The sequence below is a fragment of the Cryptomeria japonica genome, chromosome 4 (assembly GCF_030272615.1).
Source record: "Cryptomeria japonica chromosome 4, Sugi_1.0, whole genome shotgun sequence".
Lineage (NCBI taxonomy): Eukaryota > Viridiplantae > Streptophyta > Pinopsida > Cupressales > Cupressaceae > Cryptomeria > Cryptomeria japonica.
In genome coordinates this window covers 630,957,868-631,029,956 of record NC_081408.1, presented here as the reverse complement: position 1 = coordinate 631,029,956, position 72,089 = coordinate 630,957,868, and the positions used below count along the sequence as shown (strand labels likewise).

Below are 72,089 nucleotides of genomic sequence, written 5' to 3'. Positions count from 1 at the left end.
ATTTTTCTATATAACAGGCACTATACTCTCACCTTCACTAGTTCAGTGATAGCTCTATGAAAGTCTTCTCAAAATTCTCTTCTTTGTCTCTAATTTTCTCTCATATTAGATTGATCTTCATTCAATTTATTTGATCTTCAATCATCCATTGCTTGGGGAGTTGCATGTGATCTACGACCGACATCAGATCCTAGATTGCTTCTCACTTATCGCAAAATCTAATATGGTATCAGAGTCATGTTGTCTAGTATAGCTCATTGTTTTTAGGATTTATTTGAGAGATTTGAGACTATTAGATAGCTAATATTTTCCTTAAAAACCAAGTATTCTCTTCTCCTGCATTCTCGTGTGACCTAGAGAATCAAAACAATTTAAATGAAAAAATCTTTTAGATTTATCTAGTTTATTATATATATGTGTTCCTTGAGATCTAGGTGAATGCAACATTTTTGTAATATTATAGGCTTCTTTAGCATTTCCAGAGTGTCCAAAAAGCTTGAGAAAGTCAAAAGTGACTTTAATTTCACCAAAATCAGAGTTTGGAGGATAGTAAAAAAATCAGAGTGAAATATTTTTACTGGAGCTATTTTCATTTCAGCTTTAGTTTTCCAACTTATGTTAATTTTTAGGAAAAATGATTTCTAGGTTTTCTTCCCAGCACCAAAAAATGTCTAGGTTTCTGATGGTGTTCTCAGAAAATTAATACATTTTTGCAAAAATCAAGTTTGAACAGGTCCTAAGCCATATTTTTAGTAGGCAAATTTAGCAACTTTCCTTAAAAGTTGCGTCACGTTTGCCTTGGGTGTCGGATTTTTTCAAACGAATACTTGACAGAAATCTAGAAATGAGGAATTTCCATTATTGTAGGTCTCATTGAAATATTTTGCCTTTTTTCATCAGATATTATAGGTTGAATCAACTACATTTGTTTTCCTTGAATAGGTCATATCTTTCATCTCACAACTCTATTTTTCAAAAACGAATAGTTGGTGGAAAGGTATTAAGATGAATTGAGAAGCTATAAGAATATTTCTTTTTATATCTTTTATCAAATTTACTTGTATCAAACATTTCTATTTTTGGCCATTGGACCCTTAGAGAGCATTGTAATCTAATAAAAGGCCTTGTAAATGCACTAATTATAAATTGCCAATCTTGTAATATTTGGGGGGGTGATTTTTGAGACTAGTCAGAAGGAGGGGTGTCTCTTGTGTCTTCTTGCTTGCACTTTTCATGATTCTTTACAATATTCTTTTTTGCTATCATGGATGCATCCACAGTTTCACTTTTAACAACATAGAATTACTTTGAATGGAAATATAAGATGATAATTTTTCTGAAAAGACATGGATATTATCGTGTTACTATGGGACTTGAACCTAAACCTCAAGATGTTGTTGAAAAGATTAAATGGTTTACTAAATGTGATGAAGCTTTCGGTACTCTATGTATGTCAGTCTCTCCTAACCTTCTTTTTCACATTGAATCTATCACTACACCAAATGTAGTGTGGACCACTTTGGAAAACCTCTTTGGTAAGCAGGATGAGCTAAGAGGTCATTAGTTGGAGAATGAACTCATACGGTTGAATCCAACCAATTTTGATACTATACAAGACCTTTTTAGTAAACTTAAGTTTGTAAGATTATAGTTGGAATAGTGTGGAACTAAGAAAGATGATAAGGAATTGATCTTCAGTATTCTTTCTAAGCTTGGTCCTAACTATTAAGTGTTTGTTTCTACATTCTATGCTAGAAAATATGTCCTAGGTACCACATTCAAAATGCCTTCTCTAGATGAATTTTTTGTAGAACTCATTAGGAAGAAAGAAAAATTGGTTCAAATGGGTACAATAAAACCCTCTAAGTGACATGCCTTAGCTATAAATCAAGGCAAAAAAAGAAAAAAAAGGGTCTAGTAAGCAAGATAAATAAAAATAAAATGAGAGAAAAAGAAAGATAAAAAATATGCTACTTCAAAAATAGATAATTAGACCTCTTCATCAAAAGGTGAACAACCTAATAAAGAGAAGGTCAAGTGTTCTTATTGTAATAGGTCTGATAATGATGAACATAAGTGTTTAAAGAAATAAATTGAGAGCCTTTCACATCTTCTTGAAAAGAATATTATCAAGGTGCCTGATTCAGTCAAACAGAGTTCATTAGAAGGATCTTCAAAGGACATAGATAAGAGTAAGGGGAAAGGAAAGGGTAATTCCCTAGTTGTTGTTGCTTCACAACCTAATTCTTGGATAATTGACTCAGGTGCTTTGCACCACATGGATTCTTCAGAAGATGATTTCACCTCTTTAGAGCCATGTTCTATGCCTACCATACTAATGGGTGATGACACTCCTATTGAAGTGCATTGGAGAGGGTCTGTTGATGTGGGGGAAAGAAAATTTCATTATGTCCTTTGTGTTCCATCTTTATAAACTCATCCCCTATCTGTTTATCAAATCACTAACACTGCTTCTAGCAGGAGATTTGAGTTCACATCAGATAAAGTGGTAATCAGTGAAATGCATAATGGGTCTACTTTTAATGTGGGAAAAGAAGATCATCATTATAGATTATATCAGTTTTCTCACTTTGTTCTTGACTCTACTTTGATAGTTCTAGTCACTCATGCAGATGAGGTGAGTTGTTTGTGGCATCAACGGTTTAGCCAATTGAACTATCATTACTTGCAACAAATTAGTCAACAAGACATGGTTTCAGGGTTGTCTTCTATTTGATTTTCTGATGGAGTTTGTTGGAGATGCATTCTTGGTAAGCATCTTGAAGAAAACTATGATAAAGGAAAAGCATGGAGAGCTTTACAACTATTGGAGTTAGTACAAAGTGACTTGGTAGGACCATTTCCACAACCATATTTCACTAGGGCTAGATGTCACAACCCTCCCTTATCACTTTTGGATTTAAAATACAATTCTATTATATTTTTGGATAAGCTATTTGAATGATTGAATAAATGTTATAAAAAGAATGAAAATAATAATACACAACACACACATGGAAAATATACATTATTTTTATTTATTTATTTTCCACATCCAATTACGGCACATGTTGTAGGAAGAATAAGAAGCTTCTAGAGGATTCTCCACCACCTTGCATGTAACTCCCCCCACTAAGTTTAATCAATTTGCATGAAGTCTAAAAATGGGAAAAAATCTCCATTTTAATTAAATTTTCTTATAAAATTGTATGCAAGTTTCAAAGAAGGGAGTTGATTATATTTTTGAAGGAAATTTCCCAAGTTTTAGAAGTAGATCTTTTCTTTGGTAGTTTCATTTTTCGTTGCAGGAATTTTAAGTTGTTGTTGAAGGATTTCTCTCAAGTTGCAAGGAAGGATCAAAAGGATAACCAGTGGATTCAACACCAAGCTCGATAAACCAGGTTCTCTCCCCATTATTTCACATTCACTTATGAGGAATTCATATTATCAAAAAAAATAGTTATAGATCTTCCTTTATATAAAGAAATTCTTTTATTAGATTTTAAATCTTTTATTTGGTGATAAATAATAATGATGATGCTTTCATATAGTGCATGTAAAATATAGTTATTTATTTATTTTATTTCCCTCAAGAAAATATGCACATGATCTTGCTTTTGTTTTTCTTCCAAAGATTTTAGCAAAAGAAAATCATATTCCTTTATTTGTTTAAAATCTTTTTTTCTGAAATAAAAATTATTTCTGTGTGATTTGAATCTTTATTCCTCCCTTTAATTCATTTCTCTGGTTCTTCGAATGGAAATCTAAATCTCATTCTTTAATCTCTCTGTGATTATTTTAATTCTCTCTATAATTTTTAGTTAAATAAATCTCTCTGTGAATATTAGTTAAATAAAATCTCTCTGTGAAATGAGTTGAATAAAATTTCTCTGTGAATATTAGCTGAATCTCTGTGAATATTAGTTAAATGAGTTGAATAAAATTTCTCTGTGAATATTAGCTAAATCTCTATGAATATCAATCGAACAAACTATCTCCCTGTGAAATCTGAAAATAAATAATCTTCCTATAAATAAATCTCTATCCCCCTCTCTGGACATTGGTTGAGAAATAGAATATAATCCCTCTGTGTTAGCTTGTATTTCTTATTTTAAACACCTACCTACTTCTTGATAATTTGTGCATCGCTGGAGAAAATTACTTCTCTGGTTATTTTTATTTCTCTGTTATATTTCGTCCGTAGGATTAATATGATATTCTCTCTTACATTAATATTTTCTTTAGTATACATACCTGTTTATGTTTTCTCCTTTTACACAATTTATTATTCTGGGATGATATATATATATATATATATATATATATATATATATATATATATATATATATATATATATATATATATATATATATATATATATATATATATATATAAATGCATAAAGTATTAATAGTTTATGCGAAGTGATTAATATTTATTTTTGCACGATATAGTGCATGTGCGTACCGGCTCACAGGTGGAGAACAGAGTTAATACTCCGTAGGGGAGTGGTACCGTAACGGTACCCCCCACTAGCCTGCGGTCACTGCTGTGGTAGTGGTTGCAAGGTAGTGGAGGGGACACATGGGGTCCCACTCCCATTGACACTTGTTAATGCCAATTCAACTTAATCGAAGGGCAATGTTAATTCTTTTTTTTGATATATGTTTTAAAATGTTAGTTTATTTAAATTCCTTCTTTTATATATATATATATAAATTTTAGTTAATAAAAATTTTAAACTTAGGTAATTTTTAGATTTGTAACTAGTTTTAACAAATTTATATTAAATGATACTTAGATCCTCTTAAGATCCACTTAGCAATTAAATGACTTGAAGCTAAATTCTATGTTGGGATTAGTGGTTTTATAAGTGATATTCACGCATGTAACTTACCCTACCTTTACTTCACGTAAGTGTCTTTACATTGATTTCCATTATTGGTGTTCCCATCTTCATGCAAATTATACGTTTAATTGTTAGTATGCAAGTTACCTAACTATCATTATTATGCAAGTTATATTCAATTTTTGAATAATAAATAATTCTAGTTATGGTTTTTATTCCATGTCATTCATCAAGTAGTTATTTCAATTAATTGAGCTTTGCAATGTCTAAATATATGCGTTCAATTCATAATTATTTTCCAAGCATGATGTTTATCATAAGTTAGAAAAATTAAATAAAGGAAGTTGGAAAACCAAAACCAAGTAGCATTCGGTATATACAGTGCCTCTAGGTCACACTTACAGGTAATGTCATTGTGTTGAACTACTGCACTTAATGCCTAATAAAGCTACATAAATGACATTTGTGGCATCATCCAAGGGGCGGGTAATCCCTTTTGGATCGATAATTTAATAAGATAATTTTTAAATGATTTTTCATCCGTTGAGATAAACCATAGTAAACCCCCTTTAGGGTTGGTTAAGTAAAATGCTTTGATGAAATTGGTTTTTTTTAATCTTGAAGAGACATTGGTGATTGACAATTTGGTCAAGGGTGATGCTCATGATAGATGTTAGGATGTAGTTTTTAGGCCAGAAACAATAGGCCATCTTGAGCCTTTGTTTAAGTGCTACCACCATGGGTAGCAACCGCAAAGAAACTATCTGGGACATTGACCCTAGAAAGGGTTGCGTACCCACTAATCAATTTACATCAAGCCATAGAATAGAAAATAGAACTACATACTTTACGTCTTGATCCCATGCCGAAGCGGGTATGTAGGCAATCTTGGGATGGAGTTTGCCCTCGTACTTAGGAGTTCGTGGGTGGGGTCTAGGCTTGGTAAAAGAGGGATTGAGTAAGAATCCTATTTTGAAAGATAAGGTAATTAAATTGGAAAAAGTAATTCAATGCATACTTAGAAGGAATCCCGTATGGATTCGCTTTACTTCCCGAGGCTTTAAGCCAAATTCCAAGGCAGAATTCAAGCTTGTATTATGTTATTTAATTAATCCTAAGGACGAAGACCTCGGTGCACTTCTATTAGAAGAGTGTAGTACTTAGTGTGTGGCTCAGGATCCGAATGGTCCCGATGAGTCTAAGTCTTTGGCTAGAGCACCTCCTATCCCAATTGGATAGATGCCTACCCCATATGGGTAGATGCCTATCTCGTATTGGATAGATGAAATTTTATGTCTCGTATGGACAAATGCCTAACCCGTATGGTTAGATGATCATCGTGGATGGATGAATGCCTAATCCAACTAGACGGATTCTCAGAGTATGCGATTGAATCAAACATAATCATTAAATTAATCACAAAAAAAAGGAATGGTCAATTTTGTTGAGTTAATTATGGTGGGTTATTACATGTGGTATCAAAGAAAAGGTTCAAATCTAGGCCTTGTGCTCACTTCAATTTATACAACTAAGGGAATGTTTTGCAATGGTAGAAATTAAATTATAAAATCCTAAATCAAGAACTAACTACATAATTTAACTTTTAGGTAAAAACCTAGAATGGCTAGAGGAAGAGGAAGAGGAAGAGGAAGAGGAAGGGGTAATGGAAGACGTACTAGGAGTCAAAGGGAAGAAAGCCATGAGAAAAACCATGAAGAAAACCATGAGGAAGACCATGAAGAGGATCGACACAACCCAGAAAATAACGAAGATGGGGTTGAGGCTATAATCAACCTTTTAACTGAACAAAGAGATAAAATCAACTTCTTGGAACAATCAATGCAGGACCTTAGGGAAAGGTAAAATGACTTTGAAAATAGAAGTGGTACCAAAAATGGAAACCCTTGTAGCAATCAAGGAATATGATGGGTAATAGAAAAGAAAATAACATATTGGAACTCTCCAAGGAATTAAAGAAAATCACCCCTCCTAAGTTCGATGGGAGGCAAATTGGTGAAGGAGCTAAGAATTGGTTAAATGAAATGGAAAAGTATTTTGAACTAAGAGATTTTAGTGAAATAACCAAGTCTTTATGGGGTTCCTACCAACTCACAGGGGAGGAAGCTAGTTAGTGGACCAACACCAAGGAACAAAATGGGTATAGCAGGGATACGGTCACATGGGATCAATTTGTTCACCACTTCCGAGAGAGGTGGCTCCCTCAATTGTTCTTTGATGAGAAGGTGACAAAATTCCATAATCTACATCAAGGGCCCCTATCAGTGCAACAATATTGGGATAAGTTCGCCAAATTGCTTAAGTATGTACCTATGTACTAGAAAGATGAAGAAGGCCAAGCAAGCAAGTTCATTTTGGGGCTAAATACCAACATAGGGGCAGAGGTTGACATGCATGGACCCAAAAAAATGAATGAAGTACTTGAAAAGTCCCTAAGGCAAGAGAGGAAGATTCAAACACTAGCAGGGTGGAACTATAATGGGAACCACTCATTTAAAAGGAAGCAGGAATTCAATGGGAACACTAATTTCAACAAAGGTCAAAGGAACAATTCTTCTGAAAGAAGGCCACCTCCTAATCAATATCAAAGGAATGGAAATAATAATAATAATAACAAGGGCAATAATAATAGAGGCAACTATAATAGGAATGACCAGCAGAACAGGGTAACATATCCACCCAGGGTCAATGAAACAAGGAATGATCCCCCTAGGAATCAAGGTAGGAGGGGTCCTCCAGGGGGATGCTTCATGTGTGGGGGAAAACATTTTACTAGAGAGTGTCCTAGGATGCAAGGACAAATTAGAGCCAATCAACCACAACAAGGGCCCCAGCAAAGGATTCATGCAGCAGTTAGCAACTAAAGAGGAAGATACCAGAATGTTCTCGTGGAAACTATAGGTAGACTATTTGAACAACCAATTTCAATTCTAATTGACACTGGGCCATCTGAATGTTTCATCTCACCTGAATTAGTAAGCAAATGTGCATTAAAATTTAATCAAATGGAGTCATCATGGATGGTTCAATATGGGGATAAGGCAACTAGGGAAGTAACTAAGTGTTTGCTGAGGGCAAGGGTACAGTTTCCTGAGTTTGAAACAAGGGTAGATCTCTATGTGGCACCCCTAGCATTATATGATGTAATTATTGGAATGAGTTGGTTAACTGACCATCAAGCTAATGTAAATTGCTATAACAAAGTTGTTGAATGTTTGGATGATGGGGGGAAGAAGGTCAAAATCCAAGGAAAGTTTAAACCCATTAATGTAGAAACCATATCAGCCATGCAATTAAAGAAGGAAAGAAGAAGAGGAGGCCTAATCTATATGGTTGAAATTGATGAAGGAAAAGAGGAAAATTCCCCAACCTTTGAAAATACCCCCTTCTTAAAGGAATTCAAGGATGTATTTCTAGAAGAGTTACCCAGCTTACCTCTTGAAAGGAAGTTTGACTTTTCTATCGAAGTACTACCAAGAGCTGAACAAGTATCAAGGGCACCTTACCGAATGAACACAACTGAATTACAAGAGCTCAAGATGCAATTAGAGGAACTCCTAGCTAAGGGATTAATAAGGCCAAGTGTATCACCATGGGGAGTGCCAATCTTGTTTGTTAAGAAGAAGGATGGAACCTTAAGGCTATGCATCGACTATAAGATGTTCAACAAAGTCACAATAAAGAATAGGTATCCCTTACCTTGCATTGAGGATCTTTTTGACCAAATGAAAGGAGTAGTAGTTTTCTCAAAGATAGACCTCCGGTCAGGGTACCATCAACTCAGAATTAAGGAGGAAGACATTCCAAAGACAACTTTCAGGACTAGATATGGGCATTATGAGTTCACAGTAGTTCCTTTTGGTGTAACCAATGCCCCCGCTACATTTATGAACCTAATGAATAGTGTACTCCATGACTACTTGGATAAATTTATTTTGGTATTTCTGGATGACATATTGATTTACTCTAGGAATGAGGAGGAACATTTAGTACACCTAAATATTGTTTTGCAAAGGTTGAGAGAACATAAGTTATATGGGAAATTGTCAAAAATGTGCCTTCTTCGAGGAAAAGATTCACTACCTTGGGCATATAATATCAAAGGAAGGAATAGCAGTTGATCCAGATAAGATAAAGGCAATAGTAGAATGGCAGATCCCTAAAAATGTTTTAGAGGTAAGAAGCTTTATGGGGCTAGCAGGTTACTATAGGAGGTTTGTGGAAGGATTCTCTAAGATAGCAAACCCCATCACCTCCTTACAAAGGAAGGGTAAAAGGTTTGTGTGGACAAAACAAAGTGATAAGGAATTCCAAATTTTGAAATGGAAACTAATGTCAGCACCCATTCTAAAAGTACCAGATCCGAATGGACACTTCACAATCATAACTGATGCTTGTATTGAAGGTTTAGGAGGAGTACTTGTCCAAGATGAAGGGGTAGTAGCTTACGAATCTAGAAAGCTAAAGACTCATGAAGTCAATTATGTACCCCACTACTTAGAGTTAGCAGTGATTGTGCATGCCCTACCGAAATGGAGACACTTCTTACTAGGGAAGCCCTTTGAGTTAAAGTCAAATAACCAAGGATTAAAGTACATCTTTACCCAACCCCACTTAAATGCTAGACAAAGAAGGTGGTTAGAGTTTCTAAGTGAATATGATTTTGAAATTGAATATATTAAGGGGAAGGAAAATAGGGTAGTAGATTCTTTGAGTAGGAGGAGACACTTGATGACTATAGCAACATTCAAAACTTCTTTCAAAAGGCAAGTGATGGATGAGCAAGGTCACGACCCATGGTATGAGCAAGTCAAATTGACATTAGAACATGATCCAACCCATCCTAAGATTGGAGAGTATACATTAGATGGAGATGGGTTGCTCAAATACAATAATAGAATCTATATTCCTAATTCAGGAGACTTAAGGGAAGTAGTCTTGTCGGAGGCTCACAATGCCCCTTAATCAGGGCACCCAAGAGTTAACAAACTTTATGCAGATTTAAAGAAGTTATACTTTTGGCAAGGGATGAAGAATGACATAGTCAAGTATGTGGCTAAATGTTTGGAGTGTCAAAGAGTAAAGGTAGAGCATAGACATCTAGCTGGATTGTTACAATTGCACGATGTACCTCAACACAAGTGGCAATTTATTAGCATGGATTTTGTGCAAGGGTTACCCATGTCACCTTCTAGGCATGATGCAATAATGGTGGTAATGGACAAACTCACTAAGGTGGTACACTTTATACTAGGGAACCTAACAGATGATGCACCTACCTTGGCTAGGTGCTTTGTTAAGGAAATATTTAGGTTGCATGGAATACCAGAGAAAATCATATCAGATAAAGATGGTAGATTCACTTCAAGGTTTTAGACAACTCTTCAAGCAGCTCTGGGAACTCAACTAAATTTTAGCACTGCATACCATCCTGAAACCAATGGTCAAATAGAAAGAAAAAATCAGATTATGGAAGACCTACTTCACATGTATTGCATGGACCAACAGTAGAAATGGGAAGAGTACCTACCTCTGGTAGAGTTTTCTTACATTAATACATATCAAACATCCTTGGGAATGGCACCTTTCAAAGCTTTGTATGGTAGACCATGTCAAACACCTTTGAGTTGGGATAGTCTTGAAGATAGAATAATTGTTGGACCAGATATGTTGAAAGAGATGGAAAGGAAAAATAAGGAAATTAGGCAGAGATTGAAGGAAGCCTCAGATAGGCAGAAGAGTTATGCAGACAAAAATAGGGCACCAAGGGAGTTTGAGGTGGGAGAGAAAGTCTTCCTAAGGGTTAGGCCACACAAGAGTTCCATAAGATTTGGGAAAAAGACTAAGCTTGCACCTCGTTATGTTGGACCCTTTATATTGGGAAGGATCAATCCAGTTGCATACCGGTTGGCCTTACCTCCCCAATTGAGCCGAATCCATGATGTCTTCCATGTATCTCTTCTTAAAAAGTATGTACTTGATGAGAAACACATTTTGAATTGGGATGCCTTACAGGTCCAGGAAATGGGAGGAATAATGATAGAGCCATTCAAAATCTTGGAGAGGCACCAGTGCCAATTGCACAACAGAGAGGTTGATCAGTGCAAAGTACAATGGAACCAGTATGATGAAAGGAATGCCAAGTGGGAGGATGCTAAGGATATGCAATAGTTGTTTCCTTTTTTGTTTTAATCATGAACTATAGACTCTTTTGGATGCATTCAATAAGTGCATTGGGACGATGCACAAATTAAGGGGGGGAGGATGTCACAACCCTCCCTTATCACTTTTGGATTTAAAATACAATTCTATTATATTTTTGGATAAGCTATTTGAATGATTGAATAAATGTTATAAAAAGAATGAAAATAACAATACACACACACACACACATGGAAAATATACATTATTTTTATTTATTTATTTTCCACATCCAATTATAGCACATGTTGTAGGAAGAATAAGAAGCTTCTAGAGGATTCTCCACCACCTTGCATGTAACTCCCCCCACTAAGTTTAATCAATTTGCATGAAGTCCAAAAATGGGAAAAAATCTCCTATTTAATTAAATTTTCTAGATAGTGGAATGGAGGGAATTTTCTTATAAAATTGTATGCAAGTTTCAAAGAAGGGAGTTGATTATATTTTTGAAGGAAATTTCCCAAGTTTTAGAAGTAGATCTTTTCTTTGGTAGTTTCATTTTTCGTTGCAGGAATTTTAAGTTGTTGTTGAAGGATTTCTCTCAAGTTGCAAGGAAGGATCAAAAGGATAACCAATGGATTCAACAACAAGCTCAATAAACCAAGTTCTCTCCCTGTTATTTCACATTCACTTATGAGGAATTCGTATTATCAAAAAAAATAGTTATAGATCTTCCTTTACATAAAGAAATTCTTGAGTTAGATTTTAAAATCTTTTATTTGGGGATAAATAATAATGATGATGCTTTCATATAGTGCATGTAAAATATAGTTATTTATTTATTTTATTTCCCTCAAGAAAATATGCACATGATCTTGCTTTTGTTTTTCTTCCAAAGATTTTAGCAAAAGAAAATCATATTCCTTTATTTGTTTAAAATCTCTTTTTCTGAAATCAAAATTGTTCCTGTGTGATTTGAATCTTTATTCCTCCCTCTAATTCATTTCTCTAGTTCTTCGAATGGAAATCTAAATCTCATTCTTTAATCTCTCTGTGATTATTTTAATTCTTTCTATAATTTTTAGTTAAATAAATCTCTCTATGAATATTAGTTAAATAAAATCTCTCTGTGAAATGAGTTGAATAAAATTTCTCTGTGAATATCAGTCGAACAAACTATCTCCCTGTGAAATCTGAAAATAAATAATCTTCCTATAAATAACTCTCTATCCCCCTCTCTGGACAATGGTTGAGAAATAGAATATAATCACTCTATATTAGCTTGTATTTCTCAGTTTAGACACCTACCTACTTCTTGATAATCTATGCATCGCTAGAGAAAATTACTTCTCTGGTTATTTTTATTTCTCTGTTATATTTCATCCCTAGGATTAATATGATATTCTCTCTTACATTAATATTTTCTTAAGTAGACATACCTGTTTATGTTTTCTCCTTTTATACAATTTATTATTCTGGAATGAACTATATATATATATATATATATATATATATATATATATAAGGTATTAATAGTTTATATGAAGTGATTAATATTTATATTTGCACGATATAGTGCCAGTGCGTACCAGCTCATAGGTGGAGAACAGAGTTAATACTCCACAGGGGAGTGGTACCGTAACGGTACCCCCCACTACGCTGCGGTCACTGCTGCGGCAGTGGCCGCAGGGTAGTGGAGGGGACCCATGGGGTCCCACTCCCATTGACCCTTGTTAATGCCAATTCAACTTAATCAAAGGGCAATGTTAATTCTTTTTTTTGATATATGTTTTAAAATGTTAGTTTATTTAAATTCCTTCTTTTATATATATATATAAATTTTAGCTAATAATATTTTTAAACTTAGTTAATTTTTAGATTTATCACTAGTTTTAACAAATTTATATTAAATGATACTTAGATCCTCTTAAGATCCACTTAGCAATTAAATGACTTTAAGCTAAATTCTATGTTGGGATTAGTGGTTTTATAAGTGATATTCTCGCATGTAACTTAGCCTACCTTTGCTTCATACAAATGTCTTTACATTGATTTCAATTATTGGTGTTCCCATCTTCATGCAAATTATACATTTAATTGTTAGTATGCAAGTTACCTAACTGTCATTATTATGCAAGTTATATTCAAGTTTTGAATAATAAATAATTCTAGTTATGGTTTTTATTCCATGTCATTCATCAAGTAGTTATTTCAATTAATTGAGCTTTGCAATGTCTAAATATATGTGTTCAATTCATAATTATTTTCCAAGCATTATGTTTATCATAAGTTAGAAAAATTAAATAAAGGAAGTTGGAAAACCAAAACCAAGTAGTGTTCGGTATATACAGTGCCTCTAGGTCACGCTTATGGGTAATGTCATCATGTTGAACTACTACACTTAACACCTAATAAAGATACATCGACGACGTTTGTGGCATCATCCCTATAAATCATCAGGGAGTAATAAGGGACACTTGGAAGTTAAAATCCAAGGGGTGGGTAATCCCTCTTGGATCGATAATCTAATAAGATAATTTTTAAATGATTTTTCATCCATTGAGATAAACCATAGTAAACCCCCTTTAGGGTTGGTTAAGTAAAATGCTTTTATGAAATTGGTTTTTTTTTTATCTTGAAGAGATCTTGGTGATTGACAATTTGGTCAAGGGTGACGCTCATGATAGGTGTTAGGATGTAGTTGTTAGGCCACAAACAATAGGCCATCTTGAGCCTTTGTTTAAGTGCCACCACCGTGGGTAGCAACTGCAGAGAAACTATCTGGGACATTGACCCTAGAAAGGGTTGCGTACCCACTAATCAGTTTACATCAAACCATAGAATAGAAAATAGAACTACATACTCTATGCCTTGATCCTGTGTCGAAGTAGGTATGTAGGCAGTCTTTGGACGGAGTTGTCCCTCGTACTCAGGCATTTGTGGGTGGGGTCTAGGCTTGGTAAAAGAGGGATTGAGTAAGAATCCTATTTTAAAAGATAAGGTAATTAAATTGAAAAAAGTAATTCAATGCATACTCGGAAGGAATCCCGTATGGATTCGCTTGACTTCCCGAGGCTTTAAGCCAAATTCCAAGGCAGAATTCAAGCTTTTATTATGTTATTTAATTACTCCTAAGGATGGCGATCTTGGTGCACTTTTGTTAGAAGAGTGTAGTACTTAGTGAGTGGCTCAGGACCTGAATGGTCATGCTGAGTCTAAGTCTCTGGCTAGAGCACCTCCTATCCTGATTGGATAGATGCCTACCCCATATGGGTAGATGCCTATCCTGTATTGGATAGATGAAATCTTATGTCTCGTATGGACAAATGCCTAACCCGTATGGTTAGATGCTCATCTCGGATGGATGAATGCCTAAACCAAATGGATGGATGCCCAGAGTATGTGATTGAATCAAACATAATGATTAAATTAATCACAAAAAAAAAAGAATGGTCAATTTTGTTGAGTTAATTATGGTGGTTTATTACACTAGATATGTCTTGACATTTATTGATGAATTTTCTAGATATATATGGCTTTACTTTCTCAAACAAAAGGCTGAAGTATTTGAGAATTTTCTAGATTTCAAAGCTTTTGCAGAGAAACAATCTAGCAAATTCATCGAGATTATGCATACAGATAATGGGGGTGAATATGTTAACAATTAGTTTGAATAATTTTGTGCTTCAGAAGGTATCAACATTGTGAGAATTTGCCAAGATCTAGAGGAAATGGAAAGCACAAATAAGAGAGAACAAAATGTGACAAGAATAAACTGTATTCCTATCAATGATGCAAAATATGATCAACTAGATCACCAATCATTCAATGATTTCTCATACAAACAATGTAGATGAGTCTACTTATATAGGCAAGATTATATGGATATGTGAGCACACAAACATGACATGTGGCTCAATAATAAATAAGGGTAGGTAGGAGAAACAATAAAATATTCCACATGAGGTGGATCACCCACCGAAGGTGGAATTATCACTCCACAATAAGTGGATATGATAAAGTAGTAACAAGATCAATGCCATAAAAGGTGGAAATTCTCCTACACACACTATCCCAATGTGGCACAAACACCTGTGTCTCATACCCAAACTACAATTAAATTCATGTACCTAAGTAAACTTAAGTAAAGTGTAATAATATCCATGATGAATAATTATTTACACCAACACCCCCCCTTAAGTGAAACTTAGGGGAATGCACTAAAGTCTACAATGCAACTAAGAAATGCAAGATGGGTCCTGGCTACGAGGCCATGTTAGGTACCCATGTACAAATGCAAATGCAATCTCCCATAAAGCAGAGAAAGAGAGAAAAACCCATTGGGAAAAAACCCTCTCCCAAAAGAGAGATGATGAAAGCACACAATGCTCTCAATGATGAATGAGAAGAACAAAAAATATGTCCCCACAATAAGAGAGAAGAGAGACCATGAAGCCCCCCCTCAATGTCAAATCTCTTGCAAGGATGGTCCAATGATGATGACCAAAAATACCTCCCCATAAGGAAGAAAGAGAGCATATGTTGCACCAATATTGTCAAAGTGTGACAAAACTAGGTACCAATGTTGATGGCGATGAATCACTCGCTGCAACAAAATAAAGATTAGGCATGGAGACAACCTGTTTTGAGCATCATCTGGATACTCGTAAATAGCAGAAATATTGGTACAATCAAAGTCTCATGGGAGCCATGCACAAATGTCTACAATCTAAGTCTCAACTGGAGCCATGCACCAAGTCTCACAGGATATTCCTAATCTACGTGTACAAGAGGATTACATCAAATATGTCAACAATGACAAGATACAAAGAGGTGTGGCACTTTATGATAGTGCGAGTACAACATTGCTCAAGCAACAACATACATCATGATAAAATATTCAAATGTGGAAACATGAAAATGATGCCACCAACAAAGAATCCCTGTAGAATACTGAAGACGAAGATGCATCCGAATGGAATTTCACCAATAGATATAAATGAACAACTAACCCCCCATAAAAAGATCATGTTGGCACTTGAAAATAATGGCAAAGTTTACTTATAATTTCAATTATTACAACTTCTCAAAATGAGATATAAGAGACTTCAACAAATACTGCTAGTGATCTAAACTGAGATCCAAGAAAAATACAAGTACCAAATAGGCCAAAAAATGACCAAATACTGAAAGTACAATTTCTACTCAAAATCACTGCAAACTAATGGTAGATTATGAAAGTAGACAAAAAATTATGCACTCTAACAAAAACAGCACCTGAAAAAAAGTCCATATGAGCCCAAATGAAACCTCCAAAGTTGTAAAAATTGGGATTTCACGATTTCAGAAAAACTTGTATCCAAAAATCAGAAAAATCTCACACCATTGTACAGATCACAAAATTCTACCCCAAAACAAAAAAAAATTCTCGAAACAAGGAGTCTGGATGAGTGAGATATCACTATTTGAAAATTGTCTACAAAATTATAATTTTTGGAAAATTTCCGTCGCAGCTTCAAGCTTCAAACTTCAAATGGCTCTAGATTTGGCCTCTGAAGTCTGATTTGGATGAAACAAAAGGCAAAACTGACTTTTTTGGAGCTCCTAAATCCAATGGTGACCTCAAATTTGACCCATCAAGCTTCACTAATAACCTGCAATAGAAAGCTCCAAAATACACAACCCCAAATAGCATCAAATTTCTCTCAATTAGCAAACCAATGACACTCTAATGGCTCTGATACCATGTGTTAATTTGCCAAGATCTAGATGCAATGGAAAGCACAAATAAGATAGAAAAAAATGTGACAAGAATAAACTATATTCCTATCAATGATGCAAAATATGATCAACTGAACCATTAATCGTTCAATGATTGCCCATACAAACAATGTAGATGAGCCTGCTTGTATAGGAAAGGCTATATGGATATGTGAGCACATAAACATGACATGTGGCTCAATAAGAAAAAAGGGTAGGTAGGAAATAGGTGTGGTAGGTAGGAGAAACAATAAAATATTCCATAGGAGGTGGATCATCCATTGAAAGTGGAAATATCACTCCATAATAAGTGGATATGATAAAGTAGTAACAAGATCAACACCATAAAAGGTGGAAATTCTCCTAAACACACTATCCCAATGTGGCATAAACATGCAAGTGTCTCATACCCAAACTATAATTAAATGCATGTACCTAAGTAAACTTAAGTAAAGTTTAATAATATCCATGATTTATAATTATTAACACCAACAAAAATGTAGCACATAGTTCCATACAGTCCTTAGCAGCATGGTGTTGTAGAATGCAAGAACATGTCTTTGAAGGAGATGGCCAATTGTATGATTCACTCCAAGTCTTTGGCACCTCAATACTGGGCAAAGGCTATCAACTGTGCGTGTTGCATCTAGAACTGAGTTCCTCACAAAGTTGTGAAGGGGTTAACTCCTTTTCAATCTTGGACTAGTCGGAAACCTATAATTAAGAACTTCAGAGTGTTTGGTTCTCTTGCATGGGCCCATATTTCAATAGAGAAATGTAAGGCTATGGATCTGCATAGAAAGCCTTGTATATTTTTTGGGTATCTAGATGATGTCAAAGGGTATAGACTTCTCCATCCCTCTACTCATGATTTGTTCATTAAGAGGAGTGTTTGTTATGATGAGAGTTTTTCTAGTTCTTCTCATACCACTTCTCCATCCACTATCACATTGCAGGCCTTGCATTATGATGATAGTTCTTCCGAGGATCTTAATCCACCTAATCCTAATGAGGAGTCTTCTTCATCCACTTCAGATGGAAACAATGATGATGAAGATTCACATTCTTCTCCTAGTCATCATCTAGAGGTTGATGATTCTCTCCCAGACTCTCTAGCCTCAGTGCCTCTTTACGCTCGACAAACATTTGAGTCAACAGGAAATTGGCTTGGTGATTCATTAGATACTAGAAGAGAAAGGTCACATCTTTAGTAGGATCTAAATCTCTTCATTGCTTCAGCTTCAAATCCACATTCTGGTGTTCCCCAGTGGGATACTGCAATGCAAGAAGAGTTTAATTCCTTGGAAAGGAATCACACATGCGATTTAGTTCCTCTTCCTAAGGGAAGGAAACTTGTTCGATGCAAGTGGATTATATAAAAAAAAAATTGCAACAAATGGGCCAGTTGATAAGTTTAAGGCTCACTTGGTAGCAAAATGATTTTCCTAGGTTCCAAGGGTTGATTACTTAGAGACTTTTGCTCTAGTTTCTAGAATGAATTCCATCCAACTTGTCCTTGCTATAGCTATAACCCATTGTTGGGAAGTTCATCAAATGGATGTGAAGAGTACATTTCTTCATTGTGACCTTTAGGAGGAAATCTACATGGAATAACCATAGGAGTTTGTCCAGGATCCCTCACTTTTTTGTCGACTTTGAAAGGCTCTCTATGGCCTCAAATGGGCTCCTCGAGCTTAGTATGCCAAGATGGACTCATTCCTTCTGATAGTTGGTTTCACTTAGTGTCATTCTGATTCAAACATACGCATTCTGTAGTAGGATAATACTCTCACATTTTAGGTTCTTTATATTGATGACTTATTGATCACAAGGAGTCACTCATCGACCATCAAGGCGGTAAAAACTACACTACATGATAGATTTCTGATCTTCGACTTGGGTCTTTTGCATTACTTATTGGGGATTGAGATCACTCGGTCTTCTTCAGTTATTTTTATTAGAAAACCCAAGTATGCACTTGATATGCTCTCCAGATTTCACATGGCTGATTGTAAGCCTACACCTACTCCATTTTCATTAGGGGTCAAACTTGAGGCTAAGTTCTCTTCACCCTTGGTTGATGGCACTTTATATCGACAACTTGTTGGGAGCCTCATCACTTGACTCATATGAGACCCAATATTTCATATGTTATGGGCATGGTCTGTAGATTCATGGAGGAGCCACATGAGTTGCATTGGAAAGGAGCTAAGTGGATTCTCCACTACATTTGAGGTAATCACAATTATGGAATTCAATATGTAGCAGGCATGGATATTGATTTGGTGGGATATACAGATTAAGATTAGGTAGGTGATTATCAAGATCGCAAGTCCACTTCAAGGTATTTCTTCTCACTTGGTTCTAGTCCAGTTCATTGGTCGAGCAAGAAGCAGTCTACAATTTCTCTTTCATCAATAGAGCCTAAGTATCGAGGGGCAATCAATGCCACCATTGAGGCTATTTGGCTTCAGAATATTCTCACTGAGTTTGGTATTCCAATCAAAAATCCTGCCATCATCTTTTGTGATAATCAGAGTGTTATACAGATCTCAAGAAATCTAGTTCATCACTAGAGGACAAAACACATTGAGATACATATGCACTACATTCGGGATTTGATTCAAGAAGGCACCATTGTTGTTAAGTATTATTCTATATCAGAGAAGACTACAAACATCTTCATCAAACCCTTCACTAAAAAAACTTCCTTCATTTACGATCTTTGCTTGGGATGCGACAGGTGTCTACTTCAGGAGGGGCTTCTTAGTCCTTCATTATTTCTCTCTCTATTTAGGGGGGGGAGTATTCCTCTTATGGGGGTACTTCTTCTTTTGGGGAGATCTCTATGTACATTTCTAAACAAGCTTTACTATTAGGTGTAAAAAGGATTCAAAGGGAAATAAGTTAAGGAATATGTGCATTCACATAAACAAAAAGAAAAACTAAAAGAGAAAGAAAAAATAATAGAAAAGATAGGTCTCAAAAATAATGCATGAGGTGGGGACCCATGTGCATTTGTTGAGGTGGATAATAGAAAGGAAAAATTGGGGGCAGAGTTTCATAAACTATGGGTCTCACTTTTTGGGGTGAAATCCACTAGAAAGTCTTCTTATTCTGCTATTCGCAATCTCTCAGAACCTAAGATGGGTAAGTGCGCTATTGCAGTGCCTGATTTTGTTATTGACCTTAATATTTATCTTATGGGATCTTCTTTAGTCAAAAAGTTTATGGGTCCTAGACCAAATATTGAGGTTGTAAGAGCTATTGTTAGAAGAAAATGGTGTCTAAAATATCAAGTGGAAGTTTCTACACTGCCTAAAGGATTCTTTTCTTTTGGCTTTTCATGTGAGGAGGATATGGTCACTATTCTTTGTCAGGGGTTTGGGTTATTGGTAAGGCCTCTTTAGCTTTAAAAAAATGGTTTCCAAAGATGGATTTGTTAGATTTCACCTTTGAAGCTATCCCAGTTTGGGTCCGTCTCCCTGGGTTACCAATGGAATATTGGAATGAAGAGTTCTTTAAGGGAATAGCTAGCTCTTTTGGGAAACTTCATTCTATTGATCCCAAGACTACCATCAGGAAAAGGCTTGTGTATGCTAGAATATATGTTGGCATCCTTCAATCTAAGGATATGTATACTTTGATTGATATTGTGTCTAAATTGTATACTTGGGCACAAGCTGTAGAGTTCAACACTCTACCTTTTATCTATTTCAACTACAAAAAATTAGGCAATTGGGCTAAAAAATGCCCCGATAGAGTCCAGAAGAAAGGGATGAAGCCAAATGATGGGAACCAAAAGGTGTGGAGAGCTAAACACGAGGATGGGGAGTGCATTCCTCAAATGATAGAGGCACCTTTTAATATAGATGAGAAAAAAGGTGATAAGGAGAAAAACATGGTTAGCAATAGTGCTGACAATGATTATCACAATGAGAAAGTGGCAAGCCAGGGGAATGAGGAGTTGATGGAAACCCATAGTCCTAGATTGGGAGGGGAAGTGAACCTGGAATATTTCATAGGGGTAACTAGCAAGCTAGTTTTTGTGCATGAGGAAGATTGTAATGTTGTGGATGTTTTTGAGTCAATGAGTAAGGTAGACAATGCTGATCATAACTTTAATGCTAGAAAACCTTCTAGAGTAGATATTCCTTGATCTCCTAAAGTGGTCCGGCCTACTTTTGGGGAACAAAGAATTAATGTGATTAATGGTTAATCACCTATCTCTATGGTTTATTTTGATGATTCTCCTATCTTAAAGGAGAATCTTAGTTTTTCTAATGATTTGGGATTAGTAAAGCCAAAGCATATGGGTAAACAAAATAAATTCCAAGAGGAATCAGAAATGGAGGATGGTCCTTCCTTTACACAGGTGGAAAGAAAAAAGGGAAACAAGAAGTTAGCAACCTTTGGGGTTAAAATGAGAAATAGATTAAAGGTTGATTGTGGTAATACCAAGATCACAGGTCAAACATCATCAAAATGGCACAAGGAGCATGATAGTCTCTAGAGAATTGTTGATGGGATTCGAAAGACTATCCCTAAAATACGTTTAAAGAACACCCCTCTTAAATCATCAAGATAATGACTTGGAATATTAGAGGTCTCAATGGATCACAGAAGAAGGATATTCTTTCAACTTTTGTTTGAGATCATAAACTAGACATTATGGATATTTAGGAGACCAAGATGCCAAAAAGAAAAAAGTTTTGAAAATAAAACTTTTCAAGAAATGTGGGATTCATAGTAATAGTTCGGATAGTGCTTTAGGAGGCTATGCTATTTTTTGGAATGATTATTTTGTTATGGGAATATGCTAATCATATAGTTGTTAGATTCAAGCATATTCATGATGATTTATCCTAGATTTTATCCAATATCTATGCTCCCAATAATAAAGCTAATAGAAGAAAATTTTGGAAGAATCTATCTATGTTTAGGGATCAATTTCCTTATGAGAACTGGCTAGTAATTGGTGATTTCAATATTCCTCTTCAGGATTTGGATAAGTTTGGTGGATCTTAGGTTCAAGAAGACAACAAACAAGATCTTCTAGACTATCAATAATCAGTGCCCTCATGATCTAGATTTAAGGGTAGCATCCTTTACTTGGTCCAACAGATGAACTAATAATGACCTTATTCAGGCAAGGCCAGATCATACTTTAATTTCTAATGGGTGGTATTTGCATTAGGCTTGCACTCTGAATGCCCTATCAAGGGTTGGTTCTTACCATTATCATCTTAGCCTTCATGGTGATTCAATAATAGGTAAGAAGAATCTTCCATTTTGTTTTGGGTGAATGTGGATTCAACATGCTCAAATTAAAGAATTTTTTTTGAATGGTGGAGAACAAAAGTTGAGGGTGCGACCATGGTCTAGGTAGCCAAGAAACTAGGAGTGATCAAATATAACATAAGAAAATGGAACAAGGAATCTTTTGGAAATATTTTTCAAAATAAAGCTAGTATTTAGTTAGATCTAAAGGATATTAAGGACAAAATCCAAAAAAGGGTTATATTTAGGACTACTTAAACAAGGAGAATGAGATCCTTTCCTAATATCACATCATTTCAAAAGAAGAAGAATTATAGAAACATAGATCAAGATCAATATGGCTGGCCTCTGGGGATGAGAATACTAGATTCTTCATAAGCTAACCCTTAAGCATAGAGAAATGAATAGAATTTATAGGATCCAAAGGAATGGGGTATTTTTTGAAAAGGAAGAAAATATAAGAGAGGAAGCAGTGAGTTTATTTTCCAATCTGCTTAAAGCTGAAAGATCGTTTGACGAAACCATATAGGATGATTTTATTGATGTCATCCCGAGATTCGCTAATGGTGCTTGGAACAAATATATAACTATTATTCCTTCATTGTAGTAAATTAAGGATGTGATCTTTTTATTTGAAGGAAATAAGCCCCTAGGCCCTGATGGATTTCCCATATTTTTCTTATAGATATTCTAGGAGATTGTGGGGGATGATGTGGAAATATGGTCAAGGATTTTTTTGCTCTAGAAATGAAGGAGATCAATTCCACATTAATTATTCTTATTCCGAAATTCCCTGGAGCAGATTTGTTTGATGCTTTTCACCTTATAAGTCTTTGCAATTCCATCTATAAAATCCTCTCTAAAGTTTTGACCTCTAGAATTTTGAAGGTTCTCCCTCTGTTTATTGCGGATGAGTAGAATGTCTTTGTTCTTGGTCACTAGATCCTAGATTATATCATCATGGTTCCTGAGAATATTCATTGCCTTGATAACACAAATCGTTAAGGATTTTTACTCAAACTAGATCTTTGGAAGGCTTATGACCGAGTTGACTGGAAGTTCTTAATAAGGGTTTTGATGGCCTATGGACTCTAAAGTAAGTTCATTAACCTGATATGGAAACTCATTTATACCTCCAAATTAGTGGTGATAATTAATGATCCTCCTTCAAATTTATTTGAAGTTTCAAGAGGCCTTCACCAAGGAGACCCCTTCTCTACTATTATCTTCATTCTAGTGGCAGAAAGATTTGGTAGATATATGCTAGAAATTTTTAAGAGAGGAGATTTGAAAGGGTTAAAACCCACATCTGATAGAATGATTTTCTCCCATCATCAATTTGTGGATGATACCATTGTTATGTGGGAAGCTTTAGTAGGGGAAGCTCGAGTCTTAAAAGAAAATCTTGGAAGATTATGTTAGAGCTACAAGACAATGCATAAATTACTCTAAAAGCAAGACAAATGAAAATTTCTAAAATCCTTTGGTGCTCTATTGGAAGGCTTCTTGCCATCTACTTGGGTCTTCTACTTGGCTCCAAAGTGCTTGTTACTTTTTGGATCTCTCTGATTGATAAATTCCACAAAAACATTGGCTGGATGGAAGGGGCCTTCATTGAGTCAAGCAGGGAAAGTGCAACTCTTGAAAGCAACTCTTCAAAACCTCCTTGTCTATGCCCTCAACTTGTTTAAAATTCACACTAAATTTTTTGAAGCTATCAACAATATCCAAAAGAAGTTCCATTGGTTTGGAGTTGAGGAAAATAAGAGAATGCCTCTTGTGGCATGAGACTCTGTCTGCAAACCAAAAAAATGGGTGGTCTAGGTATTAGAAGTATTTGGTTTTTCAATAATGCCCACTTTGTGAAGCAAATTTGGAGAATTTTTAATTCGAAAGGAGAATGAAATATTATTTGAAGGAAATGTCTCCAAAATTTTCAATATAATATAATGTCAATTTTTTTATGAGATTCTACATTGGTAAACCAAAGCATGAGTAAACTCTAGCCTCTTCTTTCTAATTATTGCATTCAAATTAAAGATACAATAAAAGTATAGATTACTTCTTATTATTTATTTCATTCAGAGGGTATTTGATTTCATTTCAATACCTAAATGAAAACATGTTTGGAAGTTTTAATACTTTTAGAAATATGTAAAATTGGTATTTTATTTTATCAAAATAAAAATTATTTTTCCTATGTATTCCTTTAAGAAGTAATTAGCATGCTCTAGTAAGACTAAAGAACTTGATGTCTATGGAAGTGACATAGAAGCCATAGATTGGTCATATAAAACTACTACATCAATACACTCTAAACATCATATATCATGGAGGTAGAACTATGCGTGAGGATCCAATCATGCACATAAAAATAACTATCAAAAGATCCTCTCTATGCCTTGGGAGTAAACTATTTTATTGGAATGAAAATATGAGAACAAAGGGCATAAGGATGAAATTATCCATTTTATCATACTAAACCTTAAATAATTATTTTGGATAATTATAGATATCCTCATGATAATCACCATATAGAGGGAAACATTGAGCTTCATCTAATAACATGCTAGGTAATGATAGATTCATAGGGTTTTTGATTGAAAGGAGTATTGAAAAGTAGGTTTTAAAGTATCTAAAGATTTATTATGAAGAAGGTGTTGATTTATGAAGAGGGGTATGAGGTGACTTGATGTTCAAAGATAACCTAAACTTATAAAAATATGGATCTAATAACAATTGGATGGTTGATGGAGAGTGTGACAATGGTTTAATCTAGCTTTGGATGGAGGGTGAGATTTAAATGAATAAGAAACAAAGTGTAAGCCCATCAAACTCAAAGGTTAGATATGATGATTTGAAAGAGAAAATAAATTTGGATTTTTTGGTGAATTGATTTGGATACTAGATCAAGACAAAGGATCTAAGGTTGGTCTTAGTGGTGTTGGATGGACAAATGTTTAAATTATATTGGTAATGAAATTAAAATATGGGTGAGTATGACCAAGGTACCAAGAGTTATGTCAATTTGGGATGGGTGAAAATGGATATTGGAAAGGATTATTTTGATGGATTAAAGTATTTAGGGGTTTATGTTTGATTTGGATGGACTAAAGTGGCTGACTATGGTTTGTCAACTGAAAAATATGTAGGTGGTTGAATAAGATTAATGTTTAATATGGATGGAGGGAGTTAGGAAAAAGGATCCCTTAGAGTTAAATTGATGTTTGATATTGATCAGGTGATTAGCACCATAGTCCTAATGATGCAAAAGCATCCGGTGGTGTAAGGGCAATCCTGCATCACCCAAAAATATTTCTTTTTGTTTAGTTTTATTTTAACATTTTTATAGTTCTGGATGCCCATTTGGACGAATAAGAAAATTCCAACTCTCGGAATTGTCAAGCTGCCTTTTCTTGTCGACTGCCCAAAATAGTAGGTTTTTATTTTAAAGCAAATGGAGCCCAAAGTTTATTGGAATATTAAGGAAGGAAAAATAAGCTCATTGGCCAAAGGATCAGGTCAAAAAAATTAATGGTTTGAAAGTTATTAAAGTTTCAATTTCCTAAAAAACTAAAAAAAAGAATCTTCCAAGTCAGATTTGAGGAATTAAATGGTGTCTAACGGGCCCAAAATTAGTGAGAATCAGTGGAGAGTATTATAATCATATTATACACTTAGAGATATTTCCAACGCTTCAAACGGTTTGTCAATCTGATTCCCAGATCAAAAGTTATGGCTGTCGAAAGTTGGACAATTTTTCAGAAAGTTTCAATTTTTGAATCTGACCATATATTTTTATATTTCCAATTTAATGTTTTTCCAATTGTTTAGCAAATGGTAATTTACTAAATTATAATTTTGGCTCCAAGAAGGGAAAAGGCTATTTAGGACTCATTGAGGAAACTCGTGAGTTAGTTTTGGGATGTGAGTTTTTGAAGAGTGAGTTTGGGAGTTGTGTTTTTGAATTGTAAGGGTTTTCCAGAAAACTCTGTAAGTTGTTGTATTGCAGCCTTTGAGGTAATTCCTCTAGATTTTCTTTGCATGTTTGCAGATAATAATAATAAAATATTTTGAGTCTTTTATTGCCATTTATAGTGTTTTTCTGTTCCTCGGGTTGTTCCCTCGTCGCCTAAGAGATGAACTAATGTGAAATAAAATAATGAGGATAAAATTTTTAGGACTTGGGATGAAATAAAAAAAAATGAATGAGGGTCCTAAGGTTTTGGATGATGTTATGATTATGGACATGAAGTGATCAAAATAAGGGTCCTAGAATTGCAGTTAATACAAATATGGTAGATAAAGTGATAATGATAAAAATTTCTAAGGTTTTGAAATGATAAGAGAGTGGTTTCAATAAATTGATTAGGACAAACATTCTAGGATATAGAATGATGTAAACAACTAATAATTATGGATTATGGATCTAAAGTTTTAGAATTGTAATGTATCAGAACCATGGATAAGAACTAGTGTTTTTAGAAGGAAATGGGTATAGGGTAAATAGAACAAACTAAAACCTAGACGAAGAATATGAAAAAATAGGGTACCAATGAAAATGATGAGAACTAGGTCAAGATTCAAATGTTCCATTATGTACACATATTGGGATGGCATATTATCAAAATATGTAAGCATAAAAGTAATAAAGTGCTAAAATATAGAAACATTGAGATGAAGGAAGCATTATATTGACAAAAGAGAACTATGAAAATATGCAATTGTCAAAATATTGAAACAATGAATGCAAAAATAATGCGAATGTCCAAAATAATGGAGATGCTAAGACATGGTGCGAATGCACTGATCTATGTAATTAATTTTATTTGTCAAATTCTTGCCAAAGAGTTATAATATAAACAATAGACATGCTAGCTAATTTTGGACTTTAGGGATTAAGGTTCATAGAAATAAGAAAATACAATAAACACTTTTCAGAATCCTATATCATTTAACTAGGAGTATCACCTTTTCTGGTCCCAAATCTACACTATCTACTAAGGTTGAGATCATTTAATGAATATAAGATCACATACCACCTATGCACCTCTTATCTTAGAGTCTTAAGTCTTTCAAAAAATGATATCTATCTTTCTCACTTGAGAGTACATCATGAGTAACTTGTTCAACCTAACAAGTATCTGATGCACCATACGTGTGATGGCTAGAAAGTCTTACCTATAATGTATAAGTTATCTATAATATGGTCATTATACCAAAAAAAAAACATCAAACTTAGATCTATGAATAATATCTCATCTCATACCAAGTGAGAATTTAATGTTACTTAACCTTTATGTCCTAATAAAATATAACCCCAAGATTATGCCAAACATGATGATAACTCCATTGAGATAGTATTGTATGTGTTACTAACATCAAAGTTTTTAAATTTTACCTGTACTATTATGCTACCCAAACACCACTACCAGCTCATCAAACTATACTTGATCTTGCCCTAATGTCAAATGGTTGGCACCTTGATATACTCATAATGGTGATGCCCAAGATGATGTAAATTCTTGGAGATAGAGATAGTCATAAATATGGTGATTCAAAGATACGGTGGACAAGTTCCGGATTGATTTTTGACTCTGAAAAGTCATTTTAGTTCTTTAAAAATTATTGACTTTCAAGAAAAATAAAAGGGATTTTGAAATTACAAAATTATAGTTTCAGCGCTGGATTCCTACAAGGTTGGCAATTGCCCCAGTTCGCGACACATTGGAAAACAAGAAAAAGAGAAAAGGGGGTAAATATGTCAGGTTTCTTTGACAGTTTCATGATCCTTGTCGGAGCCCGCTCAAGTTTCCCAACCATCAAAATGTCCGACACGTTATTATTTGGTGTAAGTTGAAAGCAGCATCTGCGTGGGTTGTGAGTTTGGGAATAGACTTCGGAGTCCGGCACATCATCTTGAACTCAACACAAGGTAAAGGAAAGTGAATGATTTAGTTAAATTGGACACTTTTAGTTGGTTTTCAAATGCCATCGGGCCCTGATATAATACTCCCAACCACATAAAAGCACGACGCTTTTCACAATTTGTGGCATGTACAAAATGCATCCATTAAAAGCTATCGTCCTCGATTAAGTTTTAGTTTAGGCATCGGGACGTGACATACATTTCAAAACATGCAAATAAAAGGGATTCCAACGTTCAGAATAATAGGAGGCATCCGAAACAGATGTGCGAACAACCTAACGGACCGACTCTTAATGCTGTAAGTCAAATAGCCAGGAAAATAAGTCAGTGAATGGACACTCGTATTCATCATGCCTCGTCTTACATTTCACTATGTTTAAATAAAGCTACCACAATCATGTTCGATCTCCCTTATAGTGTTTTACGATGCAATAATTGTGAATATTTTTAAAATGAACTGACACTTTATAATGTAGAAGACAAGGCAACTTTTATCGGCATTTTGTTGAAGTACAACTTTTTTGATTAAATTTACAGGCAATATTCTTTATGATGAGATTTATGTTGGGTATGTGAAGCCCAACAGTCATATGACTATTCGATTTCTCCAGACTCTTTGATTCATATTTGAATATGAATGTATAAATATATGTTTGCAGTCTATTTACTGGTGTATTGGATTGATAATGATTAATAAGAGTATTCCCTACTTTCAGTGTGGATGTAGGCATATTTGCCGAACCACAATAAATCGTGTGTTGTGTCTTGTTTTTTTTTAATTCTATTTTTGTTATCGTTTTTCTGCTCATTTTAAATCTTTACAATTGGTATTAGAGCCATGTTGTCTTGAGCAGAGATGGAGGAAGAAGGAGAAGGTAAAATTTATAACTTCTATGGCAGTTTTACGTTACATTTAAAAATATGCTTCAAGTGTCATGTACATTGGTGGGATGGCTGGAAGAAAGAGGGGAACTTGGTTGAAGAGAAGAATCCAGCAAAAGAGAAGGATGTTGGGATTCTCATTTGCTCTCATCTTGAGCCAGCCTTGGCACTTATTGGCCAAACTGTTAATGGCCGGGAAGTTGTAGGCATTCATGTGGTGAAGGTTGAATGTCATGATGTCTTAGTCGGAGTGCGGGAGGAAGAGTGTATGCCATCAACAACCCAAGTTGAATCAGTTGTTGACTCCCAAGATGAAGAGGGTGCAAATTGGAGTAAGGTAGCAGGGCAAGGAAGCCTAGGAGAAATTGTGGCTTCAGAGGGCTCTACAGATGGCATGGCCATGAAAAAAATGAAGAGGCACTCCCATGATGATGAGAACCTTGGCACAGATAATTTCATAGAAGACTATGAACCTATGGACTTAGATGAAGAAGTGCAAAGACGATTTTTTGGTTTGAAACGAAAGCGGCCTTTGATAGGAGCAGAGGACAATGGGCATCGCTCCAAATGGTTTCAGGCATCGTAGAGAGAGAAGGAAGATGTTTTCTCCCGACCAAAATCTATTAAGACTCACCAAACCGATTGGATGGATGTGGATGATAGTATCAACATAGATAATGAGAAGCCTCGCGTAAAGGAGGTAAACAAATCATTGCAGATGGAGGAGAACATGCTGGATTCGTGGAATAATATTCCAAAGAAGTTTTTTTATGCGAATAGGGGGAGGCAATATTGACGACTACCATAAAGGAAGAGGCAGAGTATCGTCACCTCAGTAAGGAGGAAATTGTTTTCCAAATAGAAGTTCAGCTTTTAAATTTTATTAAGTCTGATAGAATTTTGAGAAGGCTCATTCGAAGTTTTCTTGAAGAGATTTTGGCGATGTTCAAATCTTTGTTGGGTCTGGTTTGAATGTAAGAGTGAACATGGAAGCAGGGATGCCAGTGCATGGCTATACTGGTTGGCCTTCACAGGGGAGAATGTTGGGTATATGAAGCCCAACGGTCACATGACTGTTTGTCTTCCCCAGACTCTTCATTTCGTATCCAATATATTATATAAATGGCTGAGTGCAGCCCATACTAGATGTACTAAGTATTGGATATTTGGTTAATAAGATAATTCCATGCATTTTTGGTGGATGTAGCCACTTAGTGGTGAACCACGTTAAACCTTGTCTTGTGTGCTTTCTTTTCTGTTGTTTTGTTTTCGATTCTTTGCTCGTTTTAATCTTGGTATCAAAGCCATGGTTGGCTTGAGCAGAGATGGAAGAAGATGATGAAGTTGATTCCATCATGGAAGAATTTCTTGACAATTTAGATTTGGCTAAAAAAGAGGACGCTGAGGCGATTGAAGATGACCTTGAAGAAGATGAGACATACGATGTCGAAAGATATCAAGAAGAGAAAATTATGTGGCTAAAGGAGGAGAATTTCTTACTGACGGATCTATTGTATTTTATAGAGGATACCTTGGAAAGAATTTTGGAGGTTGAGACTTCGAGACATTTAAGAGAAAAAGAACTTATGGAAATCTTAAAGGAGCAAAAGTAAATAGAGGCAATCTTGATGATATACCGGTTGATCGGCATCTTGAATTGGATAATCTCGTAATAGCTCTAGAAGATCATCATAGCAATAATTTGCTTTTCATGAAGATTTGCAAAATGCTTCTTTGAGAGAAGCTAAGCTTCAGACCAAGCTGAAGGATGTTGAATGTCAAGGTAGAGGTTACGGTTGAAGAGGGAGAAGACTTTTGTGCAGACAATTTTATAAAAGAATACGAGCCTATGGAATTGGATAATGAAGTTCAAGATGTTGTGCTTGATGCAATGGGAGGTGCTTTTGTAAGCAGAAAGCTTCCTAGGATTCTACGTGATCACGAAACAGATGATGATGTCGATTGCAGGCCACACCAAAGACAATGTGTTGAGCCTCCAATATTTGATCAAAGAGGATGTTGAGCCTCATGATGTGGTGGAAGAATTTCCCCAGACCAAGTCTGATTCAGGCCTTGTTTTGAATTGTCCTCGGGTTGTGGTGGAGATGGAATTTGACCCCAACAGAGAGGGCTTCACCAAGGAGGTGGAGTTTGAAGAAAATGATGGCAGCAACATGTTTTTAAAGATATTTGGGCATCCTCAAGAATTCGGTATGGAGTTTGTCTCCCAAACTGAAGAGCATCTTACTTTACAAGAAGTAGAAATGGGCACAGAGGAGACGTATGCTTGTGCTGGAAAAGTTCCAATTTCCCACTATTTATTTATGGCTGCACTGAATGGTTTTGAGCCAAATAATGACTCCTCAATGCAAGATGTTGGACAATGCCCCCAGGGTATGGAGTCGGAGTATGACGATGTCATGGCAATTCAATCTGTTGAGAAGCCAAAGGAAGATGGAGAGACACCGCTTTACCTAGAGGCTTTGCACAAGGAACATGTTAACAAGAAAGTTTTTGGTGAAGTTGGGAATAAGGATTTCTCTGATAAGAGCATCGGTGATGGTACCAGAGAAAAAGATCTTGGGCCTGAAAACATGGACAAAATCGAAACAAGGCCCTCTGGCTAGATCTTTCGACCAGATATTAAAGCCACCAGTTTGATCAGTCCCAAATAGCATTCTATTGATTTGGAGAAGCTTGGAGGGTTGGTTAGTGATGTCCATTATGATAGGAATCACAGTATTGATACAAAGACTGACAAGTGGGCAGATACGGTGGCGCAACTGGTCAGGAACGAGGGCGTCCCTTTGATTTGGACTGGATCGGATTTAGCGGTACAGAGGGCTATGACTATTACACCCTCACAAGAGAGGACTCTTTCGCATTATTTAATGCTGTACGAACTTGATACTCATCTGACAACAAGTTGCAGTGTCGAACTTGTGGTAGTTGTGGTTTTGAATCATGTGAATGTGGCGGGAATAAGTACGCAACCTGTGGCAGGGTATGTTGAAATCGATAGGCCTGAGTTTTATGTTGGAATTTTGTCCTATGTCAACCAGGATCGTAAGGAAGATGGCAATCCTTTATATTTTCTATTATGGGGGGCACAGGAGCAAGAGACATTGATGAAGGAGTACATTTTGCACCTACACATAGTGGTGTTTCTCATTATGGATTATCGGGTGCAGTATTTCAAGAAGATGTTTTTAACTCCGATTTGAATTGGAGACAACTCATTCGGAGTGTACTGGAATAGAGTCTGATGAAATTGAAATCCTCTCAAGGTCTGGTTCCAATGTGAATTTCGAATTGCAAGCAGGGATGCCACAGTGAATGGCTATGCCGGTTGGTCTTCATGGGGGAGATTGTTGGGTATGTGAAGCCCAACGGTCACATGACCGTTCGACTTCTCCAGACTCTTCGATTCATACCTGAATATGAATGTATAACTATGTGTTTGCAGCCTATTTACTGGTGTATTGGATTGATAACGATTAATAAGAATATTCCCTGCTTTGAATGTGGACGTGGACATATTTGCCGAACCACAATAAATCATGTGTTGTCTCTTGTTTTTCTTTATTCTGTTTTTGTTATTGTTTTTCTGCTCATTTTAAATCTTTACAATTTAATACTCATATCAGATATGAGGGAGAGTTTCAAAACTCATTCGGCACCCAGAACAGTTCAGTATCCAACAGTCTAGAGAATGCATGCAATTTTTCTGTCAATAATGAAGGGAAGAAGAGGCTGGCAATGCCTGCTGTAAATGTGGTAGCTCAGCTAATGAGGTTGGAGAGTATGGCAAATGGTGAAATCGAAGAGGGTTCTGATGGTATTCGTGAGAAATGTGAATTTTCAAGCCCCGTTTCTGTTTTAGATGGACCTTTTCTGCACGAAAATCCAATTCCAAGTTCTGTAAACATTAAAGAGATTGCAAAAGATTTTCATGAACTGAGTACGAAATTACACAGTCTAAAGTTAAATATTGTTGATACCATGGATTTTGATAAAAATGGACATATCTATCATGAAGAAGATACATTGAAGCTTGTTCCAAAGAATGGATTGCCGGGTTCCATGAAAGAGGTTTTTCTAGACAAGACATCACATTTTTCTTAGATGCAGAGTTCTATGCTTCAAAGCTTAAAAGTAGATGACATTATGATTCCTGAAGGAAAATAAGCAACTCGCTTATATGTAAGAACTGTATTAGTTTCTGTTGGCTTGAGGGCTGAGAACATTGTGGCATCTACAAGATGGGGAAGCCATGCATACGAATAGTCCAACGACATAGCCAATAGAAAGCTCTTGTTTGAGCTTGTAGATGAAATTGTATGCAAAATGATAAAGCCATTCTTGAAAACTCGAGCCGGGATAAACCCTGCAAAACAGAATCTTCGGTACATGTCCAGGAGAAAATAACTATTAAGGAAGAGTGTGATGATATTTGCAGGTCTCCTGAGGCAGATTGTAAAATTTTAGAGGATGTCGAGTCTTTGGTAGATGGAGGCATGGCTAACGAAGTTCCTTGGGCTTGAGATGGTGAAGATATTGAGAATGTTGGACTTTAGGTAGAACGACATATATTCAACAACCTTCTTAAAGAGGGTATTAGCAAGACTTGAGTGTTTTGAGAATACATAATCATGATGGTTAATATTCAACCTTTGAGCTGCAAGACACAGAAGACTATGTTGCTAGAGGATGTTTAACTATGAATCTTCTCAGAAGAACTCAATTGGAGGGTCTACAAATCATGCACCCTTGCTGCGGCCTTCTCTCAATTTCTATTTATAGCAGGAACAAAACTGTGCATGTATTCACTCGATAAATAAGAGATAAAGAAGGGAATATATGTCAAGGGATACGAATTGCTGATACAGGACACAAAATTGATGCAAGTGGGATTGATAATGGTCAAATTTGGTTTAATAGTTTTCATATTCCGTGAGAAGATATTTTGAACTCTTTTGCGTAACAAGTCGTCAAAAGTGTATATTCTTAGATTGATTGGAGTACGGGCATCTTTTCTACTTGTGATTACAGTGACTGTGGCTACCTGCCAAATTCATTCACGCCAGGAAAACTTATTTTAATCTTTATAGCTTATAAAGTTTTAATTTCAATTTTTATGGATTAAATATTATGTCAATAGGGAAAGTAGAAGACTATATATATTTTATTTTGTTTTGCAATTTAAAGAAGAAGCAGTCATGGAATTTGGAACTGAAAATGGGCATTCGGAAAATCTTCAAATATGCAATAAACGGACTTTGGACAAGGTCTGAATTTTCTGATCCTAGTTGCACTGTGATGCAAGAGTGAGAATCGATCAGGAAGAAAGGCACTTTTCATTCTGTTAAAGAGGAAAAATAGGGGATTTTCTCTCTGAACATATTTTTTGTGTGCAGGGATTGCGATCTTTGAATTCCAATTTGATTAAAGAAATAAATGAGGCAATTTAATTCTGTGTATATTTGTTCTCTTTGCAGTTGTAATTGTTTCCTGTGTGACTTTGCAATTATTTGTAATCTCTTCTTCATTATATATGGTTGTGGGTATATATGAGCCTTCGACTCTTTCAGCTGTATATATATATTCGGAAGAAATCTACGCTTATATTATTGATTGTAGTTGTTCACAGGTATAGAGTGGATGATCCTTGTGAAGTCTATATCCGGTTTCCTTCTATTATAAATTCATCACTGAGTGGGTGTTAGTTTGTCGTCGTCTTCTTCTTTTTTTTGTTGTTGTTAAAAGCATACATCAAAAAATCAAAATTAGATCATATAAGGGATTTGTACCTCTCAAATATAGAAGAAGATCATTAAGTCAATAACATTCTATTGAGTTGTTAGTTTTGCAATTTGTCTTCATATCTATGCTAAGCTAAGTCATTTTAATTATTATTTTCAAAAAATAAAGTTATTTACTAATAGATGCAATTTCATTCTTCCCCTTTATCTACCCAATTAGCCCTGTGTGATTTGAGGTCATCTCTTAAAGTGATGAAATCCACATGAAAGCCTCTGAAACATAAGGGGAGAGCATTAAAAAAACTATCACCCTTAGTTCTAATCTAAAATATAAAATGGCATTTTGAAAATTTTATCCCAATAATCACACTAAGCAAATAAGAGAGCATACATTTTGCAAATTTCTTAAAATATGAAAAATAAGTAAATTAGCCAACTATGCTACTTTAGGTGCAACTAGTCTAGTGATAAAATGAAATATTTGAGATATGTTCTCTAGAATAATACATTCATACTATGAACTATGATTTGAGACTACTATAGGCAACCACGCTAATTAGTTAGAATACTCGATCAATACAAAAGGTTAACAAAAAAACTAGAAAAATGAAGAATAACATACAAAAATGTCAAATTTGATTTGCATGAAGAACATAAAATAGATGTACATGTTAACTAAAATTAATAAAATAACTAAATCCAAAAAACATAAAAGTTGACTAAATCAATGGAGGTGTTGATATATGATATCATTGAACCACATAATAACTCATCTTTGTAGTCATTGATCTAGTAACTCGCAGAGAATAAAATAAAAATTAGTGATTTATTGGTCAATGGTAAGGACCTACAAAATAAAATGCTAAAAATTGTGAAAATAGTAGGAAATAGGTTGGTAGATAGATTGTAGAGAGTGAAAAATGAAATTATAGTTCACATAAAAAAAAATTAATTTTTTTTGTTGAATTATAGGAAGATGCACCAATCCACTTAATTGATAGTTCATAGCAAGTGTTGATTCATGTAAGTGTCAATCTATAAGGAAGAAATCCTAATTTAGAATGCATAAAAAATAATTGCAATGAAATATGGTGTCTTAAACACAAAGAGTAGAAAAATGATGAAAATAAAAAAATAATATAAAGACCAATCACAAGGGATAAGAAAAAGTAAAAGAAAAAAACTTAAAAAAAAATGTTAGAAACAAGATGTAAAGAAAGAAAAAATAGAGCAAATGTGTAGATGTAAAATTTTTGATCTAGAAACATAAGTGCCAAACTATGGAGCATAAGCGCTAAGCCAAAAAATTGCATGTAAAAACTTAAAGAAAAAAATCAAACCAAAAATTAATACGATGAACATGCATCCTACCAATTGTGCTAGAAGGAAGAAAAATTGTTAAATTAGTATTAAATTAGTGAGTGGAGTGGTTAGATGAAGCATAATAAATGTGCAATGCATTGGTGTGGTATGGTTGGTTACTGTATAGATGCTATGGAAGAAGGAAGAGTAATGTAAAATAATTAAGTAGGTGAAAGTAGCTAATCTATAAACATTAATGTTTAAATTTTACGAGTGGTTTTATAATCAGACTCATTGTTATTGCATTGAATATAGCTTGAATGAAATAGTGAATATAATATAAAAAATAAGGTTACTTTGAATTTGATATAAAAGTTTTATAAAAAAATTAGGAGATTAAATTTTAGTTTATTTAGTAGCTTTATAATTTTCATAAAGTAGAGTCATAAAAAATAAAATTCATTCACTCCTTTCTTGATTTCTACTAATTTCCGTACTATGAAAAATAACAGATTTCTAGGTCAAATTTAGTTATTGTTCGCTAAGACTAGGGGTTTTCCAACTACTTGTACTACAGCATCATCTTGCTAGCATGTTGAACCATTCAAATTGATGGACTATATAAATTTCTAGTCACACAATTTTTGAGTTTAACTCTTTTTATTATGTGTGAACTAATCATGATTAGCGGATCTGAGATGTTGTTGTGTTACTTGTGACAATCATAACTAGGATACTCCATTGGTGAAACTTTATGAGAGATACAAAAAGAAGATTCAAATTTCAGTGATTTGATTGGTTATACTCTTTCAAACATGTCTTTCATTTTGGATCAAAAGCTGTCTCATGGGCATCAAAGAAGGAACTAATAGAGATGATTTCATCAGCCAAAGTAGAATGTGTAGCTGCAATTACCACAACATCTCAAACAATGTGTAGCTGCAATTACCACAACATCTCAAACAATATGGATGCGTCAAATTTTGTCAGATTTTCTCCACAATGAAGAGGAACCGACACCAATCCTTTATTATAACAAACATTGTCAATGAACACAATCATGTCTTTCACAAAAAGAGAAAGCACATTGATATATCTAAAAATTGATTAATAATGACAAAATCTACCTTGAATTCTACAAATCAAGATCAATTGAAAGACATTTTCACTAAAGCATTACCAAAGAACAACTTTGAGTATCTAGAAAAAACTTTTGGCATTGTTGAAATCAAATTAGTTAGTTGAAAAAATTAAGAAGAAATGTTCGCATTAATTTCTCCCCACTCCGTCCACCTACGCACAAGCTTCTCGTTTTCAAACCAAACATTTAATATAGAAGTTTCTTACAACGAAATCTACTCAACATTTAAAGCATAAACTTCCTCCATTGACTGTCAGTCCATAGTCTAAACCTGTGCTTTCAATATCTGGAATTATAAACAATTCCAAAACCTCTATAAATAAGAGGCACTTGTAATCTAACAGAATTTGCTTTCTGTATTTATAATTTGTCTTCTCTCTTCCTTCAAAGTTAACACGTTCTTTCTTTGCTGGCCAGCCAACTGTATCTAAATACACAGATATTTGTGATAACACTATTTCATGCGATACACTATTCATCTCTAATTTTCCAACTTCTCCCTTTCAATTGTCAATATAGTCCTGTTCATCACGCTGTATAATAAACACCTAGGACCCAGGAAATTCTGGTATTTAAGTTACGGGCAGACATCTGTACCGGGTACTCGTTGAAGTATTTTCTTAAGGCGGCCCCACAAAACTGTCCCTTGTGTGCATTTTTTTCATTCTCCACAAATTCCAATGAACTTCCCTGCAACTACGAATTTTAATTTCCTTATGAAATTATACAGTATATTCAAGATATTCTTGAAATAAACCCAAAAGATAAGACATTACGATGATTGACCTCTCGCCGTGTCTATATGACATCTGGAATTTAGTCCAAATAGTGAGCAAGCATTGGGACTTGTAAAATTTCGGGTAAAAGATCAGGAGTTACAAAAAATGCCGCTCAGGGTGCTTTCCGCGCTGGACTCGGCGCGTACACAATTGTATCACTTCACTGCAATATTTATCGCAGGCATGGGGTTTTTCACCGATGCCTACGATCTCTTCTATCCCGCCTGTTTCCAATCTACTGGGAAATATCTATTATAATGATGGGATGCCCATTCATGTGAAAGCCCTCGTTAATGGAATTGCTCTATGGGGGGCATTGGCAGGGCAACTCTTTTTCGGTTGGCTTGGAGACAGAATGGGACGAGAGAGAGCCTACGGATTCACTCCAAGTTTGATGGTCGCGAGTTCGATCGCTTCTGGCTTCTCCATCGGCAGATCACCAGAAGCTGTAATTGGCAGTCTATGCTTCTTCAGGTTCTGGTTAGGGTTTCGTATTTGCGGGGATTATCCTTTGTCTGCGACAATGATGGCCGAATACGCAAATACCACAACCAGAGGAGCTTTCATAGCTGCGGTATTTGGAATGCAGGGTCTTGGAATTCTTGCGGGTAGTGCAGTGGCCGTAATTGTGTCGGCTAGGATGAAGTCGGCAGTGGGCGATAAGCCGACATTCGGGCAGAAGGACGTGGTGTGGAGAATAATCTTAACGCTAGGAGCCGTTCCCGCAGGTTTTAGTTATTACAGGCGGTTGAAAATGCCCGAGACCACCCGCTACACAGCTTTGGATGCCAGAAACGCCAGGCAAGCAGCAGTGGATATGTCGAGAGTTCTTAATCTGGACATTGATGAAGATGAGGCGGATGTTTTAGGCACTCACAGTTGGCCGCCGCCGTCCGGATTGTTTTCCATGGCTTTCGTGAAGCGGCACGGGCTAGAGTTGCTAGGCACGGCATCCACTTGGTTCTTCGTGGATATTGCATTCTACCGTGGGAATCCATTTCAGAGCGATATATATCATAATATCAAATGGTTGAGGTGTCAATATACGAATCCATTAGATGATATTTTTCGTTTTTCAACGGTACAGGCAATGATTACATTGTGTGGGACTCTGCCGGGCTACATATTTACCATTCTTCTGATAGATCGTCTCGGTAGGTTTAAAATTTAGCTTATGGGCTTTTTTTTTCTGTCAGTTTTCTTGTTCGCCCTCGCCATTCCTTACAAAAGTTACTGGCTTGACGAATCTCATCGACATGGCTTTCTGGCGATCTATTCTTGACATTTTTTTTCAAAAAATTTGGGATCAATTGTTATAAAAAGTACATAAAATATTGTTTTATTATTACATTTGATATGCATTTTATAAAGTGGTGGATACGCAAAAAGCAGTTAAATAGTTTAACCGTGCAAAAACTACCTCTCTAACTATCTACCCTAATCAATGTAATACATTTACTAATAATGGAATAAATTATATTAACGATCCCCTTCTATTACATTTTTTTTACAAATGTTTGCCCAGAAACCCCCCCTTAAGTCTTACATAATAAAAATTGCTGATTACAGAATATATATAGATATATTTTGTGAAATTTTTTTTTGAAGAAACAAATTATGAATCAAGTTTAGCTCCACCAAGCTATCTCATAACCCTCGGAAAGGTGTAGCCTCTATCTAATATCCCTAATTATTCAGCAACAATCCATAACTGAGCCCTCCAACCACATGGCTTCATCAAGTTGCCTGATAACCCTCAGAAGGGTATAATTTTTGAACACAACCTCGAGTACTACTCCACAACCATCCATATTGAGCTTTACACCAAAGCCCTTACCTGTCTCCAAAAACAAACTTCACAATACATGCATCTTCAAATATGCCAGCAACAACAAGGAATAAACAAGAAACCAAAAAGCCAAAAACGCTTCTCAAGAAAAACACCATCTCAAAGTGAGAATCTAACTTGAGATGATGGAAATCCTCCATCCTTCTGTGCCACCAGCCTCCAATAAAGTGAAGACTTATAGAACTTCTCCAGAATCACTAAGAGAATCATAAATAATAACTTGATCATTTGACGAATCCCCATTCTCAATATAAGAAATGTTTTCTGATGAATAATGATGAACAACAAATACCCTAATCGGTACTGAGAGGGGGGAGTGAATCAGTACATACAAAAACTTCTCAACAACTTATCAAGTTAAAACAATGCTAACTGGTTGTCTTCATTACTGAACTTAACCATGGCAATACCGGTTAAACACAGTAAGACTTCACACAGCTAAACTAGTAAAACTGAATACTTTAAATAACATTCAACACTTGATAACTACTTCACCAATATACTCATGCATGTGTTGAATCAATAATACCATAACCATTAGCTTTTCATACGTATTCACCTACAAAAAGACTGCTCAATCATCACATGAAAAATGCACAACTCATAACACAGATTTTTCACACGGAAAACCAAATGGGAAAAACCACAGTGGGGATAAATACCCACAAGCTTGTTTTTGAACTCTTTTGAAGGTCGCTCTGTTAGGAGCCTAGTCCGGTTAAAGAATTTACAATAAGGTTCTATTAGGAACTGATCTTGTTAAAGATCACCCGGTTAAGGGATGGCTATATACAATGTTAAAGGTTGAAACCTTGTTAAAGGTTACCACACTAGAGGATTGGAAGAACACAATGATCTTGAGTCACCTAGTTAGAGGATTTGCAATAAGCCTGTTAAAGCTACCCGGTAAAGGGACTTTCCAACTGTTTAAATGGTTAGAAGACAACAAGTAAAACTTTGATCTGATAACAACACAACTTGCTAAGGCAGATCCTTTTCAGCTCCTCTACTCTGAAATCACACTCTCCAATTTTTCACTCACTGGTTCGGCAAGTATCTCATCGCTCGGATACAAACCTAACATTTGCCAACACAAACAATAACTAACATCATCAACCTTATAGACAACAATTAGTTCGGTAGCATAAACCCTAAACATTTTAGGTTTACAATACAAGTGGTCCAATCCCGACCGTTCAAACACTTTGCATAGAATAAAACAATCTCAAACAGATCACAAGTCATTCTGCATTGTCCATTCTTCACTGCATATGGAAATCAGTAACTCATCATGCTATCTTCACATACCGCTAAGAAGAATGTTCATTCCTGAGGTAGACATTTAATGCAATCGATCTTCACATACAAGATCCTCAAGGAAATCTTTTAGTTTCATGTGCACAAAACTGAACGTGGTATCTCGATCTCATCCTTATCTCTTAGCTAACTCATCACAGAATGTCACTGGTTGTATTGCATAAGCTAGATTTCCAAACCGGAAACCTTAGAGCTAAGACTACCAATCGGTAGTCACACTTAGTGAAACCCTGACACCAGTCCACTTCATCCCTTCATACTGGTTCTCCTACTTGAACATCAATAACAACTTCTTCCAATCTTCATACCGGTTCACCTGCACTTATTGACATCAATGACAACATACATTATCATCATATCACCATACTGGTTCATCAGATGCCAACATTTTCTTCATTGATTTTATCTTTAACCTTTCCTTTAAGAACATCTCTACCTTGACTTTTACATGACCAAGCCCTGTGACCTTTTTTCTTACAATAAAAACATTTAATATCTTCATTACTTATGCTTGATCTTTTATTATGATTTTGAACATATAATGCATTTTCCAATGGAGAAGTTCATCTTCTAAATCTTCTACATTTGTTCTCTTTTCTTCTACTAAAAGGGCTGAAATCATATCTTCTAAACTCTGGGAGGTTATTTGGCTAAGTGTAAATATAATATTATAGTATTTTGTAGGCAAGATATTTAACAAGATAGCCTTAGCATCTTCATCACCTACTGGAGCCTTAACTTCTGCTAATTGTTTAATAAGAGATCTCAAACTACTTATATGACTTGATATTTTGACTCCGTTTTCCATTTTGAACCTAAACAATTGAATTTTTAAAGAGAATTTTGCACTTAATGCCTTTGTTCCAAAATTTTTTTTGATATTATCCCAAATATTTGCTGATGATGTATCCAAATCTATATGATGTCATTCTGAATCATAAAGAGAAAGACCAATAATAGCTTTGGCTTTATCATCTTTGTTATCCCACTCTAATAATTTAATTGCATCTGTAGGTTTCATTTATTTTCCACTCACTATTCCCCATAAATTTTTATTCATTAATTGCATCTGAATTTTTATTTTCCAAGTATGAAAGTTAAAACCAAAATATTTATCTAGCGTATCAACCACAATCTCCATAACAAAATATCCCTTTTATTTTCCTATAATTACTTCACTAAAATTGCAATATTTGTTTCTAAGCCCTACCTTCCCTTGCAAATTAAAGAAAGAAAGAACTACAATCACTTAACATACAAAAAGATTGCTTGGTTTGTTGCAGCATAGGCACAAAGATTGTTCGATGTTCTCTCACACCATTTTCATAGAGACATAACTTCAGAAACTCATTGCATATTCAAAGGTGCTCAGACAGACCACTTTGATAACAGTTGTTATAAAAAGTACATAAAACACTCCTTTATTCATATAGAAAAATATTACATTTGATATGCATTTTATAAAGTGGTGGAGATGGCGGAAATCAGTTAAATAGTTTAACCATGCAAAAACTACCTCTCTAACTATCTACCCTAATAAATGTAAAACATCTACTAACAATGTAATATATTATAATAATACCAATATGACTACTTTCATTGTGCTAACAGAGTTATTTCCTGCTCACTTGTGATCGATATGTCATGAAATTTTTCCAGCCACCGGTAAAGCAGTGTAATGTACCTTGCGAGGAACCTCAAGGTACAAGATAAAACTTACAAACAATAATAGATAATTGTAGCATTTTTTTTTGGCAAAGATATTTAATGACAAACATTAATTAAGAATCATAATACATAAATATCAAAGAGGTTCCTCAACACCATATAACAATTTAGATTTCATGAAACATGTAAGTATAACCATAATCATTTCCACATATTACATTTTAACTATCTTAATCCATTGCATATGACTAACCTATCTAAACTATGTTAAGTTAAACATCAATTGAAATATAAGATAACTCATAAACACATTACTAATTGTCGGTACCAACACTACACAATCTAAAACCACTATACATAAATTAACATTACATTACAGTATCCAATTACATGAAGATTCCACCTTAGCGGAGTGATACAATCACAATCGTATGAAAGTACCTAAAATAACATCATAAATACATCTTCAACATCAACACTGGAAAAATGAACAAGGTACACCAACTAGAGGAGACCACAACCATGCTCTTCAAGGAAACTAACTTCAAAAGGTAGGCCACGATCACTCGACCATGCCGAATCCTAAGGTCCACCCTACTAGGCTAGGAAGATAGACACCAAGTCCTAATAGACATACTAAGGTCAGCAGTATCTAGCCACCCAAAGGAAAGTCAAGTACTAACATCAAGGTCTATTGTCAGAGGCTTATTACCATGATACTTTGATCAAGGTGCTAAGATGCATTGGGGAAGAAGTTTCATCACATAACTTGGTATGGGTTGTCTTGGTAGGTCTCCGTAGACCCCAATCCTCATCCTGGGTTATCTTGGTAGTCTCTCTCAATCCCTAACCCCCATTAAACACTCATGTGGAATTAACATATCTTTCATGAAGACAAGGAAGTTGATCTTGCCATTCTAGGCCTTCCCGATCTCATCTTGAGCGTAAATAAGAACTCTAGACCATTAGTGGGCCATTACCATTATCGTGATTAATGTGAAATACTACCCAAACCCCTATGTTCATTAATTAAGCTTATCACTTGTTAAAACAACTCTCCCAATGAGTTGTCTTGGCAATCACTTAGGATCTTAGCCTCCATGGAGAACCACTCCTCTCTAAGACTCCAAGCAACCAACCCACTAGTTAACCCAATCCTAGGGAGGAATCTAATCATAAACAATTTTAATCAAGCAAGGAATTCACCATCTTGGCAATAAAGCCTCAGTACCACAAGCACAAGGTCTAATCAATCAGAATGAGATAATAATATCACAACTCTAATATCCAATAATACTCAATAAATAACTTCCAAATAGGGATAACGACATAAGGTTTACCAACAACCCCTATGAGCCTCTGAGATACTATAACTTGATCAAAACTAAGACTCTGAGGCAATCTATAGATCAACTTAATTGAATAATGCAATAAGACTTCAAGGTACAACATATATATAAACAAAACATCATCATCATTAACCACCTAGATTAAATTAATCATTATAAAAACATTTTTAATCAATGGTTTGATTTTTATTTACAATAATAAAGATACAATCCCAATAACATTTATTTAACATCATTGACTTAAGGTTATAGATTAATAACAATAAAATGGTAACAAATTAAATAATATTAATCATAACAGACATCAAGTTTCCACAATCCATGGGATATTGTTCTTGATTGTTTCGAGATTCGATTGTGTATGAGTTTTTGCATCAATGTTTCGGATCACACTCCATGATCCATCATTAGAATGAAAGAGAGCATGAGGAAATATTAATCATTTTCAAATTTTATACCTATATAAGATTTCAATTAAAAGTCAATAATTATATCCCAGAATCCAATTCCATTATTGGATGTTAATTGACTTAATTATATTAAACTAGCTCTATTACCAATATATATAACCATTGTTAATTACTTAATAATAACATGATATTATTTAATTGACTCTCGCTCTTAACAAGTTGATCGAAACTACTTTACAAGATGACTTACAGATAAAATCACATTTCATTAAACTTTCACTCGACCAATATTATATATTGTGTAAGGGATATATATATATATATATATATCCCTTACACAATATATAATAAGAACTTTGCTGAACATCTTATTTACAAATAAAACCACTCAAATCTCATTTAAGTTTTTATCCGATTTAGATAAGAAAACTGACCAGATAAGTATTCAAAAAGATATTTGTTCTATGCATGATTTATTTCAAGACACGAAAAGAACACAATCATTATAATTTATATAAATATTCAATGGGAAAAAAATACATCAATCTAATACAAGCTTTAAAAACAAACTTTACCATAAAATAAAATATTTACACATAAAATAAAACCCTAATATGCAATTAAAGAGCAACCAAAAAACTGCACTATTTATCCAAATATTAATGACAAAACCCTATAATTTAATACGCACAACTAAAACATTATATTATAACACAATCATATTTTAATTCTCTGGGCATATACATTTGCAGGCGTGGTGATTGGCAAGGCTGGGCATGGATTTTTTTGTTTACCCCACGGTATGAGAGAGGGCCACCCCCTTGCGTTGGAGTGCCACCTTGTGTGGACACTTCCCGCCCATTCTGCGTGGTGGAGTGCCACCAGCGTGGTTACACCCCACGTAGGTGGGACTCTCCACCCACGCGTGGGAGGACCACCTCCCCATGCCCAAACAAAACTATGGTGCTCTCCATTCTGTGCTAGGAATACACAGTGCCGCCCAGCCATGAAAGGATATAAGGAAAAGTGAAAATACGTATAATAAAAAAATAGTTTGAATGTCCTAAAGAAAAAATCTCTATTCCTTAGACAGACGATTCTACTAATGGAACAATTCCCATACAGGAAGAGATTATAAGGTATTGCGGAAAGGATACGGTTTACCAACCAACGATAGATTTTAATAAAAATACATAAATATACAAGGCTATTGATAATGATAATAAAAAATATAAAGGTTTAAAAAGTCCTCATTGTTGGATACAACGGATGTTTTAAGTTCAACAGAGGTTTGTTGGAATTGATATTACTATTATTACGTTGCACAGAAAGTACATTATTCAAATCTAAAAGCAATTCTAGATTAACACATAAATCAAACAAATCCACAAACTCCACAGGCTACATTCCATTTCTGGACATTGTGCATCACAGAGAACAATATTCAAACACCATTGTTCAGAAGGAGGTAAAGCCTACCTGGAAATGCAATAATAAAAAAATTGAAGCGAGTTCTGCAATCTCCCCTTCTCCAAATCCTCCACCCAAAAGCCAATCTCTCCTTTATCCAAATGCTTCCGAGAGACTTAAGTCTCTCAACCATCACAACCAACCAACCATTGCGGATAAACAATCCCTTAGAATTAATTTTGTCGTTAACTTAAACAGTAATCTTTTTATTTATTTATAATATTGAATTAATTTAATAAAAATTAATTAATTAATGATATTAAACAAGTTTTAATTATTTACACTATTAACTTTATTTAATTAATTTAACTAATTAATTATGTTTGTGGATAATATTATTAATAAAGTTACACACATATAATTCGTTGAATCCATTTAAATATAATTATCTTACGTCCAATAATGTTGTATGTTTAATTTAATCCTTTTATTAAATTTCTAGTACTAATCATAACACAAAAATCAAGGATCACACTCACTCGACTAGACTCATACTGTACAACAAATTTGACCTAACTGACAAAGACCAAATGTATGCAAGGGCTATGGTGCTAACCCTACTCCCACAATAGAGAAAACACAAGGTGGACACCTAGGACCTGGGTGCTATCTCCCATTGCCACCTTTAGGGGCCAATAGAGCACACTCAGTCCTGAGATCGAGAGGAGTTGATGCCCGGTACCTACATGCTACATCCACAAAAAAAACTACACAAAACATCATATGTGCATACATGAGTAACATATACCATCTATAAAATGATGATGACTATGAACTCATACGCCTCTAAAAATGAGTGATAGGAAGTTCCAATTGATTACTACATTCATATAATCATCATGTTAGTATCATAATCATTTCAATTTCTATTTTCAATAACTTGACATTCAAATCATGGTTTGAGTAAAGCATGCATCATTACCTATACTAAACATGTACATAATCATAAACATTAATGAAATCACTGCTATGCGTCTAATCAAAACAATAGATATAAACATAAGACCATAGGTGAAGTAGATGGCTATCATCATAAGAAAGTATCTGAGATCAATAATAAGTCCTTCAAAACAAATATAAGCAAGATAGGTGAGGGCATCACATCCTCCTAATGAACAAACTTCCACGGAGCTAAAAATAAATCTAACTTCAATAATTACCTAGGAACATAGAATCAACATCACCATAGTAATCATAGCAATCATAATATGTCCACTTATTATTAAAGAAAATTTTAATATCTAGAATGAAATAAGAAACAAGGAGTATCAAACAAACCCATAAATATCTAACACATTCAATCACAAATGATGGATCGGGGAGAGGCACTACAAGAAGGGTGTATCATTGGAGCATTTGGATTCTTGTATGCCTCTCAACCCACACATCCTAAGCTTATTGATAAAAACCCTTATTTATAAGAGCCCTTATTTTTTCCAAAGCTCTTCTCGAACAAGCATGGGCATAGGAGTGGATAAGGCCTTGATTTTTCTAGTAGTAGAAAGTTGTTTGGGTTTCTTTTGCACATTTTGATACCAAAAACAAAGAGAAGATCATTGGAGGATAATGAGGGAGAATTTACTCAAGTTCAAGCCTAATCTAGGGAAGATGGTGAGAAGGGAAACATGTATGAGCAATTTGTTTTCTAGGTAGTGTTCAAAGAAAGGAAACTACCTTGACTAAATTATTTTTAACTTTGTAAGGATTAACATTATTTCATTTTTACTTTACATGAATGATATATTAGCACTTGTATGAGGTGAAATGGTTATATTAATAGTAAAATATACTTTAAATAAATATATTGTAGGATACAAATCTCAAAGGAAATGTTTATGTATTGAATTATGTAAAAATTGACATCTTTAAGAGACAACTATGTTTATAAATAAACACGAGTACCATAATAAACACAAATACCACATTTAGTGTTATTTAATCGTTTCATCTATTTATCTTTAAGATACATATAAACGACTATGCTTATAGATAAACATGAATAGCACATCTAATGTTGTTTAATAATTTCATTTATCTATCCAATAATCCAATTTATTATAAAAAATAACATTTAAAAAACTATGTATGATAGTAAAAAATCGGCTTGAATGATCAATCCTGAGAGAAAAGAGTGGGTGCAACCTTCAAAGATTGAAAGGAAAACAAAATATATGGATTATACAACATTAGCTTTATTATATTATTATATTATAACATCGAAATCTTATTAAAATTATTATGATATTTTATATTTTTATATTATTAAAATTTAAAAAAGATTGGATTCTAGAGAGCGAAAAATATAAATATAAAACATAAAAAATATAATAAAGAAAATTGTTGAATTATAAGAAGATTCGTTAATCCATACAAGTGCTACTTCATACATGTGTTGGATCATGTAAGTGTTAATCTATAAGGAACACGTGTAAATTTAGAATGGATAAAAAATAATTGCAATGAAATATAGTATCTTAAACACAAAGAAAAAAATAATATAAAAACCATTCAAAAAAGATGTGAAAAATGTAAAAAAAACAAAGGTAAGAAAAACTTGGAAATAAGATGTAAAAAAATAAAAATAAACAAAAATTGTAAATTTCGTAACATGTAAATTTGTTGATTTAGAAACACAAGTGCCAAAATGTAGAGTGTAGGTGCTTAACCAAAATATTGCATGTAAAACTTAAAAAAGAACTCAAACCAAAAATTAGTAAGATGGACATGCATCCCACCAAGTGTGCTAGAACGAAGAAAAATAGTTAAATAAGTATTAAACACTAAAGCTTCAATAGAAAATTTACATTTATACCATGTTTACCTTACTCATCTAATGGAGTTGAAGTGGAGAGAATCCTTTAAGCTCCACTTGATGTGCTCAAATTCGTGATGGATGTAGTTGTATCAATTTGGATTGATATTAATGCACTAAGGATTGATATTAATGCACTAACATAAAAATAGCTGAAGATTGATAGTGAAAATAGTAGCATAAGTTTACTTGATGGTAGATTATCAAATGGAAAAGAAGAATCCAATTTGTAGATTTTCTAAGGAAAATTAGGGCCCACGATGCAAAGTTACTAGAGTGATAATATTTGAAGAAAATAGAGACGTGAATTGAAGTCTCCACCTTGTCACAAAGATAAGAGAGGAAAATAAGTGAACCATGAGATAGCAGGGAAGAAATTATCGCATATGTACACACAAGGTGGCATGTGTAAGAGATTAGAGGCTACATATGTGTTCTAAACATGCACACCCATGTGTGAGAAAGATAATTGGCCTAGGTTAATAGAACAAAATTGAGTTTGAGGCTTGACAAAGATTGAAAGCTATAATATTATATGCTCCCACATGTGTGAGCATGAACTAGGGTAAGTATGCAAAAAAATGTGAGGGCACGAGGGGAATAGGGACACACTATATGGTGCTAAGTTTATATTTTAATCCATATGAAGATAATGGATAACCATAATTTAAATTTGGAATATTGGGGTTCTATGAAATTAAAAATTAGAAGAAAATTTAATTGGATCTTAATTAACCTTAATGAATTAATTAATTAAGTTTGAAGAATCAATGAATAAGGTTATATAATTAGTTTTATTTAATCGATTAAAAATAGGAAGTAAATGAGAATTAATGATAAGAAAGATAATTAATTAAATAATAATTATTTTAAAGAATATGAGATATTAACGGATTATAATAATAGTTACTTAAATAAAGATTTTAATATTTAATAAAAATGATGAATTCAAATACATATAATGGTCACTAGGATGACCAAAAGTGATATCACATAACAAAGAATAAACCTTAGGAAAATAATGTATAGCACTAATAAGAAATTAAACCCTAACAAGATTTAATGAATAATCTTGATGACTGATGATGCAATTAGAAATATTGTAACTTTTCTTAAGTTTAGACTAAACTGATTAAATATGCATATACAGTAGCATAAATTAGGTTAGATCATATTTATATTCAAGACATATCAAAATACTAAATGCTAATATAGAAAATGAAATCAAAGGGTTAAGGTACATAGGTCTAAGAATGAAGATGAATAATAGCTTTGATTTAAAACTGAAAAACTATCTCTCTATTAAATACCTTCAAATTATGATTGTCTCTAAATGCTATGATGGCACTTCTATATAGTGTAGATTTGTCCTAATATCCATTCTTTTAAATTCAGTAACTATGCAGCTCTTCTTTCTAATTCATTGAATTTTCTATTTTGTATTGATTATGAAGGATTAGTAGTATTTGAAAATACATTGATGAAATCATTAGATCATAGAAGTGATCTTTTTTTTGGCAAAATCCTTTGATTAAATTATCCATGCAATCATAGAAATGATTGAAGAAAACACTCTTTAGTCATTCAATTACTCTAGATTGATTTGTGTTGGATTTTGCCAAGATCAAGAGGTCAATGAAATGTACAAGATAGAGACACAATATAGGACAAGAATAAACTATATTCTCATCAATAGAAAATGATCAACAATCAACTGGATTATCACTAATACAATGAATAGAGGCTTGCTTATATAGGCAAGGCCATATGGATGTATGAGCACACAAATATGACATGTGGCTCAATAAGAAACAAGGGTAGGTAAGAAATAGGTGTGGGTAGGTAGGAGAAATAATATAATATTCCACATGAGGTGGATCACCCACCGAAGGTGGAATTATCACTCCACAATAAGTGGATATGATAGTGTAATAACAAGATCAACACCATAAGAGGTGGAATTTCTCCTACACACACTATCCCAATGTGGCACAAACACCCAAGTGTCTCATATCCAAACTACTATGAAATTCATTATCCTAAGTAAACTTAAGTAAGTGTAATAATATCCATGATGAATAATTATTTACACCAACACCCCCCCTTAAGTGCAACTTAGGGGAATGCACTTAAGTCGACAATGCAACTAAGCAATGCAAGATGGGTCCCGGCTACGAGGTCATGTTAGGTACCCATGAACAAATGCAAATGCATGCAAACCAATGCAATGAAATCTCTCACAAAGTGGGGAAAGAGAGAAAAACCCAATGGGAAAAAACCCTCCCCCAAAAAGAGAGATGAAAGCTATACAAGAGAACTCTCGTAGAAGTATGTGAGGAACAAAACCCCATGTGAGGAAAAAGTCCCCCCCATATGAGAGAAGAAGAGAAGTCAAACTGTGATCCTCCCTCAATGAAGAATCTGCACCAATGATAGAAGCTTGATGTATGAAGAAACTGCTCCACGAACGTCGAACAACATTCCTCCCCTTAGGAAGAAACAAAACCAAACGTGTATCCATGAAGCCTCCCCAATCATGAAGGGAAGATGTATGAAGAAAACTCATGATGAAAGGAATCTCTGAAAACTGCTCAAGTGTCCCCATGTCGATGCTAAAAGATACCCCCTCCAAAGGTGGTAAACTGTGCCACACTACTGAAAAAGGCACTCCAAGATCTAGTGGAGATGGATGTAGAACATGTCCCAAAGATTCATATGTCTCCTCAAAACACAAAGAGACCTCCTCCAACTGCTGTACATAAGTATCCACAATCATGTCAACCTCAAAAGAATGATCATGTAGAGAATGAAAAAGAGGGTCAGAGTGTGCCCTCGCAACAATTGAAGAAGGATCATCTTCATCAAAGAGAAGATGTATGTCATCAATGATGTCTCCCAAATCTGCAATGTAGGATTCCGCAAACAAACCTACAATGTCTGTCAAGTAATCATCCCATGAATCTGAAGCTGGAAGACAATGTATATCCTGCTGCACTGAATCACATGAAGGCAAAGCTGTCACACTATCTACATCATCAGGTGCAATAGGTGATGTGATATCAATATGAGAAGATGAAATACAAGACTCAAGAATGGGGTCACATGTGAGAATCCCCATGTTCAAGTGTCCAAAGTTCTCCTCAAAATCTGAATCATCACAAGAAGTGTGATCATAATGTGTAGAATCATCAAATGTGAAATCATCATCATCAACAAAATCTGAAAAGGAGTATAACCGAGATGCATGATCAACCACCCCAGTTGCAATGATAGCTCTAGTCTCCATGTCTCTAATGAAAACTGAGTCAGGTGTGAACTCCACAACTCTCTTAGTTGCGCCATGTGTGATTTGATAGATAGAAAGGAGATTGTTTGTCAAGTGGGGTACACACAACACATCATTGAAGGAGTTATCCCCAATGTCAATAGATCCTTTCCCAATCACATCCATGTATGTATGATTGCCCATCAAAATCTGAGGCATGGTGCAAGGCTCAAATGTAGAGAACATAGATTGTGAAGATGCCATATGATGAGAAGCCCCTGAATCTAGAAGCCATCTCTCTGAATCATGACTGATAGTAGCACATAGAGCTTTTCCTTTTCTTGTTCCAAAAGAGTGAGTCTTTCCACTTGTAGAAGCCATGAATGCTTGCCCTTTTCCTTTTGAATGTGAGGAAGTGGAAGTTGATGAATCATCCTTCTTGTAGACTTTAGGCAAATCAATGTTATGTTTTTTGATGATATGTGTGAGCTCATCAATCTTCTTAGAATGGCAACAATGCTCCTCATGACCAATCTTTTTACAATAAGCACAAGTAGGTCTCTCCCTCTTTGGTGAATTATCTCTCTTGGAAGAGGATGAATCTCCTTGTTGTGGAGAAGATGGTGCTTTTTCTTTAGGCTTTGATGGCCATTTCTTCTTGTTTGAGTTGTCCTTTCCTTGATTTCCTTTGTTCCCTTGATTTTCTACTAATGCTTGAGACTTAGAAGAAGCCTTGAGAATGCCCATGCTAATCAACTTAGTTTGTTCCATCATCAATATTTCATTGAAAGCATCAAATGTAGGCATTTTGTAGCTTGAACCCATTGTCATCCTATGAGTTTGGAAACTAGAAACAAATGCTGCATATTCTTGTGGAAGCTTCCCTATCAAGTTGAATATCAATTGAGTATCCTTTTTATCAATGCCACAATCTTTGAGTTGTGCCCTCAACTCATTTGCCTTAGTGACATAATCTTGTATAGTATCAAAGTTCTTGGGATCTAACATGGTGAGATCACTATCAATTTGATATCCCCTAATCTCATCAACTTGACCATACAAGTCTTGAAACTTTTGCCAAGCATCCTTGATTAGAGTACATTTCTCAATATGAAAAATGAGATCCTTTGATACATACTTTCTTAAGGTACCAATTGCCATGATATTTTTAGTGAGCCAATCTAAGTGACCAACTGGATCAGCCTTAGGATCAGCTGGAGCAACAATAGTTCCATCAATGTAATGAGTGAGTCATTTTTCCATAAGTTTACTCCATGCATCAATTTTCCAAGTAGCATAGTTATGTGGAGTTAAGAGAGGAAACTTAGAAGAACCCATAGCAGCAAAAAGGAAAGAACACAAGAGCACAAGAGACACCCCCCAAATTCAATCAATCAAAGTACCCCCCCTAAAGTGATGATTTTGGCACTTTATACTTAGTGCGATTACAATGAGCCACTTGCAAAACAAGACAAAGTGGACTTATGATGCAAATTTTACAACTTCTCAAATGAGATACAAGAGACTTCAATCAATAGTGCAATGAATCTAACTGAGATTCAAGCAAATATACAAGTACCAAGTGAGCCAAAAATGGCCAAGATCTGAAAGTATAATTTCTACTTACAATGACATAAATCTGATAATATCATGTGAAAGTAGATAAAAAAATATGCACTTTCAAAAAAAACGGCACCTAAAAAGGAGGTCGGATGACCCCAAACGAAGCCTCTGAAGTTGCAAAAACTGGGATTACTCAGGGATAGTCACCAAAAACTGCATTTTCTGAAAAATCTGTGCATCAAAATCAAAAAATTCTTCCACCACTGTGGAGAGCACGAAATTCTAGCCCATTTCAAAAAAAATTGCACCAAAAAATGAGCAAAAATGAGCAAGTTATGGCCATTTGAAGTTGAATTGCAAAATCAAAAATGCAAATGAGAGGGGGTCCAAAAATTTTCAAACCCTGCTGATGTGGCGCTGACGTCAGCAATTCAGTGGATTAAATTTGACGACCGTATGACCATCGCAAAAACTTCGCCCTCTGCTGACTGGCCGTCCGTATTGTACGAACAGATTACGTGCTTGGGTGACTGTGTGTATAGAATGCTGTGTGTCACTGTACAGAATATCTGACTGGATAGTACGGTTTGTATCGCTAGCCAGTGGCCGCCTGCCACATGGCTGTCGTGGTCCTCCTGTCTGGTTGCCGCGTGGCGGGAGAGCTGGCCGAGGGTGGCGGGCGTCGGGAGGCGGCATGAGGAGCCGAGCGAGGACGTGGGGGTGGTGCCGGAGGTTGGCTCACGGGAGGAGTCAGAGCTGAGCGCGGCGGTGTTGGAGAGGATGCCGGAGCTTGGGTTTTCCGGCAGTTGGTGACGTGGCCCAGAAACAGGCAGAGATCTGCAGGCATCAACGGGAATGTCCAGAAGACTTGGGCGCCGGCAGTGGTGCGGGATCTGGTAGGCGGGAACCTGTGGGTACAACCGGCAATGGCAAGCGGTGACAGAGACACGCGTAGGGTACGATGAGGACGGCAGGCGGTACCGATGCTGACAGGTACGGTGTCTGCCGAAAATCTGCGGACCTGCAAAGTCACGAGGGGGGGGGGGGTCAAAATTGGCCAACTTTATAACCAAAATTCATGGAAACGGCCTTCTGGATGCAATGGCGAGGTCAGATCTGGTCTAGGATGCCTCCAAAAGATGCTACTCCTCAGATCTGCCTCTTGATGTCGCAATAATGCCTCTTCAAGACGAATCAATGAAGCCCCAATAGCTCTGATACCATGTTGGATTTTGCCAAGATCAAGAGGTCAATGAAATGTACAAGATAGAGACACAATATAGGACAAGAATAAACTGTATTCTCATCAATAGAAAATGATCAACAATCAACTGGATTATCACTAATACAATGAATAGAGGCTTGCTTATATAGGCAAGGCCATATGGATGTATGAGCACACAAATATGACATGTGGCTCAATAAGAAACAAGGGTAGGTAAGAAATAGGTGTGGGTAGGTAGGAGAAATAATATAATATTCCACATGAGGTGGATCACCCACCGAAGGTGGAATTATCACTCCACAATAAGTGGATATGATAGTGTAATAACAAGATCAACACCATAAGAGGTGGAATTTCTCCTACACACACTATCCCAATGTGGCACAAACACCCAAGTGTCTCATATCCAAACTACTATGAAATGCATTATCCTAAGTAAACTTAAGTAAGTGTAATAATATCCATGATGAATAATTATTTACACCAACAATTTGATGTAGATTTAGTTTCCTTGAGTGCTCATTTTTTTTTTCTATATCATAATGAATGCACACATTGAATGTATTTGAATGATGCTATATAACAATAAATCATTTGAAAGGTGTGCTAAGTCAACTCATGATAGGCATGAAATGGGTAGGAATTGCCAATTTTTTTATTTTGAATTTTTGAATTTTAAGTATCAATTTCATAGGCCATGAAATTGATCTCTTATCAATGGAATAGCCAAGGACAATAAAATATGTTAATGTATGAAATGATTTGTCTTAATATAGGAGCCAAATAAATGTTAAATGTGAGAATTTGTATAAGAATAAGATAAAGACAAATAAATAAGAAAATATGTAAATATAAATGAATAAAAAAACAAATTTAAATTTACAAAACAATGTCATTTATCAATAAATAATTATATTAAACATTTTCATTAAAAGGAACCCAAAAACAAATGATTATTGACATAAATATCCAATTCTCATCATTAATTCAATTCTTTTTATAAACTACAAGAAATTCACTCAAAAACTAACAAATGTCAAAATGAACACCAATCAATATGGAATGCTACACTAGGAGTATTTTTCTTTCCATGCACAAAAAACCCTTTTAAGATTACTAACGTGGATGGTCACTTCGTTGTTTTCAATTAAAATTAAAATATCAATTTTGAGTTGCTTTTCGAATTAGAAGTGTTAGGGAGACATCTTGATTGTGGTATAATTTGAGTTGATCTAATTACAAATAATTTATGCTTTAAAAAAAGAGGTTACAAATTCAAATCTCATAAGAAACAAGATATATACACCTCATGTATGACACAATTAAATGCCTTCCCCAAATCTCATAAGAAACAAGATATATACACCTCATGTATGACACAATTAAATGCCTTCCCCAAAAAATATGAATAGTCACATATTACTATTAACCTATTATTTAATGTGATACGTTATTCATCTCTACCTTTCCAACTTGTCTCTTTCAAATTGCTGATAAAGTCAGGTCATCACGCTGTATAATAAATTACCTAGAAAGCGAGAAAACTTGGTGAGTAAGCTATCTAGAAACATTATTTTAGTCGGCAGAAATCTGTAGTAATTAGTCATCGAAGACAAACCAGTCCATTGTTTGCGATTTTGCCTATGCTGGACAAATTCCAATGAACTTCCTCGCAACTACGAAGTTCGCTTTCTTTGTGAAATTAAGTCAATATAGGACAAATTCCTATGAGCTTCCTCCCAACTACGAATTCATATGCTCAAGAATATTCTTGGAATACGGGAAATAACTAGCGGTTGCGCGCTTTATTTGCGTGCAACGGGAAGCCGATAGGTGGTCAAGCATGCAAGAACAAGGGCATGGGGCAGCGATTTGGTAACACACAACAAAAAGCTTCTGAACTTGATGAAAACAAAATATAGAATAACAATTAGCATTAACAAAACATTTTTAAAAAATGAACATAGATATCAATTGTCAATTGCAATTATTGTATATTTATTGACAAAATAACATTGATAAAAAAATGTCAAACAGTAAAAAGCATCATCCACAATTAGATGGTTTCTGAATAGGTAAGCACTATAGTTGTACAACTGAGAGTTAGATTTGTTAGTCTTTAAAATTCATATGTCGTTGAAAATGGATGAACAGTGTGATCTACAAAGAGATTTGTTAAATTGACATAATATTTGGAAAGAGTAATTAGTCGTCAAGATCTAGTAGCATATGGTTGAACATTTAAGCAAAACATATCTAGAGAGTTATATTTTGGCATATATATAAGAAATCATAAATAAATATCATATTTCTAAATTGTATTCATTAAAGGACGATTCATCTTGGAAAACCTCATTTCCAGCTGGGAAGCCATGGAATGGACCAATTCCTCTCATCAAGAGGTTGCTATGCTTCTCCTTGACTTCGAAAAAGCCTACGACAGAATTGAGTGGGACTTCATCTTGATGATGCTAAAAGCCTTTGGATTCCCTGATATCTTTTGCAAGTATATTCAAATTCTTTTAAAAGATGCTTCTGCCATGATTGATGTCAATGGATCCCTAACCAATCCCATTCCTTTGTCTCGGTCTATTCGTCAGGGTTGCCCTCTTGCTCCTGCTCTTTTTGTCATTGCTTCCGATGCTCTTCATTATATCCTTAAAGATGACACCATCTCCCCTAAGGTGTGTGGTATTACTCTTCCTAATGACTCCGAGCTCCTCAATATTCAATTTGTCGATGACACTTCTCTCTTTCTTGAGCTCAGTTTTGACAACCTAATCTGCCTTTGTAATAAACTTGATATGTTTGGTAAGGCTTCTGGAGCTCGTATTTCCAGCTCCAAATCCATTATGCTGGGATGGAGTGATCATCCTCCGGACTGGCTTTGCCAATTCGGTTATTCCTGGGGAGGACCTAACCAGATTGTTAGGTATCTTGGTATCCCCTTTTCTGTCAAGCCTTCCCTCAAAGATATGTGGTTATGGATAAAAGACAAGATTTTCAGAAAACTTAATAAATGGAATCATAGACTCTTATCCCTTGTTGGAAGAGTCCAGGTTTGCCAAAAGATTCTCTCCTCCTATAGTATATATTACTCTTCTGTCTAGATGTTTAGTAACTATCAGATCTTGGAAATTTAGAAAGCCATCAGGCACTTTCTTTGGTCAGATGGCAACGGTTCTAGGAAAGCCCATTCTGTTAAATGGGACTGGTGCCATCTAGAGAAAAGTCTTGGAGGGCTTGGTCTTAAAGATCTCAAACTTCAAGGAATGGCTCTTGCTTCTAAATGGATCCTTCAATCCCTTGTTGGTGACGAGCCCTGGAAAGTTCTTGTCAGAAATGACATTCAGAATGGAGTGCCTAAAACTGCTAAATCTTGGAAACATCTCCCCTTCAGTGATTTGGTTTTTGGCAATTTCCCCATATCTGTGAAGGGAACTTGGGTTTTCCATTCCTTATGGAAAGCATGGGAGAACATTCGACACTATATTGATAACTCAGCCTTTGATTATCATTATACTCTTCAAGGTGAGCGATCAATATGGTGGAATCTTCTCCATCAAGGTAGACCCCTTGCTTTGACTAAAGGCTGTTCGGCTAAATTTTGGGCCAACAAGGGTGTTAAGTATATCATGGATATCCTTGATCACAATCAGCTCATCAGTTGGGAAGACCTTGCTAATCAATTTGATATCCCTGCTTCTCATAAGCGAACGTATAACCTCATCAAAATGGCTTGTTCTCACCTTAATCTCCCTCGTAATACTGATGTGGATTCTCACCGATTTCTCTCTTTTAGGCGGCAGGATGGTACTCACCTCTCTTCTATCAAAGCTAAAGATATATACCGATTTCTTAACCATGATACCTCTGTTTCTCAACATCTTAATGTCATTTGGTACTCTTCCTTTTCCTCCTCTGATTGGCATAAAATGTTTGATAAGCTCTGGAAAGCTCCTATTCCTCCTAAAATTCAATGCTTTAAATGGCTGCTCCTGCTGGACAGGCTGCCCATTAGAAACCAGCATGCCACCCTTGATATTTGTTCTATCTGTAGAGTTCCTGAAACTATGAGACATATATTTTTCGATTGTTCCTTTGCCCATGAAGGTTGGCTCATGTTTGGTATTTGCATCACTCGCTATGTTTATACTTTGGATATTATTACTGGTTTTATTGATGGCCTTAGAAAAGATACTAACTTATTTTGGTAGGTTCTCTCATCTTTCATCCTTTGGCATATATGGAAATTTAGAAATGATTCTAAGTTCCAAGGTTTTACCAGATCTCTTACTGGATTTCATAGAAATCTCATTTATTTTAAAATTGCCTCACAGGTCTGCTGCGTGCTCAACCTAGAAAAAAGGAAGTTGCTCAGATTTTTGCGTGATGGTCGGGCTACAATGTTTATATATGAGATGCAGAATGGTTATGAGTTAGCTAGTGTGCTGGACAACCAGATGGCGTTTGATGAAGCCCTTGCCAAGCTCATGCAGGAGATCCAAAACAGCAAAAACCCCTCTGTTGATAACCTTCAGGTCTTTCATCAACTGCTGGAACAGAAAAAGGCTATCTGGATGGAGGGACCCATTGGTTGGACATCCTGGGTCAACAAATTTGAAGATGTTTACCCATAGGACTAATCCTTTTTTGGTTGCTCTTCTGGTTCTCTTGTACTCTGTTGCTTCTCGGCTGTATATGTATCTCGGATAGTTCTTCTCTTTGGTGGTTCTCTTTCATTGCTGCTCTCCTTCTAGCTGGTTGAGGCTCTGCCTCCCTCCTTTTTGATGTACTCTTTTGAACTCTCGATTTATAATATAAAAAAAAAATTATATTTTTTCTATACTTTATACTATAATTAACTTTGTACACTTATATTTCAAAATTCAAAAGTGCATAAAGTTTATTATAATATAACATTTATATACTTTAAACTTTATTCACTTTTGAATTATAATAAACTTTGTTTCACCTTGAAATGAAAGCTTATTGATTTATTAAATTTATTCACTTTTAAATTATAATAAACTTTATTCACTTATAAGTGAAAATTTATAAGTGTATAAAATTTATTTATCTACTTTTGAATAAACTTTATAAGTGAAAATTTATTCACTTTTTGAATTATAAGTAATAGTTTTTCACTTTGGAATTATAATATTAAGTATATAAAAGCTATATTATAATAAACTTTATACAGTTTTGAATTATAAGTGTATAAATTAAAAGTTCATAAAGTTTTATTATTTATATCTATATTATTTATAAAGTTTATAAACATACCTAATAATAAATTTTATAAAGTTTTATAACTTTATATATTAAATATGAAACTTTAAATTACAATATTTAAATTATATTATGATGTTAAACTTTAAAGTATATTAAAGTTTAATATAGTATATTAAATTTTACATTTTAAATTAACATCATGTTTAATATTTTATATTTAATTCTATTTTTTAAATTAAAATTAAATATATATTTAATATTAAAATAAATGACAATAAAATGACAACCAAAATGTTAATAATTTAAATTTAAAAATAATATTCAATATTTCAACATGAATATTAAATATAAAAATATATTGAAAAATAAAAAAATATAATATAAATATTGTACATTTATATAAAAATATATTAAAAATTAAAAAATTAAAAATAAAATTATTAAACTAATTTTTTTAAAATTTATTAAGTAAAATATAAATAAAATATATAAAATTTTAGATATATTAAAAAAATAAAAAATTATAATATAAATAGAATACATTAAATAATAAAAATAAGTATAAATAAAATACAGTTTAAAAATATATATTTTAAAAATAATATAGAAAACATATATTAAAAATTTTTAAAAATACAATTAAAAATTTATTAAATGTGGCGAGTGAGAGAGAGAGAGAGGTGGGGTGTGGGTCCAAACTGGGCTGCATAAGCCCACTGACAAGAAGGATTTGATGGGTTTCTGCCGTATGCCAATGCAACGCAAGTTGCCCACCAAAGAAAACGGTGGCCAGAAAATATGACCGGCGGGAATTTACCGGGATACTGACATTTTCCTGGCAAGCAAACCCCCATACAAAAAGCCTATCGGCTTAAAAATAATATACGGAATTTACTTTAGAGCAGTACAACGTGTGCCTGGTGTGGTATTACTTTACTGTCTATCCAAACAAGAATGCACCTTTATCAAATTTGTTAATTGATTAAAAATTAGTATATGTTATATTTTTATAATCTTTAATTAATAAATAAATATGATGGAATGTACATTTCTTTTTATGTTTTGAGTGATTTTATATAAGTGTGTTTCATTTGCCGTATAATTGTTGTAGATATTAAATTTATTCAAATACTTCTGTTTATTAGACATTTATTAATTAACAAATATATTAAATTAATTTATTTTATAAAGGTTAATGATTTGATATTTCATAATATGAGACAAAAAGAAAAAGGGGCTATGGGTGTAAATAATAGGTACTTTGGTGAATTTTAAAAACTGGTTATTAATTATTTTAGAATATTTTTTTTGTTGTTTTCAAAATTTATTATAAAATTGATTGTTGAATAATTTTTTATATTAGAGAGTAATAGGTATTGTCATCAATATCTTGAAAGATAGAAGAAGGTTTTTTCTGTGGCTTGCCAAGAATCTTATTTTTTGTGACTTGTCAAGAATCTCAAATGTTTCTATTATAATTTTCTAAAACTATGTTTCTATTAATGTTTTGATAAATATTTGCACTGTACATCTGGTTGTTGACTAAAATGTTATGATATGCAACTATTACTAGGTGTTTTCTAAAATTGTAACTTAGTTTTCAACAAAAGGAAGAGAAGATGAATTAATTGTCATAGATAGCAAATTGAGGGATCCATAGAAAATAGTGAAAGGAATAAGCACTCGTAATCAAGAGAAGTGTGGGTTTGTAGCAATGTGTAATTATAGTTGATCTTGTCCCGATAAAGGGAGATCAACTAGCTATATTAGACTTCTATTTCCAACAAATGACTACTAAAACAAGTAGTCTTATATTACAATTAATGTCAACTTTTTTCTATTGCATGATTTTACAACCTCTCCATGCATGCTTCCATGATCATGTTTATGTGCATTTTTCAATTATGAATGTGTAGTTTATTATGAAATTTTTTTATATATAAATAATTCATAAATAAATTGAGAGTGACTTAAAATACAATAATCACAAAATTCAAGTGATGAAGGTCCAAAATAATTTCATTAATATTCATAAAAAACAATTGGCTTATATTAACTATTTGGTCTAATTGACTTTAACTTACTACTAGAAAAGTCATTGCAAATAATAACCAACCATTAAAATATTAAATTTAGGGTACATAATTCTTCAATTGTAAAGTTAATATCATCAATACTACCCTCTTGTTCTTTTTATTTGGTAAATTAAGATCTAGTATGCAAGTTTCTTATGATGGTATTGCTTATGTGTCGCTTCCTCTAGCTATTCACAAATACAATTGCATTAATAGTTGTGGTTATTTCTCATTACCATTGGTGTAGCATGGGTGTTATATCTCTCTTCATGGGAAGACATCCATCTCCAAATAGGATATTGTCATACATTCACCTTTAACAACAAATCTAGATCCACATCTACAATAAATCTTGTACTTAACTGAAATGTTTTGACTTATCTTCTACTATAGAATCACTTCCCTAGACTAAGTGGATGGTTCAAAAATAGGCTAAGTGAACATATATAATTAATAATCTTTAATAACGAACACCCATACATATATATAATTACTTTAGTAATAATTCATTTCTCTAAAAAAAATTCCATTATATAACAGCCAGCCACTCTTTTTATAATAAACCTTCTAAACTTATTATAACCTCTCTCTTAATCAATATATTATCTTAAAAGTATTTCCAGTAAAGTACTCTATCCTTTGACCTTTATCTAAAAAATCAACTAACAATGCAGTCAAAGTTATTCTCTTCAGCGTGTAAATAACTATTTAACATCTTAAAGTATGAAAGAGGTAATTGGTAGACAGGAAAGATTATTCTGTTTGCAAGTTGAAACAGACGGATCACGGGGTAAGTAATTTATTGTGCAGGAAATGTGAATGCTACATCAATTTTTGAGATAAAATGTCTATCTATTAAGTATTAAATATTCAAGAGCAACAAGTCGGTGACGGGAAAAGCAACGGGGGCAATCTCTGTAGAAAGAAAATGATACGCAAATTTTTTTTCAAGAGAAAGGAATCTTACTTTTGAGTTGTCCACTAGGGTTTACTACGCACAGGAAGTCAATTTTACTGTGGCCAGAAAATATGACCGGCGGGAATTTACCGGGATACTGACACTTTCCCGGCAAGCAAACCCCCATACAAAAAGCCTATCGGCTTAAATATATTGCAAGCAGGCCGATGTTACGATTGACCTCTCGCCGTGCCTACTACACATGGGGCTTATCCAAATTTCATACTGAATTGGGGCAAAGATTGGGAATAGTGATTTTTTTTGGGAAAGTATTGGGTCTTAGAAAAATGGCGCTCAAGGTGCTGTCTGCGCTGGACACGGCGCGTACGCAGTTGTATCATTTCAGTGCGATATTTATCGCAGGCATGGGGTTTTTCACGGATGCCTACGATCTCTTCTGCATCCCGCCTGTTTCCAATCCTTTGGGAAGCATCTACTATGAAGATGAGATGCCGATTCGTGTAAAAGCCTCCGTCAATGGAATCGCGCTATGCGGAGCATTGGCAGGCCAACTCTTATTCGGTTGGCTTGGAGACAGAATGGGACGAAAGAGGGCCTATGGAATCACTCTAAGTTTGATGGTCGCCAGTTCAATAGCTTCTGGCTTCTCAATCGGTAAATCACCGGAAGCTGTAATTGGCAGTTTATGCTTTTTCAGGTTCTGGTTAGGGTTTGGTATTGGCGGGGACTACCCACTGTCTGCAACAATCATGTCCGAATATGCAAATACCAGAACCAGAGGAGCTTTCATCGCTGCTGTATTTGGGATGCAAGGTCTTGGAATTCTGGCGGGGAGTACAGTGGCTCTAATTGTGTCGGCTAGCATGAAGACAGCAGCGGGCGATAAGCCGACATTCGGGCAGAAGGACGTGGTGTGGAGAATAATCCTAATGTTAGGAGCCGTTCCCGCAGGTTTTACGTATTACTGGCGGATGAAAATGCCGGAGACCGCCCGCTACACAGCTTTGGTTGCCAGAAACGCGAGGCAAGCCGCAGAGGATATGTCGAGAGTTCTTAATCTGGATATTTATGAAGCTGAATCGGATGTTGTAAGCATTCAAAATCGGCGCCGACAGTTTGGATTGTTTTCCAGGGATTTCCTCAGGTATCATGGTCTACATTTGCTAGGCACGGCATCCACTTGGTTCTTCGTGGATGTTGCATTCTACAGTGGTAATCTGTTTCAGGACGATATATATCAGAAGATCGGATGGTTAGAGTGTCATTATGATAATCCATTGGAGGAAGTTTATCGCACTGCAAGGGCACAGGCGTTGATTGCATTATGTGGGACTCTGCCGGGGTATATATTGGCCATTTTTCTGATAGATCGTATTGGGAGGTTTAAAATTCAGCTAATTGGGTTTTTCTTTATGTCAGTTTTCTTGTTCGCCCTCGCCTTTCCTTACAAACATTACTGGGTTGAACACTCTCATCCATTTCTGGCGATTTATTCTCTGACATTTTTCTTTGCAAATTTTGGGCCCAATACGACTACTTTCATTGTGCCGGCAGAGTTATTTCCTGCTCGCTTGCGATCGACATGTCATGGGATTTCTGCTGCCGCCGGGAAAGCAGGCGCTATCATTGGAGCATTTGGGTTCTTATTTGCCTCTCAACCCAGGCATAAACGGGACCCTTATGATTGTGAAAGCTCTTATCCAACAGGCATACGGGTGAACAACGCCTTGATTATTCTTGCAGTATCATGTTGCTTGGGTTTCTTTTGTACATTTCTGATACCCGAAACAAAGGGAAGATCATTGGAAGATAATGAGGTGGAGTCGGAAGATGATGAGGTGGAGCTTCCTCAAATTGAAGTCTAATCTGGGGAAGACGGTAGGAAGGGGAAAACGTGGCACACTTTTATCCGAAATCTTTGTTTGTAGGAATGTGTTTTCTAGCTATTTTTCAAAGATAGGAAACTAAACTAAGTTTGACTTTGTTAACAATGATGTTATTCCACTTGTAATGTAATTTGTATAAAATAATAATGATAATAATAAATATAATCTTTCTTGAGGAACACTCTTTGCCTAGCTTAAAGTCTCACAGATATTTTCTTTCAGTGGATTATATGCAAGTGAAGTCACAATCTCTTACGTTAAGTAATATATCATATTTTTTCTCTCCCGTGCGTACCGTTTAACTTTGACATCACGGTTGTCGCTATCTATGAATCAATGTTCGGCGCTAGACAATTGGTAACCACTAACAAAATTTCATTCTCAATAACTCGGTAACTTAATATGTAAATAATAGAGCCAAACGTAAGATGAAGGTTAAACGAGACAAGGAAAAAGCATATTATGAGCCCTTCGGTACATTTGTTCGTTTCAACTTGTCAATATTAATGGGATTGTTAATAGTAAAGACCATTTGAAAATAAAACATTTGTTTTTAAGTTTATAGTCATTAAATGAGTTGATTCATATATTTAAATATCTTTAAGTGATGTTTTTGTTCAAAATAAAATAAAAGATTTAGATTGTCTTAAATTTATTAAATTGTAAGAATATTTATGGTTTTTGATTAAGGGTCAAACAGGTTTTGAGGGGGTTTGAAACACTATACCAAAGGTTTTGAAGGGACCCAAAACCCTCGAATTTTATGGGGATCTAAAACCCACTAATAGAACATTACAACAAGAAACAAAATAGTCAACCAACAACCAAACCATAGCCTAACAACAACAACTATGCATTAGAGAACCAATTCTATAAATAGAAAGTTGAAGCCAACAAAAGAGACTGCTCAAACACTCATGAGAAAATGGTTTTTCCAGGCTCCCTTAACCTTAACAATGGGGTTTAATAAGGCTTTCATAACCTTCACCTCTAGTAACATTCAGATATTGCATAAGAAACTCACTAGAATAATGGGTTTTAAATAGGCTCCCATATCCTTTATCTAAAACAATAGAGGGTTTTGATAGGCTTCCCCAACCTTCAACACAATCTCCACCTCAATATGGGAAGAAGGACAAAAAGGAAAGAAAGGGTAAGAACATCTCCCTTGTAGCTAAATTCCAAATTCAAAATAGTGACAACACCCTTTCTGCATCTGCCATCTTCTCCTGCCAAGCCAATCTCCACCTCAATTGGAGACAATTCCACCCCCATAGGAACAACAAAAGAGGAAATAATGAGTGAAGAAAGCCAAACCCTAGCCTCTCCTATAAGAGTATTCTCCAACTCAAAAGGAGAAGACTCTCCTTCAATAGGAGTAGCATAGAAGAGAACTAGGATAAGATTAGCACAAGCTGACTACCAGAACCATAAGACTAAAAACAAGGCTCCATAAAAAACCAACAAGACAAACAACCAAACCAAAAGAAACACTCAACCAAAAACTAAAAGTCTGAGAAAAAAAGGCTCCAAGAGGAGCGAGAGCCATCGCCCCTAGGAAAATGACCAAGAGCAACACAAGAAGAACAAAACAAAAGAACAAAACCCCTCCCAAACAAAAAAGAGCCCCAAGAACAACACCAAGAGACCCAACCAACACCAATTCGCTAATAAGAAAGCCTAGAGCCACTAGTGAAGACTGTAAGATAGTCACCAAAAACTCCCAACCACGCTCAACAAAAAGAAAACCCCCCAAGGCAAAATGAGATCTAGGACACACAAGGAAGACTAGGCACTAAGAAACCCATCCAAACCACCCCAACGAGAGAGAAAGCAAAAAGGAATAGCTAGAGAGAGGAAATATGAAACCCCTAAAGAGGTCAAGCCAAAGAATAGAGTCCAAACATAAAAAGGGAACACACCCAAAAAAGGAGACAAATACCATAAAAAAATGACTAGGAGAAAGGAGCACCATGTAGAGAAAAGGAGAATAAGGAAGCGAAGGCCAAAAGAATAGGGGAAGATGACAGATCACGAACAACAAGCAAACCGAAGAACCCAAAATGCCACAGACAGAGCCCACCTCATGGCTTAGGAAAAGGTCAAAATGAAAGGGAAGAAGAAGTGACCAAACCATACAAGAGGGGAAAACAGACTAGAAAAGTTAAAAAAAAATCTAACAGAGCCAATGCAAAGTAGGACCCAAGTAGCCTCAACCCCATCTAAGACAACATCGTCATCATTAAAATATTTACCATTGTCTTCGTCCCTAGAAGGCGAAACCATCGCACCTTTTTGCAAGTTCAAAATCACACTAACACCTGCATGCTCACTCCCACTCCCATCCATTCAAAATCATACAAGAACATTTATAGTTATTATGACTATTTATTGTGCAAGAACATGTATAGTTATTATGATCTAAATACAAATTTTTTTAAGTTGAATTCATTCACCCATATTTCATGAGTAGTGATCAACACCAAATTATTTATTAAAAATGAATAGTCTACAAGTCAACTTAGCATGTATTGCAACAAGGTGATGCTCATTAGGAAAATTCCAGATAGCCTATTGCCCAAATAAAAAACCTTCAACAACTATTATGCATTAAGAACCTTTCTTTATATGGCTCCTTTAGCCTATCCATAGACAATTATGAGGTGGATTTGATAGTATGTCAAATTATAATGCTTTATCAAGATTCAACTACAAAGTTTTGAGCTAAACTCATTGACAAGTTATAGTTCATGAGTAATAGTTGAAATCAGCTCATCTCTGATGAGAATGAATAATTTACTCAACACTTATTACATTAATCCCAATTGGCATCCTACACTATTTCAAATTCCTTGAACAAGTATTTTTTATTAGGATAAACAGGTTTTGAGGGGACTAGAAACTTCATACAACAAGTTTTGAAGGGACTTGAAACCCTCGGATTTTCAATGGATTCAAAACCAACAAAGGGATGTTTCTAAAAGATATATCAAAGACAAATAGCAGCACAACCACAAACACACATAAAATATCAAAATTTACAACTTGTGGCAAAGGGGCTGCAAAACAAAATAGCCACAACCAAACCAATGCCAGCCAATCCACAATTAAAAACCAGTATAGATTGAGCTGGCAAAAACAATAGATCTAATGCACTTAAAGATCTAAAAAACAAAGTGTGAGGGTTTATCAGGCACCCTCAGCCAAGAAGAAGGGTTTTCCCAGGCTCCCTTAACCTGTAAAAGAGTCTCCAACCCACCAAAGGAGAAACCTGAACCTAACCAAAAACAAAAACTAGCCAAACTGGGCCCTTGAAAATTGTTAGCATCCAGCCTATCATTTGAAAGAGAATAAAACATAGGGATTTTCCAGTCTCCCTCAACCATGAAAGTGGGTTTTAAGGATCCCACAGCCTGACAGGGTTTATCTAGGCACCTTAAACCAATGGCCCTTCTCTCCACAAGGAAAAGAAGAGGAACCCAAAACAAAGAGAAACTAACAACACAAGGGAACAAGAAAGCTCCCTCAACCCATAAAAGAAATTGGGATACAAGGTCAAGACAGAAAACCCAAACTCTTCTGAGAAGAACACCATGAGAGAAATGACAAGTCACCTCAACCCACCGAACAAAAAAAAAAAACCAAGGAGCTCCTTCACCCCATCTCTCCACCTCCATAGGAAATAAATACACCTCTATAGGATAAGGAAGAAAGAAGTCCAACAACCCAGAATGTCCAATCACAACACACAGAAGCCGAGCCACTCCCTCCCTCATAGTCTCCACCTCTATAGGAGAAAGGACCACCTCAAACAGACATGGAGGAGAGCAGCCCGTAAATGCATACACTTATCTCATAAACCAACACAGAAGCAACCTCTCCACCTCAAGAGGAGAGCTTCCCAACACCAACCAAGTAAAACGAAACCCAACAGGAAGAGCAGAAGCCCACAACAACATAGATAAAACCAAAAGAGGACCACGACTCTGCTCATACCAGGGGCTTGAAACAACCAAAGGGACTAAAACCTCTCCAAAAACACGAACCAAAGCCATGTTCAAGCATCCAAATAAAACAGAGAACTGCTAACGCCAGTAGAAGAAAGCAGGAGAGAACAAGGAAAGAGGGGCACAAGAGATAGTTGCCACAACGACGCCACCAAACCCCGCAGCACCAACCCTGCCTCCCCCAAACCACGCCCCGCAAAACACCACAGAAACCAAGGCGCACTCACCTACCTCCCCTGAGACAAAACCCCGAGGAAATTTGGAAGCCGCCACAAAACCAACAACATCCGCATCCTTGACGCTCCATCTCCTCAAAATCCCCCAGAGAAAGAAGCAGGAAAAATCAGGCAAGATATGAGTATAACAACGTGAGAGCCAAGGAACCAAAAGAGAAAAAAAAACAGAGCCACGAGGCTCACAACAACCACCAGGAGACCAAAGCAGGACCACAACACTACCAGAACAAGCCTCGTTGCATCACCATATTCATCCACATCCTCATCACTCTCGCTAACCTCCATTGAAATAGAAATCCTATCCGCAGAGGATTTCCCGCTCCAGCTCCCGCTCCCACTCCTCATTTCAAAACCTCCAGTCGCAAAAAAATAATATTTCTTGAACAAGTGTTGTGTCTTATGATCCATTCATTATATAGGTCATTTAACTCATCCATTTACAAGGATATAGTGTTTTTGTAATGTGTCAAATAATGATAGTTTATCAAAAGCCAATTACATGTTTTAGGTAAAAATAACTGAATCATATTTCATGATTACTAGTTCACATGAACCCATCTCTCATGACCACTAATGGTCAGCTTAGCACTCATTGCATCTAGATGATGCTCATTGGGTTAAAGCATTGAAACTTTTTGAAACACCACTCATTCTAATACTACTTTGACTCAAACACACTTAACCATGAAATTCTTCCAAGATCAAGTTCACTTAGTGTGTTACCCCATCTATAAAATATTCAGTGTGTAGTGTGAATTATAAATAATTTCTTATCTTCCTTAGTGCAACCACTAACAAGTAGGATACATTTTAATTATGTCAATTTAGTAGGATTCAACTACATATAACTTTAGTTAAACTCATAGACTAGTCATTTGCATAAGTTCATCTCTCATGAACATGAATATCCTACATGATAATTATTACATTTAGTTGATTCCCATAGTGGCCCATTATTAGAACTTCCATAGAGATCACCTATCATAGTATGATGTGAATTCAAGCATGCTTAATTATTAAATTTTCGACAAGATCAAGTCAACTCATCTTGCTAACCCATTTAATTTTATTTATAATGTGTTGTGCCTTGTGAACTATTCATTATATAGCCCCTTTATATTATACATTGACAAGTAGGAGTATTATTTAGTGTTTGAAACTAAGGTAGACTATCAAGATTTGGCTACTAAGTTTTGAGGCAATTTTTATTCATCCTTATATTGACATACTATGATAATTACCACCTTAATATATTATAGCTTATATATCACATAGCCTAAATATCCATTCACTCCTGCCCAATTTGAATCATGAACACATTAATGCATTAAGGTATTTCCAATCCATGATAAAATATTTAGATAATTCCATTTAGAAAAGGCATTGATGTAGCTCAATCTACTAATTAGAGACACTACTATTTCCTCTTGACCTAGAACTAATATTCTTTTACCATTTATGTTCAATAAATAATGGGAACTTATAATCTGATGTTTTCCCTTGTCTATATATTGTTGGATAATAATTTGTATATTCATTTATACTAATGTGAATAAATAAAGTGATGCTATTCTTGTTATGTATGAAAAAAAAAATTTAAAGACACATAAACTATTTTTTTTCCTTTTCCCTATCCTTTTTACATAAAAGTATCTATTGCACTCTACTATGACAAATGTTAATGAATGAATATCATTTATCTCTAAATAAGTTTTTTTAGCTACTAAGCATGCATATAAATTTCTATAGGTTGTTATTTCATTGAAACTAATATTTTACTTTATGTTTACTCTTGAATTCAATGGGTCTTCTTAGAACACAACTAATATTTAGATCATGATTATTATTTATGACATGTAGAAACCTCATATATCAAAACCTTACAAGGCAATATCCTTATTTGATGAAATTAAGAAGAGATTAGCATTTTAAAACTTTATTCCATTATTTTTTAAAGGTTTTCCTCATTTACCATTATTTTCTCATTTATATCTTCATCTAAAATTTTGTAAATATAAAAGTTGCCTAGTATGCCATGGATGAATTATATTATTAATAGATTTTGGTAAAGCATTTCCACAATTATCTATACCTCTTCTTATTTTTAATCTCTATCTCTTCAACTTTTTAATTTTCTTAGTAAAGATGCTATAATTTTTATTATTAATATTGTATTTTTCTTCCTTTTGACATACTACGGAAACTATTAATATAACTCTATAAATAAACCTATATTCCACTAATTCACAACATCCATAGTGAGCATTACCAATGTTATATACTTTTGAAGAAGTCATTGTGATATTCTAAATAAACTCACAACTAAAGTGAATAAGGTGGATGCAGAATGCCATTTGTATTTGTGACGTCCCACCAATTTGCTTACTTTAATAATACAATAAAATGGATTAAATTATTGTTAATTATCTCATGATTTTTTATTTTATTTTATTTTTTTTAATTTTTTTTTTCGGTAATAGGCCTTGGCCAAATTGATTTTATTAATAAAATATTTTACATCTCCATTCGGTGTGGGCACTGGTAGGAAAGAATGGAGGAAGAAAACCTCTGGTCTTGCCCAGATCCAACTGGATTAGAATTACATAAAGTTTAGACATTTCTTGTCTTTACAATCCTCAATTTCCTTTTGAGGTAAATTACAATTATTTGGCAATTCTGCCCTTATAATTTCCAAACTTTCTGTTGAAAGAGTTCCTCTGTTTTCTTTCCTAATTATCTCATGATTATTTTATTATCGATAAATATGATAGAATTAGTAAAGCAAATGAAAAGATGAATTAATTATGATATTATTATGATTCCTTATGCTTCGACTATGGATTAGAGAGCTAATATATTTATGTGTGAGTGAGTGCAATTGAGCGTACGTATGCGATGAGGATAAAAAAATGATTGAGAAAAATTATCTAGCCACTTGATAAAGAATGGTTATGATGGG

The 72,089-nt window shown here is 34.8% G+C and overlaps 3 protein-coding genes across 3 annotated transcripts; all 3 read left to right on the top strand.

The window, feature by feature from the left end:
- The first annotated feature begins 38,043 nt into the window (after positions 1-38,043).
- On the top strand, positions 38,044-45,467 carry LOC131875280 (inorganic phosphate transporter 1-2-like). The gene is made up of 2 exons (XM_059219361.1): positions 38,044-38,998; positions 45,190-45,467. Exons 1-2 carry the CDS (start codon positions 38,044-38,046, stop codon positions 45,465-45,467), a joined length of 1,233 nt encoding a protein of 410 aa, XP_059075344.1.
- Positions 45,468-54,508: 9,041 nt separating this feature from the next.
- LOC131875279 (uncharacterized) lies at positions 54,509-59,412 on the top strand. The gene is made up of 4 exons (XM_059219360.1): positions 54,509-54,540; positions 57,135-57,831; positions 57,916-58,920; positions 59,113-59,412. Exons 1-4 carry the CDS (start codon positions 54,509-54,511, stop codon positions 59,410-59,412), a joined length of 2,034 nt encoding a protein of 677 aa, XP_059075343.1.
- Positions 59,413-63,237: 3,825 nt separating this feature from the next.
- Positions 63,238-65,002, top strand: LOC131875501 (low affinity inorganic phosphate transporter 1-like). Its single transcript, XM_059220011.1, has one exon. The coding sequence runs from the start codon at positions 63,328-63,330 to the stop codon at positions 64,864-64,866; it is 1,539 nt and encodes a 512-aa protein (XP_059075994.1). The 5' UTR covers positions 63,238-63,327; the 3' UTR covers positions 64,867-65,002.
- The last annotated feature ends 7,087 nt before the right edge of the window (positions 65,003-72,089 follow it).

Coding starts and splice junctions, on each gene's coding strand:
- LOC131875280 (XM_059219361.1), top strand. CDS start 38,044: ATGCCTACGATCTCTTCTATCCCGCCTGTTTCCAATCTACTGGGAAAT. Junction 38,999..45,189: donor TCTTCTGATAGATCGTCTCG/GTAGGTTTAAAA, acceptor ATACATTTGCAG/GCGTGGTGATTGGCAAGGCT.
- LOC131875279 (XM_059219360.1), top strand. CDS start 54,509: ATGAGGACGGCAGGCGGTACCGATGCTGACAG. Junction 54,541..57,134: donor GGCGGTACCGATGCTGACAG/GTACGGTGTCTG, acceptor CCTCATTTCCAG/CTGGGAAGCCATGGAATGGA. Junction 57,832..57,915: donor CCCTTGTTGGAAGAGTCCAG/GTTTGCCAAAAG, acceptor TTGGAAATTTAG/AAAGCCATCAGGCACTTTCT.
- LOC131875501 (XM_059220011.1), top strand. CDS start 63,328: ATGGCGCTCAAGGTGCTGTCTGCGCTGGACACGGCGCGTACGCAGTTG.